This window comes from Mytilus californianus, unplaced genomic scaffold, assembly GCF_021869535.1.
Source record: "Mytilus californianus isolate M0D057914Y unplaced genomic scaffold, xbMytCali1.0.p SCAF_6, whole genome shotgun sequence".
In the NCBI taxonomy this organism is placed as follows: Eukaryota; Metazoa; Mollusca; class Bivalvia; order Mytilida; family Mytilidae; genus Mytilus; species Mytilus californianus.
Genome location: NW_026262712.1, coordinates 31813722 through 31885810, shown reverse-complemented (window position 1 = coordinate 31885810; position 72089 = coordinate 31813722). Strand labels below are relative to the sequence as shown.

The 72089-nt window shown below is 31.4% G+C and overlaps 3 protein-coding genes across 8 annotated transcripts; 2 read left to right on the top strand and 1 right to left on the bottom strand.

Annotated features, from left to right (window-relative positions):
* Nucleotides 1–90: 90 nt before the first annotated feature.
* LOC127706839 (COMM domain-containing protein 9-like) lies at nucleotides 91–22129 on the bottom strand. The gene is made up of 6 exons (XM_052211556.1): nucleotides 22015–22129; nucleotides 18780–18908; nucleotides 7643–7727; nucleotides 3578–3667; nucleotides 1513–1616; nucleotides 91–789 (listed from the first exon to the last, which is right to left on the bottom strand). Exons 1-6 carry the CDS (start codon nucleotides 22057–22059, stop codon nucleotides 649–651), a joined length of 594 nt encoding a protein of 197 aa, XP_052067516.1. The 5' UTR covers nucleotides 22060–22129; the 3' UTR covers nucleotides 91–648.
* Nucleotides 22130–22142: 13 nt separating this feature from the next.
* On the top strand, nucleotides 22143–25618 carry LOC127706842 (uncharacterized). Its single transcript, XM_052211560.1, has 4 exons — nucleotides 22143–22293; nucleotides 22969–23035; nucleotides 24344–24467; nucleotides 25312–25618. Exons 1-4 carry the CDS (start codon nucleotides 22280–22282, stop codon nucleotides 25443–25445), a joined length of 339 nt encoding a protein of 112 aa, XP_052067520.1. The 5' UTR covers nucleotides 22143–22279; the 3' UTR covers nucleotides 25446–25618.
* Nucleotides 25619–41226: 15608 nt separating this feature from the next.
* Nucleotides 41227–71725, top strand: LOC127706824 (nucleobindin-2-like). Of its 6 annotated transcripts, none has more exons than XM_052211519.1 (13): nucleotides 41227–41291; nucleotides 45264–45383; nucleotides 46255–46281; nucleotides 49227–49334; nucleotides 49846–50008; nucleotides 54271–54365; nucleotides 56084–56269; nucleotides 59699–59789; nucleotides 61121–61179; nucleotides 62045–62227; nucleotides 69272–69397; nucleotides 70052–70573; nucleotides 71312–71725. In XM_052211519.1, exons 2-13 carry the CDS (start codon nucleotides 45270–45272, stop codon nucleotides 71375–71377), a joined length of 1740 nt encoding a protein of 579 aa, XP_052067479.1. In that variant the 5' UTR covers nucleotides 41227–41291; nucleotides 45264–45269; the 3' UTR covers nucleotides 71378–71725. The 6 variants fall into 6 exon arrangements, with proteins under 6 accessions (XP_052067479.1, XP_052067480.1, XP_052067485.1 ...); XM_052211520.1 differs by lacking the exon at nucleotides 59699–59789 and adding an exon at nucleotides 59051–59141 and having other exon boundaries at nucleotides 41230–41291; XM_052211523.1 differs by having other exon boundaries at nucleotides 41231–41291; nucleotides 49846–49972.
* Nucleotides 71726–72089: the final 364 nt, after the last annotated feature.

The window sequence follows — 72089 nt, the reverse complement described above, 5'->3', positions numbered from 1 at the left end:
GGACAAATTTGCATACAAGTGTAAATACGTCTATTATGGCGGCCATATCCATTCTGTTCTTTGTTATTAATAATTCATAAAACACTCATATTTATATAAATATAGAATTTATTGCATAAAAAGTTTTCAAATCTCTACACAGCACTACATAAATACATGATGTAAATAATACTATACATTTAATTTTTCTATAGTACCAAACTAAGAGTATTTACTATTAAAATTTAGGGAAAGCTTTTTCCTGCTAGACTCCAGCAGCTCTCTTCACAAAATATCTTACAACAAAAATTGATCATAAGTTATACTGAAGTGTTCATGACTTGCAAGTGTTTTTTCTCATAATATTTTTTGTGAAATTAGTTGCTGAAAATAAAATACAAAAATTTAAAAAAAATCTGACTTCATTCCTATTGAGAAAGACAGAAAAAACTCTTTTCCAGTATACTTGTTATTGCACTATTATCCATTTTCTATGCATTCAAGTAACTTAAATTTTGTTCTATTGAATGGATGGAGTTACTTTTTTTTTTGGATTTGACAATAAATGTTCCTCGCTGCTAAAGAATCATTTTCAAATTAGCTCTCCAAAATTTCAATCTTTGAACAATACCACTGATACACTATAAACAATTTTAAATGATTTTGCCATCATCTTTTAGCCACTGAAGATAATTGGTCTCTGATTTTTGAAAGTCCATCTAACATCGTATCTAGGGTCTCTTTAGAAAGTTCTACATTAATATTGGAAATATCGGCTGTTTGACCAACTTTGTCCGAGTTCTCTTGCACCTGAAAATACAAATATTTTGAAGTCAGTAAGTAAAGGAATAAATGCAGATTCTATGGGTTCATTATAACTCATAAGGCTACTAATTTCCTGGAATTTCTATTGTATAGGTGAACAAGAAAATATAGAAATTTCACTGTCAATAAGAATTAGAATAAAAATTGTCGTTTTTGGCATGAGTCCTTTCTAAAGGTTGCCTAAAAACAATTTCATGAAATAGCTGGTTTTTATTGTGTTTTATCTTTAAAGATATACTAGGGGTGACACAGGGTGTTCATTTCCAGAATTCAACTTTTTTTGTAATTTTTTCCCATTTCCACTTTTTTTACCCCCTTTATCCTAACATCCCCATTTTTTAACCCCTATATCCAACATCCCAAAAGTGTGTGGTCCCCCTTGATATATGGTCTAGTTTGGCACAGGTAGAAGTTTTGTGTGCATATAAAACTGGTTTAATACTGGTTTCAGTGCCTGTACCTAGTCAGACTATCTGGAACATGTGTAGTTTTAATATTGTTGTTTGTCTTTGTTTATAAATGGGTTTTTCTTCGAAGGAGTTTTGTGTTGGTGCTTAGTGTGGTCTATTGTGCTGTCCAATATTTTTCTGTTCTCCTTTTTATGGTCAATATATTACATTGTTTAAGAAATTAAAAGAATATTTGTAATTATTTTAAGTAAACATCAAACAAAACTTACACACTTTTGTTAGTCTGATTGACACATACCTGCATCTGTAATATACAAGTTGGTACAGACATCCGACTAATTGCATCTGATGCTGTTTTCACATCTACTCTCCAATCAAAATCAACCAATCTTGGTAAAGATACTGAAAGTTATAAAGACATTATATGATTTGAAGTCGGATGGCACATAAAGACATATATAGGTGTGTACATCCTATGTCGATTATATAGGTGTGTACATCCTATGTCGATTATATAGGTGTGTACATCCTATGTCGATTATATATGTGTGTACATCCTATGTCGATTATATATGTGTGTACATCCTATGTCGATTATATATGTGTGTACATCCTATGTCGATTATATAGGTGTGTACATCCTATGTCGATTATATAGGTGTGTACATCCTATGTCGATGCTTTTATTATGGTATTGCACAAGGTCATGCTTTCCTTATATAAATAAGAAGATGAGATATGAGTGCCAATGAAACAACTCTCCATCCAAGTCACAATGTATAAAAAGTTAACAATTATAGGTCAAAGTATGGCCTTCAACACGGAGCCTTGGCTCAAACCGAAAGGCAAGCTATAAAGGGTCCCAAAATGACTAGTGTAAAACAATTCAAACAGGAAAAACCAATGGTCTAATCTAAATAAAAAATGAGAAACACTTAAGAACCATATCAACAAACGACAACCACTGAACAACAGGCTCCTGACTTTTGACAGGTGAGACTGTTTACATCATCTTTTAAACTAAATCAGTTTGATACATTCTGATTGGTATTTTAGTCTGGGAAAACTTAGTTTATTTAGTTTTTGGAAATTTGCTTTAAACTAGCATTTAGTATCTTCTGTGCCTTAGTTATATATATACTTTGTAAATTTTGTCCTATCGTTAGTTTTTTTTTTTTTCTTGTGCTCCCGTGCCAATATGATTAGTCAACCCTTTCCAACTGATTTTTACAGTTTTTTCTAATGTTATGCTGTTACATTATTGTAAGAGGAGGGTTGAGCTGTCATGGAATAGAAGTTCCTTCATAATATAAGTTCCAAATGGAAACAGTAATTTCTGGAATATTATTTCCACTGGAATGAATATTACAGTAAATGTTCCTAACGGAATAAATGGTATAGAATATTTGTTCCAACAGGAACAGATATTATGACATTGTTTATAACAAAGTTTCCAGTGGAACTTCTGTTAGGTGGAACAAATATACGTTGACAGAGCACTCACAAACATGTTTAACCTTGCCATGTGCTTGTCCCAAGATCCTGTAATTCAGCAGTTACCATATTTTTGCCATATTTGTTTCTTGTATATAGTTTTTAGCATAAATCAGGCCATTGGTTTTTCTCTTTTAATTGTTTCACATTTTTTTTATTCTGAGGCCTTTAATTGCTAAAAATACAGGAGCCTCGGTGGCTGAGTGGTCTAAGTAGTCAAACCACTGTATCACTAGCCTGTCAACACCTAGGTGGTGAGTTCAAATCCAATCTTAATTGACTAGGATTGTTTTCCTACTGAGGATCGGTGGTTCTCTCTGGGCACTCCAGCTTCCTTCACCAATAAAAACTGACTGCCATGAGCTAGCCAGTAGTGCTGAAGCGGCATTTAACACCAATCAATCAACCAATAGCTAACAATACAGTATGGAGTGTGCTATACCATGACCTCAAGTGGTTTACATCCTTTAACTTTGGTCACTGCATGTTGATAGGTGCCTGTCTCATTAACAATCATACCATGTCTCATTATTTTTATAAACAGTGTTATAGATCAGTGTTTTTTTTTCTTTCATTACATGTTTTGTCATCTCAAACATTTATTCAATCATTGCATACAAGGGAATTAATTAAAGAAATAGAGAGTTGCTTCCCTTTGTACATACTTTCAAAATGAGTAGGTTAGCAAATGTGCAAATTCTGTAAATAACTTTTGTAATGGGAAACATTCATTTAAAACCATTACAAAATTCGCAATGATTTTTTCAAAATCTAGTTTGTTTGTTATAAAAGATAAATTACATGGTTTTTTTTTCATTTTTGGGTAAAAGTATTGTAAGTTTACTATAAAATTTAGAAAATTTTCTTACCTTGGTTATTTATGGCATATGTTTTCCAGCTGTTAATATTATCAACAATGATCTTGATGAGTAGGTCTCTAAGGTTCTTATGAAAATTACCTAGAAATAAAGTAATTGAAAGATTACTATAAAGTGTTTTTTTTGTTTGTTTTTTTTTTGCCAACTGATTTTGTGAATATGAGAGCAAAACCTGTTATATGTGGTTGTATTTTCATCTTTTTTCTTGTCTCTGATTCCAAACTTTCTTAACAGTAATGAAATGATATGTTGGTTCTGGTGAAATAAAAAAAAAATATGCACACAAGTGAAGTATCAGGGTTGTTCAGTTAAAATTTAAAGTATTTTTCAACATTAGAACTCTTTAATTGGTATATTTTCTATGTAATGCCCTTAAGCTTAAAACAAAACTCTGGGAAAATTTCACCACAATCAATATTCAAACAAGGTGTCTGACTTTCGAAATTATTTTTCACAGAAATTAACAACTATAGATCACCGTACGGCCTTCAACAATGAGTAAAGCCCATACCGCACAGTCAGCTATAAAAGGCCCAGAAATGACAATGTAAAACAATTCAAACGAGAAAACTAACGGCCTAATTTATGTACAAATAAACTGCTTCGCTGAGCGCAGCTAGATACGCCCGCAGAGGTCCAACCCTGAACAGTTGGGGCAAAAATGGACACAATATTCAAGCTTGATTCAGGTATGAATTTGGATTGTAATTAAATATTTGACATATTATAGGTTTCTGAATAAATGTAGTCAAAGAACTTGAAATTGGTTATATGAATTGAATTTATATTCAATTAAATATTTCTTGCTGTTGTGCAATACTTAGTATATTTGTTGTCAGACTATAAACAAATAAAGTTCAATTAATTCTCAATGTCATATCAGAAATTTATGAAAATAAAAAGGGAGCTTACATCAATAGATATAAACAATTCACCAAAGTTTCATGAGAATTGGTGACAGCATTTTTGAGTTATTGTCAGAAAACTGGAAAATCACCCCTTTTTTTAATGAATAAAACCCCATAACTCAGAAATGTAAAATGTAAAATTTATAAAAATCTAAAGGGAGCTTACATCAATACATACAAACAATTCACCAAAGTTTCATAAGAATTGCTGAAAGCATTTTTGATTTTTTGTCCGAAAACTGGAAAATCCCCCCTTTTTTTATGAATAAAACCCTGTAACTCGGAAACGTAAAATCTAAAATTTATAAAAATCAAAAGGGAGCTCATGTCAATAGATATAAACAATTCACCACAATTTCTTGCAAGTTGGTGAAAGCATTCTTGACTTATTGTCCGAAAACTGGAAAATCCCCCTTTTTTTAATGAATAAAACCCCATAACTCGGAAACTTAAAATCTAAATTTTATAAAAAACATAAGGGAGCTCACATCAATAGATATAAACAATTCACCAAAGTTTTATGCAAATTGGTGAAAGCATTTTTGAGTTAATGTCCGACATGTTGACGACGGACAGACGGACGGACAGACGGACAACGGTATACCATAATACGTCCCGTAAACGGGCGTATAAAAATGAACGAAAAACAAATATGTAACACATAAACAAACGACAACCACTGAATTACAGGCTCCTGACTTGGGACAGGCACATACATACAGAATGTGGCTGGGTTAAACATGTTAGCGGGATCCCAACCCTCCCCCTAACCTGGGACAGTGGTGTAACAGTACAACATAAGAACGAACTATAAAAATCAGTTGAAAGAGGCTTAACTCATCAGATGGATAAAAATACAAATACTACAAATACAAGTGGACGTGGCCGGGTACTTGTACATCCAAACAACAAAAAGACACTAGGTACAGATCTGAGAGTACTCGCAGTTACTGACAGCTAGTTCAAAGCCCTTATCAACTAATAAAAAAAATCATGCATGTAAGACTAAATTATCAATCCGTACACATCCAACATCCAATGGATTTAGTGTAAAGACGTCATAAACAGTCAGAGAAAAACATGACCTTGTGCAATGCCAAGATACAGGTATCGACAGATTGTAGATCAATGAATGTGTATATGTATATAACAATAATATTTAGTTTGCCTTTAATTTACTGATAACAAAATCAATATTAGTACCAATAAAAACAATATTTAATGACCTAATTACAGTGTTGAATTGGTAACCTTTTAGAATAAGTTTATTTTAAGGATCGATAAGTTTACCAGGATCGTTTCTAAAGTTCCAGGCACGGTAAACAATATTGCCATAAAAAAGAGGATGTGTAATCCCGTTTGAAATAAGTTTTCTACAGGTACAACCAAACTTCAAAACCAAATCTTATATCTGTGGAAGAATTTAGTAAAGGTTTTAAGTAATTTGTGGTAACGAAATCCCTGGCTTAATAATTTACCAGTAATACATAGATTACGTTTGTTTAAATCAAAAACGTCACAACAGACATGGGCATAGCGAACGAGTTGTGAAATATAAACACCGTAAGATTGTGCCAAAGGAACATCACCATCCAAAAAGGGAAAATTAACAATAGGGAACGAAAAATCGTCCCTTTTGTCGTAAATTTTAGTGTGGAGTTTCCTGTGTAAAACCGATATATCTAAATCTAGGAAAGGACAGTTGTTACCGTTTAAATTTGATTTATTTAAAGTAAGTTCCTTTAGATAAATTTCTGCAGTATATTGAGAAAATTCTTGATTATTTAACGAAAAAATATCATCAAGATAACGGTAAGTGTTGTTGAATTAATCAATTAAATGCAATTTAGACGGGTCTTTACTGAGTTTGGTCATAAACTGTGATTCAGAACAGTACAAAAACAAGTCTGCTATTAAAGGGGCACAATTAGTGCCCATAGGAATACCTACAACCTGTCGATAAACTTTGCTGCCGAAACGTACATTAATATTATCAAGGAGAAAATTAACAGCTTCAATCATCTCATCACACCTCCAGTAAGTATATCTAGCATATTTACCTTTCTCATTAGAGAAGAAGGCTTTAAATGAGTTGCAGCAAATATATTTGCATTCAGATTTACCAAACGACCATTTAATTAAAAAGTCAAATTTTTGTTTGATAAGATTGCATCGATTGTCCACCATTATAAAACTTGTCTGAGATATTGCTGATATTAACCTATAGTATAAGTTTTATAAAAATCTGGCAAAAATTGTATCCATGAGAGTGCTAACAAGGCCATTTTCCATAAATTTAATATTTCCAAGGGGCATAACTCTTTTAAAAAAAGTCGATCGTCCACCATTATAGAACATGTCTGAGATATTGCTGATATTAACCTACAGAATAAGTTTTATAAAAATCTGGCAAATATTGTACCCCTGAGTGCGCTTACTAGGCCATTTTCTATAAAGTTAATACATCCAAGGGGCATAACTCTTTTAAAAAAGTTGATCTGCCTTCATTATAGAACTTGTCCGAGATATTGCTGATATTAACCTATAATATAAGTTTAAAAAAAATCTAGCAAGAATTGTACCCGTGAGAGCGCCAACGAGGCCATTTTCCATAAATTTAATATTTCCAAGGGGCATAACTCTTTTAAAAAAAGTCAATTGTCCACTATTATAGAACTTGTCCGAGATATTGCTGATATTAACCTATATAGTATAAGTTTTATAAAAATCTGACAAGAATTGTACCCGTGAGAGCACTAACGAGGCCATTTTCCATAAATTTAATATTTCCAAGGGCATAACTCTTTTAAAAGAAGTCGATCAGCCACCATTATAGAACTTTTCCGAGATAGCTGATATTAACCTATAGTATAAGTTTTATAAAAATCTGGCAAGAATAGTAACTGTGAGAGCGCTAACAAGACTGGCAGGACAGACGGATACACGGACGGACGGATGCCCGGTATTTCCATGTCCCCCTCAACGCATTACGCGATGGACAATTGTGAATGGTTTTGGTTGAATGTAAAAAAACACTGTCACATGTCTATTTGCATCATAAAAAATTTGCACATACATAGATTTTTCTTTACTGACATATCAATTAATGAAAGATTATTTTCAATAAGGGACAAGAACACATAATTACCTGGAAACAGGGTCTGTAACTCTGTAGGACTTGTGTAACCTTGGAATATTGCTGCTTGTAAGAGTGATTTCAATGACTGCAAAACCTGGAATATGTAGACAAAAGAAAATTACAAATAGAGGAAAGAAGACTACAAATTGATTGATAAATTATGTTTGTTTGCTTCATGTCCAGTGGTAAAAATATGCATGCATATATTCAGAACAAGATCAATTTAAGCCATAAATTAAATAATAAAATTGAGAATGGAAATGGGGAATGTGTCAAAGAGACAACAACCCGACCATACAGCAGACAACAGCCGAAGGCCACCAATGGGTCTTCAATGCAGCGAGAAACTCCCCCACCCGGAGACGTCCTTCAGCTGGCCCCCTAAACAAATATGTATACTAGTTCAGTGATAATGCACGTCATACTAAACTCCAAATTATACACAAGAAAATAAAATTAAAAATGATACAAGACTAACAAAGGCCAGAGGCTCCTGACTTGGGACAGGCGCAAAAATGCGGTAAGTTTGTTCTACAAGTTGTGTTGAAAGGGATGAAGGTCAGGAAATTTTGACTGCAACTTAGAAACAATCTGATTAAAATCCAATGTTGTGATATGCTACGCTCCCTTCAAGGTGGAGAGTATCGTAGCAAAAACTAACAGCTGATTTTAATGAGATTGACTAATCTGATTGTGTTATCTGATCATCTGATATGGGCAGAGTTGAAGCCCTGTAACAGGTCGACTGATCCATCAAAGAGTAGGTGCAATGTCTTCTTCATACTTGGTACTATAAAAACACAAGGCTTAAGATTAAAATATGTCCTTCAGGACTTCCCATCTTAGGCCAATTAAAATTAATTGATAGATTTTCATCCCCGCCCGCCCCTCTGAAATTGTCCCGCCCCAATTTTTTTTATTTTGAAAAATTTACGATTTCCGGATTTTGTTCATTTTCGTTACACGTAACTGTCGATAATTTCGTTTCATTAATAACTTCCTGTTTCAAATTTTGGTTTTTGCATTTCTTTTTATGTTTGATTCGTTATACATGTATATACATGATAGAACCTTATTATTACACTTGCATATATGAAGAACACGTCACAAGAGCGTTTCATATCTAATAAAAAATAAAAAATAAAATCCTCCCACCCACCCCATTTTTTTCAAAAATTTGGATGAAAATCTACTAATTAAATTTACTTGGCCTTACTTCTAAAATTGAAGTAAAAAAAGAACAAATCTTTTTTTGTAAGATGTCCTTTGGATTGAGAATATTGCTACTAAATTTTTTTTCATGCATTTGACTTCCAAAAATTTGATTGCTAGCATGCTTGAAGTTGAACAAAGGAAGATAACTCCAGTTTTCAATATTATTTTAACAATAATAAAATGCTTCGCTGGGGCGCAGCTTGATACGACCGCAGAGGTCGAACCCTGAACAGTTGGGGCAAGTATGGACACAACATTCAAGCTTGATACAGCTCTGAATTTGGATTGTTATTAAATATTTGACACAGCATAGGTTTCTGACACAGAAAGAATGTGGTCTAAGAACTTGAATTTTTTTAATTTACCTATTATGGTCCAATGTCCAAAATCAAAATACATGGTTAGATTCAGCATATCAAAGAACCCCATATATTCAATTTTTGTTAAAATCAAACAAAGTTTAATTTTGGACCCCAACTTGGACAAACTTGAAAACTGGGCCCATAATCAAAAATCTAAACACATGTTTAGATTCAGCATATCAAAGAACCCCAAGAATTCAATTTTTGCTAAAATCAAACTAAGTTTAATTTTGGACCCTTTGGACCTTAATGTAGACCAATTTAAAAAACGGGACTTAAAATTAAAAATCTAAATACACGGTTAGATTTGGAATATCAAAGAACCCCAATAATTCAATTTTTGATGAAATCAAACAAAGTTTAATTTTGGACCCTTTTGACCTCAATATGAACCAATTTGATAGCGGGCCCACAAATAAAAATTCTAAATTCATGGTTAGATTCAGCATATCAAAGAACCCCATATATTCAATTTTTGTTGAAATCAAAAAAGTTTAATTTTGGACCCCAACTTGGACCAACTTGAAAACTGGGCCCATAATCAAAAATCTAAACACATGTTTAGATTCAGCATATCAAAGAACCCCAAGAATTCAATTTTTGTTAAAATCAAACTAAGTTTAATTTTGGACCCTTTGGACCTCAATGAAGACCAATTTAAAAAACGGGACCCAAATTAAAAATCTAAAAACACGGTTAGATTTGGCATATCAAAGAACCCCAATAATTCAATTTTCGATGAAATCAAACAAAGTTTAATTTTGGACCCTTTTGACCTCAATATGAACCAATTTGATAGCGGGGCCTACAAATAAAAAATCTAAATACATGGTTAGATTCAGCATATCAAAGAACCTCATATATTCAATTTTTGTTGAAATCAAACAAAGTTTAATTTTGGACCCCAATTTGGACCAACTTGAAAACTGGGCCCATAATCAAAAATCTAAATACATGTTTAGATTCAGCATATCAAAGAACCCCATATATTCAATTTTTGTTGAAATCAAACAAAGTTTAAATACTGGACCCTATCTTGGACAAACTTGAAAACTGGGCCCATAATCAAAAATCTAAAGACATGTTTAGATTCAGCAAATCAAAGAACCCCAAGAATTCAATTTTTGTTAAAATCAAACTAAGTTTAATTTTGGACCCTTTGGACCTCAATGTAGACCAATTTAAAAAACAGGACCCAAAATTAAAAACCTAAATACACGGTTAGATTTGGAATATCAAAGAACCCCAATAATTCAATTTTAGATGAAATCAAACAAAGTTTAATTTTGGACCCTTTTGACCTCAATATGAACCAATTAGATAACGGGGTCCACAAATAAAAAATCTAAATACATGGTTAGATTCAGCATATCAAAGAACCCCATATATTCAATTTTTGTTGAAATCAAACAAAGTTTAATTTTGGACCCCAATTTGGACCAACTTGAAAACTGGACCCAAAATTAAAAATCTAAATACACTGTTAGATTCGGCATAGCAAATAAATAAATGTGATCAAAGATTTTACAAATCTAATGCGCCATACTGTGCAATTAAAGATTACTTCTTGAAATTTTTCAATATTTGAAATTTGAAAAAAAAATAATATTTGAAGAATAATTCTTTTTAATTTCTGAAATCTGAAATGAGAAAAAATTGGCCCCCCACAATTTCTTTTTATCCCCCCCCCCCTTTTTTCCCCCAAAAAAATTCTTTCCCTCAAGATATGGTCATAATCTCAATTCAAATTTCCAATGGAGTTGGCAACCATAATTACCCATTTAAATTTACCATAGTGCTAACTTAATCTATTTTATAATAGAATTAATAAAAATATAGTGTCAAATCTTTCATATGGATTTTTTTGTAAAAAAAAAAGATAAAAACATTTGCTGATATTTTTACTGGTCTTCCTTCATAAATATGCATTTCTTTAAACATAATTTAAAAGCAGTGTAAGGGAAGTAACCAAAACGTTGTATTTGGATTACCTCCCTTACACTGTTTTAGATTATCTTTATTGTTCATTAACCATTACTTTATACATAATTTAAAAGCAGTGTAAGGGAGATAATTTCAATGATGTATTTGATTTATCTCCCTTACACTGCTTTAAATTATGTTTTGTACTAAAGTATTTGTCCATTAACCAGGACAACCTTGTTTTTCCCCCTTTTTTGCCCCTAATTCCTAAACGGTTTGAGCCATAACCCCCCAAAGCAAATCCTAACCATCCCTTTGTGGTATGGAAACTTGTAGTATAATTTCAGAGAGATCCATACACCGTTCCACAGTTATTGTCTGGAAACTAGAAAATGCTCATTTTTGGCCCCTTTTTGGCCCCTAATTCCTTAACTGTTGGTACCATAACCCCCAAAATCAATCCCAACCTTCCTTTTGTGGTATTTAACCTTATGGTCAAATTTCAAAAAGATCCATTCACTTAAACTAAAGTTAGAGTGCGAAAACCAATATGTATTCGGACGACGACGCCGGACGACGCCGACGCCGGACGACGACGACGACGACGACGACGACGACGACGCCAACGTCATACCAATATACGACCACAAAATTTTTTTGCGGTCGTATAAAAATTGCAGAAATTTTGTAATTTTTTTATCATTGTGAAAATTGTGACAAAATAGGCATCGCAAAAATAAAACTATGAATTTTAAACAATAATACTATTATTTATATGCAGCATTTACTGAAGTTTGAATAATTAATCATGCATATTTGTACAATTTATATAATTTTCTTGACAAGTATGGTTTTACAAAAACACATCATTTTGTAACTTGAATATATATCTGAGTATGTATTTCATTGAAAAATTTCTTGGATAGGCACTGTACAGAATATTGTGCTCAATGCACTAAATCTTTTTATCTCAAAAGTAGGGATAACGTCTGGAAACTATCAAGCCAGCCATATAAGAGTTGTAATGATTGTATGATTATATGGAATCTTTACTCCCCCACCCTACCCAAAAGAAAATCCTTGGATTAAAAGACCAGCTGGTCTACAATCACAAAAACACTTCTTTTTCAAATAAATTTAAATTAACTGGAAAGGGAAATAACTGGAGATATAATTTTTAACATTATCTGCTATTTTTATGTTGTTTTTTTATTGTTGTCATTTTTTACTTTGTATATTTTTGCTTTATACATTACTTTTATAATGTTAGACAATGAATTATTTTTAAAAAAAAATTCAAGCTGGAAAATAGTCTCTTAATAAAGTAACAATTTCTAAGTTCATCATTTGAATTTAACGAAGGTGGAAAATAGTATACAAATAAAAAAAAAATTTTCTCAATGCATTAATGGAAAGTTAAATGAAAGATTGTATACAAGGAACAAATAAGGATCTGGACAAGTTTTACAGAATACAGAATAATGGTCAAAAGCAATAATTAATGGAGAATATTGGGGTGCTAAACTATAAAGAAAATAGAAAAAAAAATGGGCAAAAAATATAAAGATCAGAGACAAATGGCCTAAAATTAAAAGAATACAGAAATGAAGAACCTCCCCCCCCCCCCCCCACTATTTTCCCTCTGTGACCCCTTTGATACTCAATTACCCCTTCTTGCCCTCTAAAACCAACCCAGACTTAAAACCATGACAAACAGATAAAGTTACATAATCCAAACACACTCCATGCTATTAAATTTCTTTTATCTTTTGACCATTGATAATTGACACATGTCTTAGTTATGATTGCTGTATTGATTTATTGTTTTATAGATGAAAGGGTCATTTTGGTCATTTTTATATTTGCACTAATTGAAGATAAACTAATAAATTTACAAGTCTTGATTATTCATGAAAATTGCTCTGTTTATAATTGTAAAAGAAGTAGGGCTATATTCCCCCTGAAATTAATTCACTGATCTGGGTCAAAAACCAAAAGTTATTAATTTTAATAAAAATAGATCTAAATATTACCTGGGACTAGTATACTATATTAGTATAATAGTCTGAGTTGTTACATATTTAAAATTTTGCATCAATTTTATATTACATATTCATAAAATCAATATATTATTCAGGCTATGATACAATATTGTTAAAAAACACTATTGATGCAATATAAAAATACATATTTACAGATGTTTCAAGTGATAAATTCAATATGTTACAACTAATGTATATATTGCTGGTAATGATATTTAAACTGATGTTAAAATCAATGTTGCCATATTTAGCAAAGCAATTACCCAAACTGGCAAAATCATTGATTTTGGCAGCTGTCTTCAGCCAGACATAGTCAGTTAACATCTTATTAGGTTGTTATTATTTAAATGTATCAAAAAACTCAATTTCAGGGTTTAAATTCACTCATATCTTAAAATGGAATTTTATTAAAAAAAAAACAAAAAAAAAACCCATGTTCAGGTTTAAAATGCACTGAGAACTTTCCCTATTAAAAGAGCTTAACAAAATAACAAAAAATTTAAGACATGTTTCCTACAACTGACATTACTTTTTGTCATATCACCCAAGTCAATCCAACTGTTTTAAAATTTTTGAATTAGTGAGTGGTTTTCATCCAGCAATTACTTCTGCAAATTGTAAAGTTAAAGAGATTAAAGTGACTTCTGCATTTTGTCAGGAACATTAAGAGCATAAGAAGAGTTTTTGTGACTTTCATTTTTTAAAATTCTTTGAAACTTATTTTGAAAGTTTTTTTTCAAATCCAGATACAACTTTTTTACAAATCTGAACACAATGGCTAGAAGGCAGGGAAAATATTTGCAGGGTCCCAAGTAGCTCAGACTACTGAATTTTAAGCTGGGACCTAAATTTTGTTGAAAATTTGGTAAGCGGACAGAAAGTCACAGGACAAAAAGTCACAGGTTAGAAAGTCATAAATTTGATAGGACAAAATGTCACAAATACTATGTTCATAATTGTTTGAATACATAAGAGATAGTGTTTTTGTTAAATCTTTCATATTGTGACAGGGTTGGCCCCAATATGGAAAATGATAATATTTTTCCTTTGTCTAAAAAGGTTGAAATTTTTACTGGACCTGTCTATTTTTTTACTTATCACAGCTAAGGACAAAAACAAATGCATGTATAATTTTATAGTCATATTGTGATAATAAACTTAAATCTATTCTAAATAAAGATTTATCAGTATAAAATCTGTTAGTTTAGTCTCGAGCCTCTTTAAATGTGTGTATAAAAGATAAATGCACTTAAAGTACTTCAACTTCTTATTTGTCATGTTTGTTACATAGTTCTAAAAAAAAATCAGGGGAGATTACTTGAATTTTTCTCAAATTTTTCTTCTTTTAAAATGCCTTCAACTTTATTGCATCAGAAGTCTATTACTAGGATTCTAGCTGTTTCTAATAAATGATTGATGAATCAATTGTCACTTTAGCGATCACATAAAGGACAAAAGACTTCAAAACCACAGGACAAAAGTCACAATTCAGTTTTGAGATAATTATTTCTTCAATTTATATACAACATATTTCTTATGAATATTTTTTGTATTTTTCCTTAGCTATTATATATACTATTATATATACCATAAACAAATTTGTAAACAAAAATTATTGTCAAAAATTTTATATTGATAAAATGCCTCTTAAAAAACAGGCTTGTTAAAGTGTCTTGTTAATTGAATGCCTAAATGCTGTCTTTGACTATTATAAGGGACACTATTATCTAAAAAATAATGAATAATGATAAAAAAAAAAATATTTAAATTTCTTATTTTATTAACTTTTTAATTGGGAATTTCCTCCTATCATATTTTGTGACTTCCAGTCCATTTACCTTGGCATTCACAACACATTTCATTATTTTGATATTAAATCTGACCTATTTTTCAAAACATTCTGATGCATGCGATTTTTCTATTAAAAGTGACTTAGTAAAACAAAACATTTCACTACTTTTTTCTCAAAATACATTATCTGTACATGTAAATAAATCAACCCCTGACAACAGAAAGTGACCACAGCTGTACTATTGATTTATTTCAGGTCATTGATGAAATTCAATAAACTGTAACATTCCAGCCAAGAGTTGTAAAAATTTGTTTATATCTAACAAAAGCCTTTTATCATTGGATTTAAACAAAAATAATCAAAATTTAAATCAATAATCTAGTTTCTACAAAATTCCCTTCAGCTACTGTCACGTGACTAAGTATGTAATTGTTCATCTTTCTAATCACATGACTTATTCAAACAAACCATTAAACAGAAAGTCAAGTTAAGATTCATTTCAAAACCAAGAACATTAACAAAGGCCTATTATGAACGTTTTTTTGTGTATAAACTTAATCCATTAGCAGTTAGGAAGAAAAAGTAACACATTGTTATATATGGGTTTTATCACCTGAATTGAGAATTTGATTAACAGATATGAAAACCAAAGGAGACAAAAAACAGTATCTTAAAGTACTAGTCTGAATTTATCATGATTTCAATGAAAATACTTAGGTACAATTTAAAAAATCTTATTTTCTAAAAAGTAACAAAAAATATTTTAATCATAGTATTATATCATGTATGTAAAACCCTATCAAAAAAATATTTAAGATTTCCATGTTTTATAACATAAAAAAACAAAAAAATAACAATCATACCAACACTACACTATACCCCTCCCCCTTACATGGACTTTATTGAATTTCTAGATATCATTTAATGATTTTCATTATGTTCATAATCTATATAAAAAAAACGTTTTTCAAACCTTTTAAACAATATCTGGAAAATTTCTGAGAATTTGAGAAAGACTATATGTCTGTACTGAAAAAATAGTTTTAAAAATAACAAAGAGAGCTGTATATATTTCAATCGATAGATTATATGGCCATTAAATGGAGTTACCAATCTCTTGTATGATAAGTCTCTTATTTCAAACAAGGACTTCACACCTGTCTATTTATAGTGAAATAAAGGTTCCTAAATCATAATCAAAGTAATCAAGTGGCTAGAAGTTATTTTGTATAATTTATCTTTGTTAGTAAGACTCTTTTCTACTTTAATTCTTTCTGAATGAAGAGGTCATTATGCCCTTCTAACGTTTAAAAAGCAATTAGTTTGCTATGGTAAAGAAATTTAATGTCCCTTGATGAAAAGAAAAGTTTTTCCATCATGAAAGGTATTTAACTGGATAATAATATACACAACTTATTACAAAAAATGCACTAAAGTTCTTTAAAAGATGTTACTTTTATGCAGTGGAGTTTTTTTTTTGAAATTCAAGTTGGTAACAAATAATATTCAAATCCAGTTTTTAAAGGCATAATGCAGTTTCAAATGTCGGTCGTAAAAAGTAATTTAATATCAACACTTCAGATATTACCAAACAGGAAAAACCAAGCATTTTTTAATTTTTTTTAATACTATCCACAATATTTGTGAACTACATCTACATCTATTAATCATAAAATAATATATCCATAAAATAAGTCAATAACAATTAACATTTTGTTAAAATCAATTTACATTACACCATGATGATGATGGTAGTGTTTAACGACCTTGACTGGCTTTACACCTTAAAGCAAATTCTACTTCATAAATCCCCAAAATATGTTAATATCTCTTGTTATCATCTACCTGATACCTGTGACACCTGTATTTTACCTGCCGAGCAGGAAGTCGGAATCAATACATGAAAGCGTACATGTCTATTGTAATAAACTGAAAGTGATCTTATCTATAGCCTCAGGTAAAAATTGTGACATTCCTAATCAATAATAATTTCTCAATTTTCACAATTAATATATAAACTTGATGTAGCTATATAAAATTCGATGTAAAGGGGTTACCCAGGGGGAGATAATTTAGACAAGACTTTTAAATTGGAGCAAAGATTCAAGAGGGAGTTTAAAATCTTAGACATCTTGTCAATTTTTTTTTAATCATTGCAAAAACTTTTACCCTTTTAAAATTGCTATACATAAAATTTATGAAACTATAAAATAATTAAAACATTACATTTATTTGGAATATTGGAATGGACTTTAAAAAAATCTTAAAGAAACAATTTATTTTTGAACACATTTTGCAAGAAAAGAATTTTTAAAATCTTTCAACTCCCAACTAAGACTGTTGTGCAGAATTTCATGTAAAGAGCAAATGTTGGCTCTTCCAAATATTAAATTGAATTATACAATATAAAAACTCATAAAAATACCAGGCTTAAAACACCTACACCAATTTGTATTTTTGAGGCTTGATCTTTATTAAAAGGGTAAATTTTGGACTACATTTGATAACACTATGTAATTAAACCAAGGATTTACTATCTTACTATATAAATCCTTGATAAAGCCATGGAAGTATTATATTGACTTCCATGATAAAACCAACACAATTTTAAATGTTTTCTTATTTGAGTTAATTACAGGAATAATTTGACCTTGGTATAGAATGGTACCGGCTGTGAAATGTTTGTTTTTGTGTTGACTACAGTAAATGGATGAAGCAGCTAGGCCGAAAGTGATAATCACAGGTGTTAATTTGTCAAGGAATCAAACTGAATGTTTATTCTTAGAGGAGGTCTAGAGCTTTTTTATAGAATTTTTATAGACATTTGGTTAAAATATTATGTAGCTTTTGATTGTTCTCCCCCTTTTTAACAAATATAAACTCTGGGATTTCCTGAAGTGTATTGTAAACTTAACTGAAGGTCCTCTCATTTTTTATAGAGTTCAGGAATAACAAATAATATTTAATTGGACTGAACCAATAGTGGAAGGTGATATTTGGTTTGTTTGTGTTTAAAATTAAAGAAGATTAAATTAAGAAATCAGTTTTGGCTGGAAAATAATTCAGAAAGCAGCAAAAACTTGCAAATCATGATTTTTTTAATCTGTATGGGTCACATAGGAAAAAAATTAAGTTACATTATAAGACAGTTAGGCTTAGACTTTAATTTTGCCAAAATGGTGTTTATAGGGTAAGCGGACTCTAAAAGCAGAGGCTTCAGGTACAATAGTAATAATTAACTTCAGTAAATTTCTATAATAATAATAATAATAATAATAAATTCTTTATTTAAAGAGGGTAAACACAGTTAGTTACAATTACTAATCTTCCCTGAGGCCCTCATATACAATACATGTAAAAAATAATAATCAGAGAAAAAAGCAAACAAGGTCATACTAGTTCAATGTACATGTACCATAATTAGAACATATAAAACAGTTACAGATTGCATGTAGTGAATAGATATTATATACAAATCAAAATCATACATCCTATAGTTATCAAAATATATCATCTATTAAGTTGCAGTCAAACAAGTTTTGGTACACGGTTTTTGTTTTTTTAAAATGGTTTAAAACTGACTCTGTTTAATAACAGTTTTGAAACAAATCAAAAGTTTTGATATTGGTTTGTTAAACTATTCAAAAACAACAGGAGGAAGGTTATAAATTTAGGAAACCATGTTTGTAAGCAACAAATGAAAAACCAGTTTGGAAGAACAAATAGAAAGTTTATCAAACCTACCAGAAACCAAAAACCAATTAGAGGTAACAAATACACCCTTAGTTAATACATTTGTATCTATTAATTACCTGTTGAGCATTTCTATTGTCGACAGATAAACAGTCAGCTGCAGTTGTTGTGATGGTAGCAGAAAATCTTGTTCCAGAATGTACTGCTGCTTCGTTACATAATCTGATAACTATATCTTTAGACGAGGCCTGAAATATATATTTATGTCCTGAAATCACTCTGTTCAGGTTTCAGATTAGATCGTTAGTTTTCCCTTTGAATGGTTTCACACTAGTAATTTTTTGGGACCTTTATAGCTTGCTGTTCGGTGTGAGCCAATGCTCCTTATTGAAGGCCGTACCTTGACCTATAATGGTTTACTTTTATAAATTGTAACTTGGATGGAGAGTTGTCTCATTGGCACTCATACCACATCTTTCTATATCTAATATAAATATGTCTATACGAAATTAAATTTCAGTACTACAATATTGAGAAAAAAAAAATTCTACAATGGTCACTGCCCAAATCCTAGATAATAAATCTCATGCAAACTTTTCTTTTCTACTGACGCCAAACCCAGTTTACTTCAACTATAGAAAACACAATAGCCTTAACTGTTTTCAAAATCAATACGCGTAATGCACATAAATCTATATCTTTAAAATGGGGTGTAGATTCATTGATGGGTGTTTAATTTCCAGTGGCAAATATTACACACTTATTTATGATAATGTAGAAAACTAATCAAAACTAGATATGAACTTATCATACTTATTTGTTATTACTGAAAATTCAGATACTAACATTGAATGTTACCATAGATATAAGAAGATGTGGTATGAGTGCCAATGAGACAACTCTCCATCCAAGTCACAATTTATAAAAGTAAACCATTATAGGTCAAAGTACGGTCTTCAACACGGAGCCTTGGCTCACTCTGCACAGCAAGCTATAAAGGGCCCCAAAAATTACTAGTGTAAAACCATTCAAACGGGAAAACCAATGGTCTAATCTATATAAAAAACGAGAAACGAGAAACACTTATGAACCACATCAACAAAAGTAAAAGTGTGAGTGGTTCATTTTTTCATGTTAATTTAAACATAACAATACTGAATTCTATCAGTTGTTACAATAAACAAAAATTTAAAACTTTTCGTTCCATTTGGTAATTAAGGTGGACTTTAGAAGGAAGAATCTAACAGTACAAAAGATTGTCAATTTCTGCTTTAGATATTCCTAGGGAAAATATTTTTTAGTTGATTTCTTTAGTTTTCTTTGTAATTATTTTTAGTAGATCATCATCTCATGACAGCTTTATTAACAATGGTTTACAAGCCTCTGGCTTAAAACATAATAACTTGTATAACTTATCATTTTACTTACAAATGTATATCTTTGTTTGTAAAAAAATAACCTTAAGGAAATTAGTGTTTCTCCCATACATTTTTAAGAGAGAAATAATCATTTATGACAACTTCATTTCCTTAATTTAAATACCCTGTAAATTTTAACAAACTATTTTGATGCAGATCAGTCCTCTGAAAAACTGATAATCATAGCCTAAAATGTCATAAAGTAATGTTATTTCATAAGATGGGACCAAAACTGTGATTTTCTTCTTTAAACCGACCTGATTAAATTATTAATGAACCACAGATCACCACAGATCAGGTGGAAATCATCATTCAACCTGGCCACTCAAATTTAACATCAAGATTTTGACCAATATTGAACTCAAAAGCTTAACATTATCAATATTCCAAGGTATTGTATGTTTAATTCTTATTCTGGCAGAAAAGAAGTGACATGTCCACTCTGCTTCCATAGCATGGGAACAGGGATCAGCTATAAGAATTTCAGACTGTTGTGTCAACCCCACCATGGACAAGTGGGAGAAGACTTTATAAGTTTGATTAACTTGTGTCTCATCCCTTTTGTATATCTAAGCAAATATACAAATGTTTAAACTAATCATGAACAAGTGGAAGAGACATTTTCTACAGAAGATGTAGCATATGTTAACTTAAAATTGTGCTTTCTGTTTGCAGTTATCATGATATTAATAACAAAATTTATATTTCAACTAAGAGTGTAAGGTGGTTATTTATGTAAGAATATATTGTCCAACCTGACAGACCATCACAAATAAACTACAAAGATGTAAACTCTCTACAGATTTGATAGTTAGTCTCCAAATGATTGGTAGTCCATTGTTCAGTGTAGAATAGTGTTTAGAATAAACAGCATACTTTATTTTCAATCAAGGACAAGCACCCTAAAAGGGGCAAAAGAACATATTTCTTGGCCATCCTATTTGATTGCAATAGCCAATGACAGCATTGGGTGCATCGAGTTCAACATCAAAGTCATCAAAGTACAACTAGCTCCTCAATGAAATTAACCTACATGTATGCAGACAGACTTTGACATGCTTTGTCTCAGGACAGAAGCAGACAACTATTGTCAGTATTGAACAGGCCAGGAATAACCACCAATTGATGGATTATACCTCAATTGACGTATAATCCACCAATTGACATATATTGGTATAGACCAATTGACGTATAATGCAAGTTTTTTGTTTTAAAATGCCAGTGTGAGATAGGAGCATCATTTTGCAACTTACAACCTATTTTATGACCATTATTGAGTCCTCCGAAAGTTTCAGTTTTGTCAAAGCCTGCTGCATCTCTTGAGAATGCATGTGTACAACAATTCTTTTGTTGAAACATCTGTACTATTGACCATTATTGACAACATGATTGACTTTTAATAATGAAAGTCAAGTATTAACAAAGAGCTCCATTCACCTGTGGAGTTGTACTCATAATCACATGACTGCAGACAGTATTGATGTCCATTGATCGGTGATTAGTGGTAAATTTGCCAATCAATAATTGACAAGATAACAATAGAGGAAACTGCAAATACATTTATTGATTAAATGCAATAGGTTATGTCACTATACTAAATTAGTAATGTTTGACATGTTTTCATACAATAATATGGTTTTACGAAAATAATGCTCCATTTTGGTTGAATAATTTGCTTTGAAAAACAAAGAATTATACGTCAATTGGTCTATACCATTATATGTCAATTGGTGGATTATACATCAATTGAGGTATAATCCACCAATTGGTGGTTATTCCTGACCTGTTGAACTAAAAATGTGATGCTTACAGGTAGTTAATTCGTATGATTGTGAATGTTAAACCGTTATAGATACAAAAAAAATAAGAACTTAGTTATCAAAAAACTTATTATGCTTCTATGTTGTAAAACTATATAAAATAAAAGATAATAAACCTTCAATAAAACATTCAGAGAATCAAAGTTACAGTAGGCTGCCATTTTCAGATCACGTGAGTATATTTTATTCCTAATTATAATACACCAATCAGATTGCAGAATTATTGTCCAATCAAACGACCTTATTTGCCACGTGCGTTTTGCGCTCAAAGATAGTCGCTTGATCCGGCGGGAAGTTCAGTCGTCTGCATACCGGCGTTTAAAAAAGCAGGAAGCTGTGTTTATTAATTCTTAGTCAAAACACCAATTAAAAGATACAAAAATGCCCGTAGAAAAGTAAGTAAACATAAAAACTATTTGTTAGCATTAGTTTATGTTGTTTTAGAAGAGAAAATCTGTGCGATTCGTTGCGGTAAACACCAAACAAGGAAATTTCTTTGTTCTATGTTTTAGCGTTTTTTCGGTAAAACCGAACAAAGGAAACATGAACTTGTTTACCTTTGTTAATATCGTTAGATAAATAAAATGTTTTAAGGTTCTTTATAAAACCTGTAATATTGCACTAACTGTAATTATTCTTGTCTTGTGAGATAGCAAGAAGAATGATAATTTATGAATGACGTAAAGTTGAAAGATGCCGCCATGATTTTGGTTTTACCGAGTAAACTTAATTTGCATTTTACATGATTAATTTTCGTAATTTATGCTGCTTCCGGAGTTTACAAATGTAAAATGATTGGTTGTATATCAACCAATGTGACATGTTCCTTTGTTTTGATTTTTTGCAACGACTTTGTGAAGAAAAAAGGGGGATGGGCAAATAGTCGGATTTTCATTTTCGGTTTGTGTGTGGGACCATTATTCAATCTGTTAATTGAATAGTCCAAGGTTGTGTAGATGTTTAATTTTGATTTAACTTTTTATGTCTGAATGAACATGCAGTTTAATTTTTAAATTTAACTGAACTACATGTAGCAAGAGATTTTTAATTGCATACTTTATTCTTTTTAGGGAAACAGCAGTTGAGACCACTGAGGTTGAAACCAAAGAGACAAAAGAAGTCAAAGAGGTGGAAGAGGTAATATAATTTATAATTAAATCTTTAATAAGAAGTTCTCACAAATTAATACTCAAATGCACCAGTCAAAAAGGGGGTGACTTAATTTGAATGGAATAGCTTAATTAAATTGAATTAGTTGAAAAATTGACAGGTAGAGTGCAACCTCCAAATGCACTTTAATTTTTAGTCAGAGATGAGAATTTCACTCTTAAATGTTGTATAGCCATGAGGTATCTTATCTTTTTTGTTGGATTTCTCTAAAATATGCTCAACTTATTTTGACCTTTTGGAGCATAAGGGAGTTGAATTAAGTTTAAACACTGAGTTCAATTATTTTGTTTTGAAAATTTTAGTGCTGCATCTCATCAGTGCAAAGCTGCTGCACCATTTGTTTATCTTGTTTGTGGAATCATAATTAATTTCTTTGTAAATGAGGGGTAAAGAATTGAGGATTTACACCATTCATTGGGTAATGAGCATCATTATCACTACATGTTATTCTGAAGGGGTAACTGGAGATAGGTTTCCAATGACATAATTTTGAGTTTTGAGTTACTTCCCTTGATCTCATTTGGAGGTTTATTTCCGTATTTGACTAACAAAATTGAAACATGAAGAGATCCTAACTAGATTGTGGCGATAAATTATGAAAGACTAAAAGAAATAAAAGTGTTAAAAAAAATCCTTCTTCGATAGTCGAACAGAGAGTATAACAAGTTGAATTAGGCTATGTTGTGAACAATTTTGCCGCACTTGGACCTCTACAAGGGCATTAAAAGGGAATTAACTTTTGCTCAAATTATGTTAATCAAAATCTTTCTATATAATTTTCATCTAAGCTTGTGTGTAATACACACACCTATGTAGTTTGCCTTGGGCTGAAGAGAAAAAAGTTCATTAACATTTACCTTGATACTGTGGGTTGTCATATAATGTTAAAGTATTGAAGTAGAATGACCAACACATTAAAATCATGATACAATAGTAAAGAGAATAAAAAAGAGTTAATAATGAATAAAAAGACATTAAATGGAAAATTTATAAAACCTGTATCCTTAAAATTGTACAATATATTTTTTTCTCATTTATTGATATTTATATAATTTAGAGTTGTCTCTCTTTATACACAGCAGACTTATCTATACTCCAGTCAGTATGCATTTTCTATGAAAGATGTGCAAATACATGTAAGCCCTTTGATAAGATTTTTTTTTAAACTATTGCAGCTGAGCTCAATAAAAAAAGATTGGGTGCTGCACACTTTGAAAATGTTCTGTATATAAAGTTCTGACATATTACTTGTAAACCTTTTATTTCTCACTTCAGACCCCAAAGACTGAAACAACAGAGACAAACGAGGCTGAAAGCACAGAAGAGACAAAAAAAGAAGAATCTCAAGAAAATGGCAAAAATACAAATCAAAATGCCTCAGAGGAAACAGAAAAAACAGGTAAAAAATATTTTAATTGCCGAGTTGCTGATTATAGAGCCTGATAAAGCCTTAAAAGGTCCATTTCAACACTAGCAATTCTATTCTGATCTGATCTGACTGGAAAATTGAAAAATTTGACATACCATTGTAGAAAATTATAATTACGACACATCTAACAAATTTAAACAAATATTTTCGATACATCATTCCACATATTCTTTATTATAATATGATTATGATCTAAGATCACTGTCCATATAATGCTAATTTGATTATTGTAATTGTTAAGAATAAATTAACTGATTTATTGACCTAGTGAGCAATACTAAAATTCAGACCATGCAAGTGACAAATTTGTGCCATGGGAAAGATTCTTAGTTTAAATCATATATTGAACTGACAGTTGTCTTTTTATATTATTAATGAGAAACATTCAGTTATAGAATATAATATTTTTGTATCTACATGAAAGAACTTTGCATTTTGTAAAGAAATCTTGGGTCAACTTTGATGTCTATGTGTGATACCAGATACTGTTTACCATTTCATTTTTGTCATAGACATAAATATAAGAATAAGATGTGTGATTGGTAGGGAGACAGATATCCATTAGAGTTCAAAGATGTGTAAGTAATAAAAGGTTACCATACAGCCTGCAACAATGAGGGGGAATACCCTTACCATATAGTCCGCTACAAAAGGCTTGGTATGTACCAAAAAATGACATGAACCAATGACATACACTGAATAACAGGCTCCTGGCTACAGACAAGTACTTAGAGAATATTTGTAAGAGTACATATTTTGTATAACAATTACATCCAAGTTATCTCATATTCAATGTTTTTTGTTTCAATTGCAGAAGAAAATACATCTGAAAAAAGATCTGTAGAGGAGGATTCAGAGGAAACAAGTCCAACTAAAAAAGTGAAAACTGATGAAAAAAAAGTAGAATCAAATGACAATGAACAGAAAGTAGAGGCAGCTTCAGCATAAAGACATTTCAAATGTTCATCAAACTTTGTGTCATATCATGAGCTGTATAGATCTTTTATTATCATGTTGTCTCATTGTTTTACCACTATGTGTTAATATTTATGGATCAGTGCAAAAATTGTTTCAGTCATTGTTAGTTTTTACCTACATCCATTAAATCATTTATAGTAACATTGGTTTTGGTGTGTTTTTTTTGTGTGATCATTTTTATTGAGCAGGGTTACCCTTTTTAACATTTGAATATAGGAATCCATGTCAAAATTTTTGTTGTCAACTGTAAACAGTAATTGTATCTGTATTGATCAGACTATTAGTTCCAGTGGTCGTTGAACTTGAACTTCATATGTATAACAATTGTTTATGCCTAAAATAATAGCAGCACTGAAGACTGAGGTTCTTGTAGCTTTCAATATTTTTGTTAATTGCTGGTCTTTTGTTGTGTATACTTTGTCTTATTTGGTTTGGTCAAACTATAACTTAGAATTAGCATTTCTATTTTCTACAACCTTCATCTGTGGTATCATCTTATTGTTGCCTTGTGTGTACCAAATAATACAAAGCAGGGTATCTACATACAACAAACATTTTAACAATACTCCTGTGTATACCTGTAATGTTTGCCCCTGGACATAGAGCAGCCATCAATTGACGTAGTTTATAGGTAAAGAATGTCTGTATATCTGGAAAGGTGATAAATTTGCCATCTGGTTGTAAGGCAGATGTGTTCATGAATTTGTCCCATTTTAAGCTCCCCTAAAAGGCCAGTATGAGCTTATCCCATCAGCACTTGCCTTTATTCTTGTCAGTTGACTCCTTTTTATACGACCGCAAAAATTAAAAATTTTCTGGTCGTATATTGGTATGACGTTGGCGGCGTCGTCCGAAGACACATTGGTTTTCGCACTCTAACTTTAGTTTAAGTGAATGGATCTCCATGAAATTTTACCATAAGGTTCAATACCACGAAAGGAAGGTTGGGATTGATTTTGGGGGTTATGGTACCAACAGTTAAGCAAAAAGGGGCCAAAAATAAGCATTTTTGTAACTTCCAGACAATAACTTGTGTGTAAGTGTATGGATCTCTCTGACATTGTACCACAAGGTTCCATATCACAAAGGGAGGCTGTAATTGATTTTGGGGGTAATTGCCTCAAAATTTTAGGAATTGGGGGCCAAAAAAGGGGCAAAAAACAAGCATTTTTCTAGTTTCATGACAATAACTTGTGTGTAAGTGTTTAGATATTTCTGAAATTGTACTATAAGGTTCCATATCACAAAGGGAAAGCTGGAATTGAGTTTGTGGGTAATTGCCTGAAACATTTAGGAATTGGGGGCCAAAAATAAGCATTTTTCTAGTTTCCAGACAATAACTTGTGTTCAAGTGTATGGATCTCTCGTAAATTGTACTGCAAGGTACCATACCACAAAGGGAAGGCTGGGATTGAGTTTGGGGGTGATGAATCATAAGGGTGGTTCAAAAAATTTGGGGGGGGGTTGGGGGGTTTTCTTTTTTTTTACTTTTTTTCCTTTTATTTTTCTTTTAAAATTTTCCATTTTAAGTTGGTTATTGCTGATTAATATTTAAAAGCAAATAATAATGATATGGTAGGAGATACACACCAAACAGGATGTGTAAATTATTATATAATAAGTATTGTGCAATAGCAAGAAATTTTCAATTGCACAGTATTGCACAATTGCAAGAAATCTTCAATTACACAGTATTGCGCAATAGCAAGAAATCTTCAATTGCACAGTATTGCGCAATAGCAAGAAATATCCAATAGCACAATATTGCGCAATAGCAGGAAATTGTCAATTGTACAGTATTGCACAATAGCAAGAAATATTCAATTGCACAGTATTGTGCAAAAGAAGATACTTTGTATAAATTGCTTATTTCTTGATCAATTTCAATGGGGTTTTATTCTTGAATTCTTGGGGTTCTTTAATATGCTGAATCTAACCGTGTATTAAGTTTTTGGATTTTGGGCCCCGTTTTTAAATTGGTCCACACTGAGGTCCAAAGGGTCCAAAATTTAACTTTGTTTGATTTCATCAAAAATTGAATTATTGGGGTTCTTTGATATGCCGAATCTAACCGTGTATTTAGATTCTTAATTTTTGGTTCCGTTTTCAAATTGGTCTACATTAAGGTCAAAAGGGTCCAAAATTAAACTTTGTTTGATTTCATCAAAAATTGAATTATTGGGGTTCTTTGATATGCCAAATCTAACCGTGTTTTTAGATTTTTAATTTTGGGTCCCGTTTTTTAAATTGGTCTACATTAAGGTCCAAATTAAACTTAGTTTGATTTTAACAAAAATTGAATTCTTGGGGTACTTTGATATGCTGAATCTAAACGTGTTTAGATTTTTGATTATTGGACCAGTTTTCAAGTTTGTCCAAGTTTGGGTCCAAAATTAAACTTTGTTTGATTTCAACAAAAATTGAATATATGGGGTTCTTTGATATACTGAATCTAAACATGTATTTTGATTTTGGACATTGGACCATAATAGGTAAATTAAAAAAATTGAAGTTCTTAGATCACATTCTTTCTGTGTCAGAAACCTATGCTGTGTCAAATATTTAATCACAATCCAAATTCAGAGCTGGATCAAGCTTGAATGTTGTGTCCATACTTGCCCCAACTGTTCAGGGTTCGACCTCTGCGGTCGTATCAAGCTGCGCCCAGCGAAGCATTTTATTAAAGTTGTTGTCCTTTAATGGTGATGGCCATTTTTTGGTATTGCCTATTATCTTTGAAACTAATAGACTGATAGAACTTTGACAAGCAAAAATGATCAGCAATACAAAATTTACAAACAAGTCAATATTGCTGTCAGAAATTGTTGGTCAACTCTTTGCAGGAGTGACCTTGAATGGCAGTTTTTACCAATATTTTGTATTTTTGTTAACCTCAAAATATAAACTATAACGAATAGAGTGTTAAATAGCAAAAAAGAGCATCAAGACAAGTCAACATAGCCAAAATCTTATAATAAATAGAAACTTTAACTAGCAAATAGGTCTGATTAAATGAAATTGTCAGTGTAACAGGTATGATTGCCCTTGAATGACAATTTTTACATTCATGTGCCCACAGTGCCAAGTGAGCTTTTCTCATCACTTGGCGTCCTTCATCGTTATTTTTTACAAAAATCTCTGAAACTACTGGGCTAAATTTAACCAAACTTGGCCACAATCATCATTAGGGTATCTAGTTTTAAAAATGTGTCTGGTGACCTTGCCTACCAGCCAAGATGGTCGACATGGCTAAAGAAAAGAACATGGTGTAAAATGCAAGTTTGTCTATTATTTTGAAACCGTTAGAGAAAATCTGCCAGGGGCCAGAATGTTTAGCTTTACCATTTGTTGGACAATTTCTTGTAGAAGTTGTTACCCTTAAATTACAAATTTTACCATTTTTTTCCTTTTTTTGCCTAATCTTGAAGACTATAATAGATAAAGAGAAATTTTAAATTGCAAAAATGATCAGCAAGACAAGTTCTACAAATAAGTTTTGTGGTCGAAATCGTCAGTTAACTCCTTATTAGAGTTATTGCCCTTTGATGACGATTTTCACCAATTATTTGCTTTTTTGCCATGTATTTTAAAAATTAAAATAGATAGAAACCTAAATAAGTAAAAATGATCAACAAGCCGATATAAAGAAAATTGTCTGACGACTCCTTATTGGAGTTATTGCCCTTTAAAGATGATTTCAACATTTTTTGCGTTTTGTCATATATGATAAAAAAATTTAATAGATAAATAGACACTTTATATCACAAAAAATGATTAGCAAGATCTACTAACAAGTCAAATATTGCAATGATAGTTAGTTACTATATATACAGACTGTTACTCTTTGTAGGAGTGATTGCCCATATTTTTTTTACAATCTTTTGTGTTTTGAGCAAAAAATAAAGAAGATGGAGAGAAACTAAACACTAAATGATCAGCAATACCAGATCAACAAAACAGATTTTTGTCACGAAGTCTATTCTCGTCTACAATGTTGGATAGTGTCCTTCGTTGAAAATGCACATAGACCATGGTGAGCGACACAGGTTCTTTAGAGCCTCGATCTAGTTTGTGTTTTGGCAAAAACCATTGAAGATGGAGAAAATCAATCAACTAGATTTAAGTCACGAACTAAATTCTAGTCTACAATATTGGAGTTCCATTCTTGAACATGCACATAAACAAAGGTGAGCGACATGGGCTCTGAATATAAAAAGCATATGTGGTATGATTGCCAATGAAACAACTCTCCACAAGAGACCAAATAACAACTATAGGCCACCGTACGGCCTTCAACAATGAGCAAAGCCCATACCGCATAGTCAGCTATAAAAGGCCCCGAAATGACAAATGTAAAACAATTCAAACGAGAAAACTAACGGCCTAATTTATGTACAAAATAATGAACGAAAAACAAATATGTTACACAGCAACAAACGACACCCACTGACTACAGTGTCCAGTTTTCTAAGCCATGTAATGTTCATGACATCACCAGAATTTACTTCGGACAATATCATTGCCAATAGTGCAGTATCAACTGTTCTCCAATTTTGAAGCACCCAACTACTATCCAAAATGAGGAGATGCCATGGTATGTTTGCTGATAAGATGTATCCACTAAAGTTCAAATAAAATGTATTGGTCACCGTTGGGTGTTAATGAAAAAAAAGTGACCAGCTGGGGGTTATCTAACCTTGACCACAATACACAGATCATTTTTCATGTTAAGTTTAAGTGAAAGTCGTAGTAAAATCTTAATATCATAAAGACTCCATGAATTCAATCATGATCAATACAGCAGACGAGCCATTCTTGTTTTGGAAGGAGTTTTTTTTGTTTGCTTCAGATTTCTCTTTGTTTTGTCATCCAATAGCCATACGTGCTGGAAATGGCGCTTAAAACCAAAATTCAGTCAATCCGAACTACCCCTACAAATGTTTCAACTTTTAAATTGCTAATTTCCAGTACAGACCACCGAAGGTTTTTAAATTGCATTTTGTTTGTTATTTGCAATGATAGAATATAACGTATTATAGCGAGACCTGGGACTAAAGATACCAAACGGACATTCAAACTATTAATTTGATGATAAACTGACAAGGTCATGGCAAAAAAGGAGATCTATATAACATTTTTCTAGTTAGACTGAGGGGAAGAATTTGATACTAGATAACTTGGCCTGGTAAAAATAAAGGACACTGCACAAGACAGGATGAATATGAATGTTCTGCAACATAAAATGTAGGATATTTTAGGATACAATTTCGCGCGAAAAAAATAATAAGCAAGTGTAGCAACAGATGAAAATAAACGATGAATCCGGAAATAATCCTTTGCCACCTCAACACCCCACCCCACCCCGAATATCAAATGGTCGTCCCCGTACCTCGAATTTCTCACTAAATTTCATACATTGTACTGTCGGAACTTACAAAAGAAACGATATATAAATAGAGATCCCAAGATTTGTGGGTGCTCTAGGATTAATACCTAAACGTAGACATGAAAAGATCTGAAAACATACGTTTCGATTAGAATACAAGGAGGCAATAGCCTCACAAGATTTCCTTCCAAGAAAAAAAATAAGGAAGATGAGGGACGACCATTTAATAGAAAAGGGGGGGGGGGGGGGAATGGAGGATATTTTGAGGATTGGTTTTCGTTCGACTCCAATAGTTTTTCGGTCTTCCTGCCGAAGATAGGTGGTTCTCTCCGGGCACTCTGCATGGCTTTCTCGTCAATAATAACTGACCGCCACGGAATAGTCAACATTTCTGAATGTGGCATTCAATCAATCACCACTCAAACCAGATGCGGATCCAGGATTTTGACTGGTTGGGGGGGGGGGGGGGGGGGGGGGGGGGTAAAAATTCATTGCATTAACCTTTTATATGTCGCTTTATAAGGGGACAGCCCCCCTTAAATCATCCTCTGTAAACAAGAAGTTCTTTAAAACTGACATTAGCTGCGTCGGATACTGTGAAATCGACCTTATGCAAATAAATATCAATAAATCTGTTATCTTTTTTTCGGGTTGAAAAAACATCTCTTTGCAAAGTGTGTAACTGTTTGAAAATTTTGTTGTTATAAGAACCCTATAAATCAAAACGGACAACAATTCAACTTTTATGTCGTATTTGAATGTTCCGAAATCAATCAAAGTCTTATACATGTACATGTATATGTGCACTTGCATAAGGACGTCGATTTCTATCCGACGCAGCTCACATCATAAAGATGCCGGTTTTTAATTGACAACTAATTGCAGACTTTATACATAGGCTTCGATCTCGAAAAGAATGAAAACCATTCAAGATGCATTATAATTTATCCTTACTTCAAATTGACACAATGTTAGACCTCAACTTTACGATAACAGAGATGATTTTAATTTTCACATCGTAATCTTTCCATTTCATATTTAAATGTTCTTAAGGCACTTGAATATGACCGAGAAATGATGGGAGTAATACTTATAATATTGATCTCCAAGGTGGTATGACATTCCACAGCTGGTTTTTCTTTTTATGATTTTCGTGAAAGAGAACTGCTGCTTCCAATTGAGATGCTGAACAAGGGCGCAATTGCCTGGTTCTTTGTTAATGGTAAAGATATAGTTATAATTTATTTTACTGACGCCATCATGATTGTCTAGCGGCTGTATATGGCGAATGATGTTTTAATTGTCGTAGCCACAACTCCGACTTTTTCCAAGATATGTCATTATCGACTGCATACTTTTTTTGGAAGGAGGGGGGGGGAGGGGTTGCAAATGGTAAAAACTTGTACTGTTTGATGGATAATTGTTTGTTCCCCGTCGTTTTTCTTTTGCACATGATTATTCCGCCCATATTTTGGACATGGTGTTGTCTGTTTTTCTTTGACTTCTTTTTTTTTTATTGCTCCTCCGTAGGCGTCTCCTCTTTTTATCAGTGTTATACGACTCTTTGTTTCCCTATCACATCCTATTACGTAACATCAGTAAACATGCAGCTTATGCATATCCTTATTTAAAAAAGACAAGCTTTTGCATATCCTTTTTTTAAAAAGACAAGCTTATGCATATCCTTTTTTTTTTTTAAAGACAAAGCTTATGCATATCCTTTTTTTAAAAAGACAAGCTTATGCATATCCTTTTTTTTTAAAAGACAAGCTTATGCATATCCCTTTTTAAAAAAGACAAATGAAAAGCTTCCATACTCAACTTGAACACATGTCTTCATTATAAATAAAATCTTTTTTTTTTCTTCTTTTTTTTTTTAATTGAAAGCATTATTTTTTTCTGTAGAAAGCCGACGAGACGTTACCGACAACTACAGTGTACTTGATGGTGGGGTGGGGTGGGGACACGCATGAATCTGTTACAGAATAGTAACCCGAGCATGAATCAATACATTCAGTAAATGCAACATAATGCGAATTGAAAAAAATAATATTATTTCATGATACGAATTCCTCGAATTTTGATTTCAAGTTCATGGAGGAATAAATTACTTCAAGCGTATGACCAGACAAAAGAGCAAAACAAAATTTCGACGGAAAACAAAATATGATGCACACAAGTTTAAGATGAAAATCGTTATTGATAATTCCAACTGCATATATACAGTTGCTTTATGGTCTAAAATGTCTTACTTGTAAATAAATACTTCTTAAACATTTGCAAGGATTTTTTTCATTGTTATATATTTCCTCAGATAGAATTTTCTTATACTCTGCCAGAATGTAGATTTTTCCATGCTTTTTTCAAAAATATAACGAGCTACAAATCGTCAAAAATTGCTTTAATTTGCATAGATTGTTCATGAAAAAAAAAACACTTTTTATGTGAATAAAAAGAAATAAAAAGAAATCTATGAGATAGAATTTTGAAGTAAGTCTTGAGAAGATAAGTTTTGAAATATGCTTAAAAAAAATAAAAAGAAAAAAATGTTTTTCTGCTACAAGTAAAAATTTTGAGTTTGAGTTACCTCCCCTTAAATGGCTAAATTGACAATTTGATTCGAACCAAATAAATCAGTTTGAACAATGAAATAAATCATTTATTTGTTTCTAATTCCAATAAACAGTCTAACCCATTAATTGCCAATCTGTCTCAATATTTGCAGATTTAAGCAAAGAACTAGACCTACTGTGAACTGCTATTTTACAATCCAAGATGGCGGTATACAGATAATCTACCTTAATTATCTAGTTAACACAAGTTTATCCAGTATAAAAATAACGCCAAGGGTAGAGTATGGTTTTTATAGAAATAGATGCATGGCAACCTGGGGTTCTCCCATCCGATAGTAAACCTTGCAGAAGGGATATAGGGAACACTACATTCTGAACATACACTACCTACTGGATTTATTGTTAATTTGTTCTTAGTCTTATAAATCTGCTCGGAATATTTTCCATTAGACGTTCAACAAACATTAAAACTCGCCTTGCTAAAAACTAATTTCGGACGCGGGTTTCGCCCTTGAATTATACCCTGGCTCCCAAAGGCGGCTTCAGTGTGGGGGTGGGTGGTGGGCAGGGTCAAGTTTGGATTTTATTAAAGACATTTAAAGGTAAAGTTTAAGATTTATTAAAACTCTGACCTGAACGTACCTGAAAATCTAAGGTCAGGTTTATTCAAACTTTTAAAAAGTTCTTATGAATTTCCTTCGATTTTGAATAGTTTAATATTTTTAAAACGAAAAACATTAATGTAAACATTTTTGGGTACCAAAACTCTGACCTGAACAGTCGTGTAATTGGATTAACTAATAATCAAATTAAAAGATTAAGATGGAATGTTTATTTAGGCCAAACAATGATGATCTATAATTACCAACCGATATACAATTGTGAATAACAGTCGACACACGTGCTTGTCAAACAATTATTACCTTTCCGAACGACGAATACACACATCTTTATACTATATGCATGGTTTATCTGCCAAATATTCTTTTTTAAACTTGAAATACATATAATACCATATTTTTCCTATTTAAAAAATGATTTTATGGAAATATTTATTGAAATACAATGAATATGTTTCATGCATAAACAAGATAAATAATTCTGAAAAATGTTCACTCATGCAGGTCATTTCATTTCAATTCCGTTGAAGTTAAAACCGTTTCAAAATGGTACTGTTATCAATAAATTTTGTGCACATATATCATATCATTCTTTTTCAATATAATCTAGTTTTGAAGAAAATCCACGGCATTTTGAAAAAGTTCTTTCAGTTTGAAGAAATCTAGGACTTATAAATGGGAACTTTTCATTTCTATGTAGCAACATTCCAGCAGCGCCAGCATAAGGAGTATATATTTTCCAGTTGACACGATATTCAAGAGCTTGCGTTTCCTATAAAAAAAAATTTTGATAGAGTGTTGCTGCTTACAAACTAAGGAAGATATAAAACCAAGAGTTTAAGTGCATGGTAAAGTAGAAGTCATCCCTTCCGGCAAAAATGTTACGGACGCCATCACGAGTTGCATGGTTTATCATTATGGAGTATCTGTTTCACAGATAACGACGGATAAGTTCCAATTGTCGTAACCACAATATCCCGTCCTCTTTTCCTCGAACCGTGACTTACCTAATTAGATTTATCACCGGGTGTATACTTACACGAGCAACACGACGGGTGCCACATGTGGACCAGAATGTGCTTACCCTTCCGGAGTGTGACCTGAGATCACCCACGGTTTTCGTCGAGTCCGTGTTGCTCAGTCTTTAGTTTTCTATGTTGTGTTTTATAGACTGCCTTTTGGTTGTTTGTCGTTTTTATGTCATTGCATTGTCAGTTCGTTTTCGACTTATGAGTTTGACTATTCCATTGGTATCATCCGGCTTACTTGTGTATAATAGTCCCAGAATAACTCATGCAATCCGTATTTTTCAGGTTCATTTAGATCTGTTTAGTTCCCTAGATTTAACACCAAAACAATATCGGATTCCTTAAAACTTTAGTCATTTCAATAAAAAAGGAAAGTATATACGGTTTCTGTAACAAAATCCAAACACCAAGGTCATTATTGTAACCCACTTTTTGCATCTCATTGTTTGTATTTCTATATTTTAACGTCACCGAGGGGAGGAACGACAACGACACAGACGGACGAACATAACCATACTATGGCACGACAATGTATCCTGTGGTAATTTCCATTAACTAAATAATGCGATATATATTTACAAGTTTATTCACAAATGTACATTATTTCAGACTTATTGACAAAGTTAGCTTACACAGTTTAAACAATATATACTGATTCAAGAGTTCAAGGAAAACCACATCCTTACAGTATCACAGCTCATAGGCGGATCCAGGGGGGTGCCTGGGTGCCCGGCCCCCCCCCCTTTTCGTGGGAAAAATTTGGTTGATTATATAGGGGATCACTGAAGCATGACTGGAGCGGGCCCCCCTTAGGTCAGTCAGCCCCCCCCACCCCCACCCCCCCCCACCCCTATGAAAAGTTTTGGATCCGCCACTGCAGCTGATACACATTCTTCCAGTATCTTGACCGACTGACCTTTCTCAGAAAGTTTAATTACTTTCACTCTAGACAAAAACAAATAGGCATAACTAAATTTTATTACCCCGGCTACACCACAAGACATCGTTACTTGTCTTATTTAAAATCACATCTGACAGTTCAACTTAAACTGCAGATAATAAAACTATAGCCATTTGTCAAATTAGCCTTGCATCATTAATTTTCTCTGTACATGCACAAATAAAGTTAAAACAGTTATAAAATCAGATTAACCAGAGGTCAATATTTACAAAACATTAAAATATTACAATATGGGTTATCTAAAAAAAATGTCGAATTTTGAAATTGCAAAATTGATTTAAATTTACTTATTCAAACAACCCTCATCACTAGCAAATCAAAACAAACAATACTTATAGAACAACATATAAAAAGATGCAATCTTGATTATGTCATACAAGAATATTTTGAAACATTTTTTGATAGGGGGTGCAATATTTTGTCTCTCCTGTTACCATGTTCAGAAGAAATTTTGGGTTATTTAGAAAAGGTTTCGATAAAATTTGAAGTTTGTTTTTCGAAGCCAATAAGATGGTTTTCAAGAGTAAAAACTTCTATATATATTCATTCTGTGAAATAATAGATTGTTTGCCAATTTTCCATGTTGTACTGAAAAATGCCTCTTAAAATTGGTTTTCAAAGGTTATAAAAATAACAACCAGTTATGCAAGTCTAAGATAGCAATATATATAATGTTCCGCATTTTCTCTTTCTTTCAAATAAACCCAACATCAAGTAAATCCCTCGCATGTTGGTTTACTTTTGTCTTTATTTTGTTGGTAACAGCATGGAAGTAATATTTAAATCAATATTACTTCCATGGTAACAGGAACGTACGTTAATGATATATCACTATATTAAGTTCTTTCCTGTTACCCTTTTTGTCTATCCTGTTACCGTTAGCAGTATTGCACCTGTAAATGCTAAATTGTAAAGGTTAAGACTTTATAACCTTGAGATGAGTGTGTATATTTTGCTGGTTGCGGGTTGCGGGCTGCGGGCTGCGGGTTGCGGGCTGCGGGTTGCTATCTAATAAGTCAGTTGAACAATAAATAAGGAAGAAAAAAAATCACCAAAACACTGTATATACTTGTAAAAGGTTATATTTGTGAAATTTCAAAAAATTGTGTAAGAATGTGTATTATTATTAACAGACTTTTAATGATTTATTGCTGGTCATTTATTATACCAATATATCAGAAAATAAATAGAAAATATCAAAACCAAATATATCACTTATTATAGAATTGATAAAAAGTAAAAATTGTTAACCAGCTAGGCCAGTGCTTTTTTCACACAAAGCAATGACACTTTAAAGTGTACGAAAAGTAACTTTTCAGGAAGAAATTACATAATTTTCTTAAAATTTCCCTGAATTAAGTGTGATAATGAAAATAATGATCATACTTGAACAGAATTTTTTTAATAATTCAAGTAATTTAAAAGTGTCCAAAGATTGCTAAGATTTTATCTTACTATGATTCTAGATCATCTCATATTTGTCATACATTTGGCATACAGACCTTAAACTATTTATGTGCAATAACACATTGCTTTGTGTTGTTATAGATTGTTATATTAAGGATATATTATCACTTTTCTTCCTATTTGTTTGTGTTTCTTCTTTTTCTCCTTTTCTTTAGATAAAACATGATTTTAATTGAAACCTATAGATAATTAGCCAGATTTACCAAATTTTTAAGGTCAGAAATTTATTGTGTGAATCGAACCATTTAATTTTAGGATGGATTTATTGGTTTTAGTGACAGATTCTTCAGACAAAATTTTATATAACTTGTTTGATATTGTTTCAATTGAGGGATTTATGTTCTTCTGTCCAAACTCATTAAATAAAAGTAAAGGAGATGTAATAGTTATGTGCAATTCAGCATCCCTTTGCATATATATAAAAAAGACCTTTCATCCTTAAAATAAAAATGAAATAATTTTATAAAGTACCAAAACTTAATGAAAGAGAAGCCATAGAACATACAGCAAGTGAATACAAAGTGTCTTTACAAGAAAGAAAAGAAAAGTTATCGCATAAGTCAATAGTTATATGTTTACAATTATATATATATATAAGTCTAAATTGAAAACTAAAGGGAGGTTATTTCAATAGATATAAACCAGTCACCAAAGTTTCATGAAAACTGCTCAAAACATTCTTGAGTTTTTGTCCAAAAACTGGTTTATATATATAATTATTATAATTTAATACCAAACAGAAAACAATAAACTTGCGGAAAAGATGGTATACCGCAAACATGAGGTGCAAAAATTTGTACACCATATCCGGATTTCGGCAATTAATGTCTCTTCAGTGATGTTAGGAATCGAAACGGTATTTGGAATATATATATAATAAGTACGTCTGAAGCAGTGACGTGTTGTTTAGACGAATAATATATATATATTGTCAGATACAATTTGTTTAAGTTCAAAATTTACTATTTTAATGTTTCATTTCTATGGTCAGTCAATATGTCTTAATAAACTGGAGAAACAAATAAAGGTTTAAATCAAAATAAAATAATGTATATTTTTTTTCAAATTTGTGATACAGAAATACTTTATTTTTTTTTATTTTCATCATCTGGACTAAAGTCATCTTCTTTTAATATTCTTTCAATTATTTTTAACAAAATTTGATAGTTTTTTATTTATTTCCCTTTTTCTTTAACCAATTTGCATGAAAGTTTGGCGAATTGTTTATATCTATAAGTTCCCTTACGATTTATATAAATTTTACATTTTACATTTCCGAGTGATGTGGTTTTATTCATTAAAAAAAGGGGGGTTCCAGTTTTCGGACAATAACTCAAGAATGTTTTGAGCAGTTTTCATGAAACTTTGGTGACTGGTTTATATCTATTGAAATAACCTCCCTTTAGTTTTTATAAATTTCTGATATGACATTGAGAAGTTATGGAACTTTATTCATCGAAAAAGCGACAGGCGTATCATGCGCTCATGCCACAGCTCTTCATTAACGTTAAACCTGTAAAGGAAAATTAGTATTTAGATTTTTATGTAACTTTGTAATTTAATGAAATAGAGCAGCACGCAACCCACAACCCGCAGCCTGCAGCCCGCAACCCGCAGCCCGCAAAATAGTGATACTGCCTTGAGATGAGTTCAAACAACGAAATATTTCATTATGTGTGCAACTATATGTTATTATAAACTTTTTTAAGGCGTTTCTGTCTACTATTGTCTATATATCCTGTTACTGTAACCATAGCAACCATAGTAACAGGATAGACATAACAGGATAGACAAATTTCTTCATTTTTGAATGCTGTTTTGAAATAACTACTCCCTTTGATGAAGTGATAATGTTTTTCTGTTGTGATTTTGGTTTGCAACAAGTTATTGCACTTTTTACAAGTATTACATTCGTGTAATCAGAGACATATATACACATATATGTCTCTGGTGTAATTAATCAATATGTTGGTAACAGCATAGACATGACAAAAAAGTACCCCCAATTTTTTTTCACTAAATGTCTTGAAATTTTTTTATCTTCACTGTTATGCAAGAAACGTGCTGTGTTCAATGTTTAGTTTACTTTGCACTTTTGAAATCATTACTGACTAGTTCAATGTTCACAGGGAGAACAATTTAACGGCCGATTTAAGTAGCGGTAACAGGATGGACATGAACTTCATGTACGCTGATTGAATTTAGTTTGTAGAAAAAATGTTACATATAATAATAAAGAAGCTACGGTTTTTCGTTAGAGTTATTATTAACGTTCTAAGAAAGTTCCTTATGCCGATATCAAGGCGATCAGAAAATAGCAAAAATATCATTTGAAATGTGTTACTCTGACACTGTACGCACATGAATTACGCAAAAATCGGACTTAAATATATTTTAATCTTATCAAAATAGATCTAAATCGTGTTTATTATTAATGTCCTGACTCGTAAATCCTACAAACTTACAGCTGCAATTTCCATGAGAAATAAAACTTTTAGCATGGGTGTACTGAAAATTCGACATTTTTTGAAAATGACCCATATGTTAGTGGGGCGAAAGAAAAAGCAGATGTCAAAATGGAAGGACCCGATTTTGTAATTGTTGTTTACAACATCAGGACCGGCCGGTTTTGTTTCGATTTAGAAATACAATTTTAACAAATCTGAACAATGAAGAAACTTGATAAAATTACCTATATAATTATACCTTTATATAACAACTTTATTAAGCACACATTACACCCATAATAGGATCAAAGGCATACTAACAATTACATGTATAAACAATAATATAATGATGACATTTACATGAAAATAAAACAAAACATTAAACACACAATACAACAAACGACCTCAAATGCCCCTCTGTCCTCAGTTCCATAGACTGTTTAATAAAGGAGCATAAACATGGATTTCACTGGCTGACTAGTAGTATATAAAGCGCAGGTAATTTTTTTAATGACATTTATGTCCACAAAACAAGTGGGCTAAACATATGTAATACAAGAGATAACCATATGACCGGTAAACGTGACAGTAATATGTCTTGCTCTTGGTCAATTTCTTTTATTATTAATTTTTTCATTGTTTTCCAACTACAACAATGTACTTAATTAATGAAAGCTGAGACTATCATAGAATATAATTTTTTTTTCTAATATTAGTTCTAAACGGATTGATTGATTGATTGCTTAACGTCCAGTGGGAAATATTCGTTTGAAGACTGAATATTCTTGTAAATGTTCTATACTAATATTTCTAATATTAAACGTGACTCTGTTACAGACGGAATAAAGCCAATTAATAAGGGTATACGGCAATATATTTGTTCCAGCCTTGTTGATATCAAATACAAAATACAATTATTCTATTGGCAAATATTTGTCATGTTTGTATTTGTAAAGTTTCAAGAGATGAGATTGGCAAATGTTAAAAATTTTGTATTTGTAAAGTTTCAAGAGAAACTTTCGTGTAATAGGAGTTTCATGACAGAGAGATATAAAACACATCTGTAGGTCATTGGCTAGGACAAAGAAATATAAAACCATTTTATTCTCCCATTGAAAATCTTGTGCTTTGTCAGTCAATACTGACGCACCTGTCTGTTAATTAAATACCCCGCCCATTAGAAGTGTACGAATAGTTTCCCCGTTGGTGGAAAATTGTTCTTCGCTACCAATGAAAAGAGGCGTTATATTTAACATTGAATGACACGTCAATTATGTCGATTTCCGGTTGGACATAAACATTTGTTGTGTCGTTGGAACTGCACGCACAATTTGGTAAAATTTCTTTATATATTTCTACGACACATTTTGGCACTGGGTTAAACAACTGTTTATTAGAATATGTCTTGCCAAATTCACCGGTTTTTATGTAAATGTCATTTGTTAATATGGAAAACTCTTTTATTGGACTGTCAACATGTCCCCATATCATGGCATATGGCCATGAAATGATTCTTCTAAGTCAACTGTGAACAGTGTAGAAATCTTATTTCATAAATTAATTTGTTTTTACAGCTTAGTTATGTTTAGCTGTCGTTTGTCGTTCTTCTTTTGTCTTTTGATCCTGTCTCATTTTAACTAAATTACTGTTTTTTATTGTCACCTTTCTGTATACTATATTCTATAGACTACTTTCCAATTTTAGTTTTATAAACGAACTGCCCAAGTTGACCTATGGTCATTTGTGTGAGAAATATCGTTACGTTTGTGCAACAGTATCTATGTTTTTTGCAGATTTAAAAATAGTAATTTACAGGTAAAAATGACATTTACAAACTGTTACGTCAGGTGGCTTTATATACCAGAAGTCGCGCACATTTGCCTTACACCACTTCTTCCCTTTATTTGTTCTAGTTCTAGTTCTATTACAAACTTTCTTATGTTCCAAATGTCACTAACAAATTAAATGGATATTCGCCTAGTAAAATATAAAATACGATTTAACAGTGAGTTGTGTTTATTTAATGTAGCATGGTAAATATAGTGGGTCTCATTGGGGTCTAAGCGTGACCCGGGATTGTCGATTTTTTGTAAGCGTGCCACGTGAAAGTCAAATTTTTGTGCTGTGAAAACGGGAAATGAGGTCTAGCGGGACACGGGAAATTACAAAAAAATGAGAATTGCTTACGTACATAGTGTAAGCGGGATACAGGAATCTGACAAAACAGTAAGCGGGATCCGGGATCAGAACCCCCCAATGAGACCCCCAATATACATTTAGGTTAAAGACGCCAAAAGGTAATTTTTTTTGCGCAGATGTTAATTTCTGAATCTGCACAAATGTAATACACCCCTGAAGAGGTATAATTTTTTGTTACAGCCAATGTTTGTCCATTGGGTAAAATAATGATCATTTATCAATAATTAAACTAATTCATCTAATATTGGAATCAGTCAGACAGCATTTAGACTTTAATGAATTTTTTGTTAACAATAGTATCATGACAAAAGTGTAAATTCCAGAAAGAGGAAAATTGTAATGAATTCACAGGGCCTAATCTAGGATTTTGGAGAGGGAGAAGTGACTTCTCCTTCCATGAGAGAGAAGGGAGAAGTGGTCAATTTCTTGGAGAAGTGAGATTCCATTACCGTTTCAGTTGCATAGTGTTCTCGTGCTTATCACTAAGGAAATTGTTTTATATGCAATAAAAAATATACAGTTTTTTCATGTTATTGTACAAAATGTATATGTAGAAAGTTCTTAATAAAAAGGTTAAGACAATATAGTTGTTATTTATTCATTGATACCATTTGTACTGTCAACTTGAATTTAAGTTTAAATAAAATTTGTTGCTTGGGATATGAGGGAGTAGCCTAGTAATATTATGATGCAATAAATTTATGTGCATCTGCCTCAATTTATTTTTAAATGTCCAGAAAAATTTTCCTTGTCAGTCGCCATTTTTTTTACCTGAGAGACTTGTTATTCACAAGTTGTCTCCCTTTTACAGATTTTCATAGCGATTTGACTTCGCCATGAAGTCAGTCGGCTGGCGAGATTTAGCGATTTTCAAAATTCTTTGGCGACTTAAATCGTCATTTCGCCGGCAAGATTATGGCCTGATTCATTAGTAAAAAAATGGTTTTGATTGAAATCCATAGAAAAGATGAAAAATCTAATGTGATTTGTCTTTTATTCTGATCACAAGTATTGATTAATTGATTGGTGTTTAAAGCCACCTTTGAGTTATTCATGGCGGTCAGTTTTATTGTTGGAGGAAGCCGTAGTGTTGGATAACACCACCAACTTTCTGTAGGAAATTGATCACAAGTAGATGGCTATTGTATTCACTTCTACTGTGTATGAGCCTCTGAAGATTGGAGCACCTCCCATTTCAAGAATTTCATTCCTAGAAAGTCAATAAAGTTTTCATTTTCCAAGTTCTGAAATTCTGTCTCCACCCTTTCTGACTAGTACATATTGTGTTTAGGAGGTATTTTGAATTATGAAAGTAGGTCTTGGTGGGGGATGGTTTATTTTTTTTATTTCTGTATGGTTTTATTTCACTTGGCAATTTGTCTATTCTTTATTTAGTTTTCCTCTTTCAATTTATTTAACAGCTTTTCTAACCATTTAGAACTTTGAGATGTGTCCCATTGTTGAAGACAGTACATTCATGTTAATCCGTAGAAATGATTGGGTTTTTGTTCATTGGATTAACTGATTAATGTCTCATCGATATAAACAATGTACATGTATACCCCACATCTCTTGTGTATTCCTTGCAAAATCTTATTCAAATTATGAAGATATGATATGTAAAATAAAGGCATCCAGATTATAAAGCACACTGATTGCTTAAATTATATTGCGATTGGTTTGTGAAATTTGCATCAGACATCTGATTTGCAGAAACTTGGATTTGCAATAGGATTATGAAAAATGATGTATACTCAGTGAATCTCAAGTAATAAATGAAATAGTCGAGCCTTAACGTAACTTCAAATAGTAGCAGTATATATACACTTTTTTATTCACAACTATCCAACATTGCTTTCAATTGACTTGTGCAAGAATCTACACACAATTACATATTTTCAATAAAGGTGTTTTATTAACATCATCATTATCTTATTCTATTCACAGTCAGTTATTTCAAATCAAAAGCAAACAAAAATTAGCAACAATTTTTTGGTGACCAGTCAGCGGTCTCAGGTTCACGTAATGCTTTTCTTTTTTTAAGGAAAGCAACTTGTTTTTTTCTGTTGTTTAATCCTTTTTCTTCCTCATATTGATGATTGATGGTTACATTTGTTTATATTTTCTGTTTGCAACGTAATGTTTATCATCAGATTACATACTGACGTGTATGTATAAATTATTATCATCAATCAACAAAAACAATACATTTTTTTATACAAAACTAATTTATCATTTCTAAATTGCATAAAGTACATGAAATATGTTCAAAGTTATTCTGTGACAATAAACAGACATAAAATCTTTTGTAAATATTCTTCTGATACAAACAGCCTGTAACACTTTAATAATCATAGACATACAGATAGTTTACAATAATTGTTTGTAGAAATTTAGAATTAGTTTTTAATGTTTGTAGAATTCTGTGCATATGAAAATAAGGAGATGTGGTATGATTGCTAATGAAACAACTACCCACCAAAGTTCAAATAAAGAAGATGTAAGCACTTATAGGCAACCTAAGGCATCACCAATGAGAAAAAACCCATGCCATATATATTTGGCTATAAAAGGCCCAGACATGAAAAACATGAAACAATTCAATTGAGAAAACTAACGACCTACTTTATAACAAAACAATTTACAAAAAACAAATTTGACAGACATGTCTGTTTGAAATTGACTTGATGAAAAATATATTTTTTTAGTTTTAGTTTGTGTCCTTTTTCAGGGAGTGATAGAAAATATGAATTGTACATGTTGTAGGACAGTTGTTTCAGTTGGGAATGTCATTCTGTGTTTGAATCGGATGCAGAGTTCTCGAAATCTTTTTTTGCCTGGTGGTCCTTGAAGAAAATATGAAGGACCTCACTATCATTTCTATTGCAAATTACCAAAATTGTGTTGGTCCTTCTCTAAAATGTGGTGGTCAAATCACTAGGCCCACCACTTATCGAGAACTCTGCGGATGTAAAAAAAAATTGTGGAAGATAAAATTTTAGGACGGCTTACCAATATATATGATTTTTTTTTTTTTACATTTTATGGTATTTTATGACAACACATAACCTTATACAATGTAAACTTATTATAAATTGTTGTTTCAGATTAAAATGGAGAAACTTTTAGGATTACTAATAATTTGTATATCATTATATGGTATTGTCTGTCCGCCCGTCAAACCTGATGCAAAGCCAGAAGAAGGGGGCTCAGACACACAAGATGAGGTAAGAACTGATTTTTACATATGTATGGATAGATAGATCGGTGTTTAATGTCCGGTTGCAAATATTACTTACATGTATATGTTAAAATATTATATATACAGGATGAAAATCTATTCTTTATTAAGTTTTCCTCTTTTAATTTATTTAACAGCTTTTCTTAACATTTAGAGCTTTGAGATCTGTCCCATCATTAAAGATGATACAATATTTATTAGATATGAAAATGATCCCTGCTTTGTACTAAACTTGCTTGCTTAGCAATATGTTTGATGTGCTTATTCAACAGGTAACTGTCTGCAGGAAGTCATGTCACCCTACCCTTACACATTGTTCTGAGTTTGGGCCAACCAGTCTATGCTCTAACTTCTAATTCATTGTAATTGCTGTGTGCTTAGTAGGGAAGCAAAAAATACCAATCTTCTAGACTGGTTTGTTCTGGTCTGGTAAATTTTAGGACACAGGGCTTGAGAAATGTCTTAATATTTTATCAAGGCCAAGGACTTTTGCATTGAAAGTCCTTGATGCAAAAGTCCTTGAGAAATCCTGCCATTGGCCCATGTTGATTTATTCTTGCAATTATATTATAAGATAAAAAAACCTATTTCAGCCATTTCACGTATGATTATCTTGCACTAAATGTTTCTTATGTTCTAGTACAGTGGAAATATGTAAATAAAGAAGAAAATTTATTTTTTTTCTTACACAGATTTGAATATTTTGGTCCATCAACATTATTAAGTACTTTTTCTAAGGGTAATCCAAATACCAAGTAAGATCTCTCTCGTCCAGTTTTCAACTCATGTCATAATATTTGAAACTCATTGTATTTCCTCAAACAAGCATCAATTTATACATGTTACTTGAATTGTAGCTTCCAGTATTAGAAACTGACACCGAGGTATCTTTTTTTTTTAGAAAATTTTACACTAAAATCAGTTTCCAGTACACACTCTCTGCCAAAACTTGCAATTTAAAACTGAAACCATAAAAGTGTTGAGAAATTTGCTTGCAATTGGTCAATATATATTCTGAAAGGTTAATCTCAGGAAATCGGTTTATTCTAAGGTAAACTCAGCTGAGCAATATGGTATTATTGATTTCAATACTTTACAAATAAATTTGAATAACTATGGATAAAAAGGCAAATTGAATGGTCAGTTGCAAGAAAATTATCTAATACTTTTAGGAGTTTGGGTGTTAAAAATTTATCCATACCATGCACTTCTAGATATTATAGAACTTGAACACTTATTTCCAGGAAAGTGGTCATAGCACATTTAAACTTTCCTTTTATGTACAAAATGTAAGCTTAATTAGAATTAGATTTTATTGGTTTTATCATCACATGGTTTTTGCTTATTTAGCCCTTGAATTTCCTAAAATCCTGAGAATTAGACATAGTAGCATTAGATTAAAACATGCAATGATATAAAGGTATAAGGTGAGTAATCAAGTTTCTTGTTAAAGAATTTAAAGAGTCAGATCGAGAAGCTGAGGATAATTGCAGGAATGTCTGAAAAAGATTGAAGATAATAAGTTGAAGAGCACTCTTGAGGATTTCAGAACTTTATGTGCTAACATACTTTATCCTTCACGCGTTTAGTTAACTATAAAACCCGGTTTAATCCACCATTTTTTACATAAGGAAATGCCACATTGCCTGTACCAAGTCTATGAATATGACAGTTGTTTTCCATTCATTTGATGTGTTTGAGCTTTTAATTTTGCCATTTGATAAAAGACTTTCCATTTTTGAATTTTCTTTAGAGTTCTATATTTTTGTTATTTTACTTTTTTTCACAAGAATATAAGTAACTATATACAAATATTGGCTGAATGTTTGTACAGCTTTAATATTGATGGAAAAGACTTTACAGCAGGGTACCAGTAGAAATGAAGGAAAAAATAAAAGTATGTAACCAAATGGGGCATCTTGTATTTATTTTAAGAAATCTTTTACAGTTGAAGGGTGTCTAGGTCTCTAGGGGTACCATCAGCCTATATACAAGTTTAATGGACCTCAAGATTTCTGACCACCATCTTTTATTATCACTGATACAGAAATCATGTGATGCACATATCATGCATATATTAACACACAAGCTCTTATCCATTGTAGACTGTTGCAGATGTGTGATTGCATAATATTATTTATAACACTTATATTTTGTATTAATTAATTATTAAGTTCAAGAATGTAAGTAGAAAACTGTCAATTGCTATAAAGTTAACATATTGACAATTTCCTGGTGTGGTTCTTGAGGTTTATAGAATAATGATTTACACTTTTCCTCTACATCCTTTTTGTTGAAACTGTTCTTGTTTTCTCCTTGTATGTACATTTAGGCCAGATAAAAGAGATCTTAGATTATGGTCTCGACCTTTGCCTTCTTCAATTCTGATTTTGACCAATTTTGCTTCTGGGATCCCTTGCAAACAAAATTTACAGTAGGTGGGACCCACAATAGGTTCATAACATAACTTTTATCGTTTATTTATATTTTTTATGTTCCTTTTATCTGCCATGGATTTTCTGGGCTTTGGTTTTTAATTTGTTCCATAATATCCTCGTCAAAATGTGTTCTGCAATTATTATTTCAGAGTTCTCGAAATCTTTTTTTGCCTGGTGGTCCTTGAAGAAAATATGAAGGTTCTCACTATTATTTCTATTGCAAATTACCAAAATTGTGTTGGTCCTTCCCAAAAATGCGGTGGTCAAATCCCTAGGACCACCACTTATCGAGAACTCTGTTATTTAAAGCATTGGTCAATCATTTAGGCGGTTAGCTTAGTATTAATGAAGGGAACTCATTTCGATGCACAAAATAACATATGATTAGAAATTTCAAACTTTTAGATATTTTCTTATCCCTCCAAACTTTCTTGTACCTCGAAGATTTCAAATCAACTGAGTTCACCCAGGAGAGTTAGAAATACTTTGAACAAAATTTGAATTTTACAGGAACTGACAAAATACCTCAATTTATCCTAGTGGTTTGAGTTCTTTTACTTATTCATATTTCCATTGGTTTGAAAGACCTTTTCTGTACTCAAGGTTGTAAGAATCTACTATTTTATAAATGATTTGGTATTTTTGCTTTCTTCCTGTTGCTTTTGTTATAATGTCTGCTGCATATAAGTTTTACACTCCTTTACAAACTATTATTTATGAATCTTTGGTCTGGGTATTCAAAACATTACTCTACAAATCACTGCAAAGTTGGTCATTAAAAATTTATGTTTTAGATTTTGATATATTAAAAGCAAAAAATAATACCTTACTTGAATTTACTACTTATTTTTATGTTGTTTCTTGTTTTTGCCTTTGAAACGTATTTTGTTGATGGATGATTTTTGTGAAAATTTATGCATTTCTGTTTAGATAAACACTTAAACAGTACTACGTACTATGACAACTCTAATATTCTATCAAGCAGTTTTTAATGAAGTACTTTAGATACTTGCGATCTTGTTTTTTTTTTTATCACAAAATGCAAAAGAGTGCACTCAAACAAAAGAAAAACTTATGCACACATATTTATGGTGGTACTTAACACTACAGGGAGATAACTCTGTAAAAGTCAGCTGAACATTTCAATCGCATCCTATTGTAAAGGAAATATTAAGCTTCTCAATGATCAAAATTAGTTTTTGTCAAACTGCTATATATCCAATGAAATTTTTCCGATAAAGTGTGTGGTTCAAGTTTTTTGAAATTTTAATATTTTTGTCAAAGGGTCAAAGTAAATGTTTTGTCAAAATTTATGAAAATTAAACAAGCCAAATTAATTATAGTCAAGGTGTTTGGTACCACCTTATATATTGTATTGTTTATCATTTTAGGACACTGGGCTAGAATATGACCGTTACCTTAAGGAGGTAGTGATGGCGCTGGAAGAAGATCCAGACTTTAGAAAGAAATTAGAAGAAACAAATGCAACAGATATCAAGGTACAGTATAGAAATACTGGATTTAAGCTTCAGTGAAAAAGATGGAAGAAACCAAAAAAAAAGGGGGGGGGGACACAAAAATAAAAAAAGTTGAGAGAAAAAGAGACAGCATCATGGCCAAAGAAAAAAATAATGTTAAAACAAACTACCCACAAAACACAACATATATAAATAAAGTTTGAGCAACACCAACCATACCAAAGACTAGGTGAACTAAATTTTTTGATTACAAAACTCCTTTGTCTTATCAATGACATAAGCTAATGCAATATGTTAGGAAGGAAAAACAGTGATCTTGTAAAGGGTAGAAAATCAGTAAAACACGCATTTTTTTTTTATTACAATACACAAGTAATTTTATTGTCTCATAAATTTTTTTTTTTATAAATGAAAAGCCTTTGCCTATTGATTTATTGTTGTCTTCAAATTATTGTAACATTCAATTGGATATTTTTTTAGATTTTTCATTTACGAGTAATTTTTAATATCAGAAATTTTTTTTTCTTTTCAGAATGGTAAAATATCAATGCATCTAGAAATGGTAGCTCACAACATTAGAGAAAGATTGGATGAAATTAAAAGACGTGAAGTCGACAGATTAAGAATTTTAGCACGAGAAAAAATGAAAACTATGAATGGTATGGATGTCTTTCATTACATATCGATTCATGGAGGTATGATTTTCAAATTTCAGATCATCCTGTTGTTGCAGCTGCTGTCTCTCCTAACTTGTAGCGGGTATTACTTATCATATCACCATAGTAACAAGTGTAAACAATATATTCGGTCTCTGAAACTGAGGCTTCAGTGTCTTATTTGTCTATTTTTTTAAATTGTAATGTGCATTTTACAGATTCCTAAATGTTAGAATTAGAAACCCTCAATTTCTACCTCCACATAAAAAGAAGTGATAGATTTATATTCTTAAGGTGGTACTAAACACCTTGACTAATATTAATTTGGCTCCTTTAATTTTCATAAAATTTTGACAAAATATTTATTTTGACCCTTTGACAAAAATTTCAAAAAATCAAAAACTTGAACCACACATTTTATCGGAAAAATTTCATTGGATATATAGCAGTTTGACAAACACTAATTTTGATCATTGAGAAGCTTAATATTTCCTTAACAATAGAACGTGATTAAAACGTTCAGGTGATTTTTAAAAGGTTATCACCCTGTAGTGTTATGTACCACCTTAATCAATTGTAAAAACTGGCAAACTGTTTAAAAGTTACAAAATTAGGTTGACTATTTTGTACAAATTTATTAAAATTGCCATTACAATGTATTAGATACAGTAAGGTAAATCCAGGATTTAATACTTTGCCTTTTGGATCATTCAATTTCAAGAAACAATTGAAATTTCATAAATTTTGTTATAGATATTTATGCACTTCATATACATAAACCTTTGTAATCCCCCTTAGAATCATAAGTAGATATGTCCAAAAAAAGGAAAAATATTTGAAAAAATCATTAAATGCTGGCTTTAATTTGCTCCTATACTACATGTGTTATGCAGATTTTAAACTTGTAGCTAATTTTAATAGCTTATTGCTAGAAAATATTTTATGTATTAATTCAGTAAAACATATCTCTTGATTAATTGTCATAGCTGTAGTTCTATTGTGATATGATTAACACAACGTACACCCATGGTGGTTCTGAAAAAATCACTCTTAGTGGTAATTTTTCACAGTGATCGCTGTTGATTGTGAGTGAATCACTGTAATAGATTTCTGAATACTCAGCATCATCAATCATAGTGTTATATCCACTCAATCACCAGCATTCACTCTGTTTTCACTGTGATTTCACTTAACACCAACAAGTGATTTTCTAAAGAACCACCATGGTTGTACTGTATTTCACTCACCATACTTTTCTTTTATTTGCAGTGTAGTGAACACCATCATTTGAGTAGTTTGCAGAACAAATTATGATGAAATCAAGTTTTAATTTGAGATTTTACACTGTGTTTAAAAAACCCATTGCAGTTTATTATCTGGTAGATTAGTTGTTGAGTTGATTATTTTTTGTCACTCATTCCCAAAATGCTTTTTGTAAAAATTTTATGTTGATCATTTATGGACTATAGAAACTTGTTTAGTCTTCCCATGAGAAGCAGAATTTAGAACAATCTAGTTACATCTTGTCAGATAATGAATTTTCAGTAGTATTTATAAATGGGGTGTAACATCATGAAATTTCAGTGGCATTTTCTAATACTGTGTAACGTCTAATAGTACTGTTTAATGTGTCAGTTTTGCATTTTTCAAAAAATTTCATGGCATCGTATAATGAATAATGCCCTCAGAGTACTCAGCAAGTACATGACATCAGATTTGGTTTTTAAAATGCTTTTTCTCCATGCTCTCAATTGTATTAGAATTGAAGTAACGATTGTACTCTAATATTAACCCCCAACAGTGATTTAACATATATATATATATATGCAATTAACTGTTTATATTAATGTCTCTAAATTAACATCAGTAAATGATTAAAATACTGTAGAGCTATTTATGGATAATATTGTATAGATATTTTTTTATTGTAAAATGTAAGTATATTTTTTTGGGGGGGAAGGGTTTACATGATTTGATATCAAGACATTGATATCGATTCTAAAGGTTCCATTAAAAAAAATTAGCATTTACAATATCAATGATCTTAATTTCTGGATATCTTTTGAATCATACCCGTTGGCATTTGGTCCAGTAATAAAAAAAAATCTTATTGTACAAAGTAAAATTTTCCCTTAATTTTTGGCAATATTTTGGTTAACAGCAGAATTGTTTTTAATCTTCCATCAAAACTGTTCAAAAGTTGTACCAGTAATTCACTGAGTGCTTAAATTTTTGACGAGACCTATGCCTCTAAGTAACTTATCAGAAAAAAAGGCCTTGTTCAGGAGAAGTTTTAAAACATTTTTGTATTTATTCTGCAAAATACTGCCACACATTTTTTAAAAAAAAATTTCAGTGTTATTACCATCACAGTATTGTCTAGCTGCCCAACACACAAAAAGTTTTCCGAGAAATATGTTTTTTCAATTAAAAGAAGTCATGCTAGTTCTCAACAGACATTTTATTTTCCCGCAGTGAAATGTTCAGTTTTCTCATTGAAGAAATTTCACTATACTTAATTGCAAGAAATTACTTTCAGTCTGAAAAATGATTCATGTTTTCACACTCAATTACTTTTGTACATTTTAGAACTCTTAAAACATATTTCTTGGTTGTTTTTTACACAATAGGGAACATTTATTGATTTGATACTAAATGTGTTAACAATTTATTGGTGACTATTCAGCTTAAATACATGTAATTATGTTTTCTTTATAACTGCTAAACTTTGAGGAACAGATGTTTTTGAATACATTTTGATTCAAAAATGTAATGCATCATTGTAAGAATAAAGGTTTAGAATATAGACAAACAATACTGAAAATTTGAAGATTAATGCATGCATGCACTTTATATTAGTAAATCGTTAAAAATAACAGTTGAATGAAATGCTAAATTCACTATTGTGACATAGGTAAATGTCATGTGGAAACATTTACAATAAGAATAAAAATGCAAGTTTTAGAAGTTGTGATCTGTATTTCACAAATTTCAAAACATAGCATTAATTTTTAGAATTTTCATAAATGCATGTTAAAAATTCACTTAAAAGTTTATGATAAGCTTCGTCTTTTTGTTTTAACATTTGTTTTATTATGAAATATATTAAGCTTATGCTTTTATAGTGTAGTTTGGGAATATACTTCTAGCAAGGATTAGTTTTTTTCCTGTGGTGGTGAAAAAATGTTTTCCAATAGATGAAAGAGCTAGAAAAAAATTGAGTTATCTTCCCTTATGCAAGTAAACTATAAAAAGAAATGTTTGTCTTTTCATAGTTATTTCTCTTTTGAAAAAAGATAATGGCAGGTACTTGGTCCTCAGGTTGATTTTGTTGTTAATGTATTTTACATATTTAATTTATAAAGTTTCAATATTTTATGTCTAAGGGCTATTCCATTAAAATGTATTTTGGAGGGTAGGAAGGGACTTTCAAAATATCCCTACAACCAAGATCCATTTTTTAGACAATTTTGCATAATGGTAATAGAGGCATACTGAAAGCATACTGAAAAAAGACCCATGACCCACATTCAATAATTAAATTTCCCTTCCTACCCTCCCATATACATTTTAATGAATAGCCCTAATTTGTTCACATATCTTTTAAATTAGATTTAAATGACATATACATTTTTTTTAACTAATTTTAGAATTAATATTAATGTGCATTTATTTTTATGATTCTTTCTCTACTAACTTACATGCTTTATCAAATGATATGATTATTTCAATGTTACTAACCAAAAATTATAATGCAGTTGATTTTAAACAGGTTATATATATCTTTATATACACTACAGTACACACAATATCCTCTGTAAAGCAATTACTGATTGTTGATGATTGAGGGGGTCTCACATGGAAATACTTCTCTGTATATTCCTTTAGTTCATTGAATATATGTTATAATGACAGTGTAGTTATTGTAAACCAACTTATTTTTGCAGATCTTGATATTATGTTTAGCCCTTTCTAGTCAACTTTGCAGCAAATATTTTCATGATGTTCTTTTTGTTTTTTTTTCTCTGTACGATAGAAATTCAAGTTTAACATATTTCCAATGATTTATATTTGTAATATTTTTCTACTTGCATAAGTCACGAAAACAAATCTGTCATGAAAATTAGTTGGTTTACGATATTACTTAATATCACCAGCAATCACCCAGTATCACTGATTCACTAAACACCACTTCAAGGGAGATAATTCAGTAATCACTTAAAATAAATGAATTGTGTGTATTGCAATTTCTTTATTAGTAATCACTAATTACTGTTATACTTTATCTACTGACTCTATAGGTATACAGAAAATTGATGAGAGAATATTGCACCATTTGGATGTTAAAAATCCACACAGTTTTGAGGCAAAAGATTTGGAAAAGCTTATAGTAAAGGTATGTGTAAAAACGTTAAAATGATTGCTTGAGCAAAATGAGTTATTAGAAAAATCGTAAGAAGCACAAAGAAAATTTAACATTCGTGCCCTTTCCTTTATATATCCCATGTCACAATGCTTATGTTATTACATCACAGTACAAGTCGATTGTTCAATGACATTATTTATGCCGATTGACCTTGAGTCTTTTTGCTCTTTTTGGTTTGATGTTTTAAAGGGTTCTATATATTTCACTTAACAAGCTTTTTTCTGGAGCAAAGGGTTTTTCTGAAATATGTCATATACGGATTCATTTATTTTTGTTGATACTTATTCTTACATTGATTGAAGAAAATGAAAATTTTCATTGAAACTTGATTTGGTGGTTTTACCAAAGTTTGCATACAATCCTATGAGAAATGAATACTTTGTTGAATATACATAATTTCATATGGTTGAATGTAGTGAATTAGAGTGAAATTATTTTCTCTTGTCTGTTTTCATGATGTATAGGTTTCGTACCTATTGTACGGTCAGTTTCCCGCCGAAAATGGTGTTTCGGTCATTAGGTACGACAGCGCCAAAGCGATCGCTTCTAAAATTACTTGGTAAATTTTAATTTATTTAATTAGTTCCCCCTTTTTATTATTAATAGATGGGATTGATAGGACTGGAGGGTTGTTTTTCTTTTTGGTAGGTTGTGTGAAGTATATATTTGTATATATACATACGTGTTTGTTGAATGTTCATGTGTAACATATTTAATAAACTGAGCAGCAGTGTTGTCGTGTAGCTTTGCACTTTAATTATGAGTTTTTTGTATTCTTCATACTTTTACGGTATGTTATTTCCTTTACATGGTTTTCAAAAGCATACATTATAATGGGGTGATGTACATGAGACTAGTATTTTGAGGTGAAGTTCTTTTAATACAGAATGAAGATTGTTACAAGAGAATTAAATTTGTGGTTCATCTATACACATGCCCAGTCAAATTTAATATTGTTTTGTAAAAAATTTGAATTTGAATGCTTAACTCATTTTTCCATGGTACATGTATTTACATGTACACATGTATGTGCAAGTCCTATGGTGATAGAACAGAAATGACATGTTCACTCCATAGGTTGGGGCACATTGACCATTGAAAATAATTGTCCTCTCTTTGTCCACTCCCACCATGAACAGGTTAAGGTGACAAAATCCTTCATAGCTGTAGTATTCTGTTGTGTTACAAAAACAAATCTATTGTAACAACTTGAAAAAAGATTGACATGCTTGCAAAAAGAATTGGTCAGCACTTAAAAATAATAACTGCTGTAAAGTAAAAATAAAAAAAACTGATGTTTTGTTTTAAAACTCCAAATTATAGAACAATTTGATAATATTGTTTTCTTGTTATGAATTTTGTAAGGATTGGATGCCTATGACAAATTCTAATGGCTCATTTTTAAAAGACGACATTTTGTTGATGTTACATGTGACATTTCTGTAAATTTTACTTTTTTCATTGGAGATTTCATCTGTTGATATATAATTAGATCCTTTTTGTGTATCTTTATTGAAGTATATTTGCTTTGTTGAAAGAGATGCATAATGAAAAATGATAAAAAATGAAATTTTTAAATTCCAAGAAAACCTATAAGATTTTCTTAGTTCTATTACAAAATGGGTGTAAATTGGGTACTTGGTGCAAACTTGGTACTATGATGTAATTGTTTTATCAAATACTTTTAGGCTACAACAGATTTGGATGAATTAGATAAAAAACGAAAAGAAGAGTTCAAGGAATATGAAATGCAAAAGGAACACGAAAGACAAGATTATTTGAAAACTTTACCAGAGGAAGAAAAGAAAAAAGCGGAAGAAAAACATGTAGAAATGGAGAAAAAGCATCAAGACCATCCTAAGCTTCATCACCCTGTAAGAAAAACAAGTTTGTTAGTTGAATTGATATGTAATATAGCCTCTTTTCAGAATATCATATTTGAAGCTAGAATAGAAAGCACTTTTTATTGCACTCATCACCATTGAAGTAAGAAACTGAGTATTTTGTTTTTTTTCAAAAATTGTTCGAATCCACATGACTCTTAAATTATTCATTTTTAGTCTTTTCGATCCTATTCATCCAATCACCCGAAATTATTTTACTTAAATGATCAACATTGGAATGAACACAATATTCAATATTTCATAAGCTAGATGAGGAAAATTTTAATACTGTTAAGGTTCATCATAACAAATGGACAAAAATGGCTGTGTTTAGACCTCAAAAACTACTCTTAGTACAGACTCACCTGTGCAGTTGGAAAAGTTTTAAGGCTGGCATCCACTAGATATATAAAAATTAAATGCATTTTGTGTTTCAGAAAGATTTAAGGGATAAGAAACAGGGACAATTTTTTTTTGTTCCTGCAGAAGGTGTCAAAATAAACAAACACCTGAATTGCTTTTGATACTGTCCACTCAGTTACACCCTTTAACTCACCTATAGTTGTGTAGATATCTATTGTCTGTCTATTGTCCATGCCAATCAAGGACAATCAATACAATACAGTACAGTTTTTACCTGAGAGGGAGCATCTCAAAGTTGTATCCCAACTTAGTTTATTTTTACACCTTCTGCAGGAGCGAAAAAAAATGCTCATCAAAATCCAAAAAAAGATTTTATCTTTCTGAAACAAAAAATGTATTTAACTTTTATATATCTAGTTGATGCCAGGCCTTAAAACTCTTCAAACTGCACAGGTGAGTCTGTACTCAGAGTAGTTTTTGAGGTCTAAACACAGCCATTTTTGTCCATATGTTATGATGAACCTTAAGACATTTATATAAAGGGTTTAATTTTTTGTTACATGTAGTTTCCATATCATGATAATTTGATTTAAGGGATAAGAAACAGGGACAAATACGATGCAAAATTTAAAAAAGGGGTGAACAGGTTTGCCCCAGAAATCATGAAATATAAACCCAATGAAAATACATCAAAAATTCTCAGATTTCCATTTTCACTTGGTAGAATTCCTTCTAGAACATTAAATTGTAAGCATCAAGGATTTGTTTGGCAAAGGCATTATTTAAAACATGGCCATTTTAGTTTTGTCTTAACTTTAGAAATCTTTTTTTCAGTTTCTGAAAGGGCTTCATTATTTTCATGAATTTTACTTTCTCAAGAAAAACTTTTGATATATTTTGATTTTCCACAGCTTAAAAACAAGAAAATTATGTAATGTTTTCTTGAACAACCTTTCAAATGTACGTTCCCCTGGAAGCAAGAATTTTGACATTCCCATATTAGGGCTATTTCATTAAAATGTATGTGGGAGGGTAGGAAGGGACTTTCAAAATATCTCGACAACCAAGAACCATTTTTTAGATAATTTTGCATAATGGTAATAGACGCATACTGAAAAAAGACCCATGACCCATATTCAATAATTAAACTTCCCTTCCTACCCTTCCACATACATTTTAATGGAATAGCCCTTATATTTATTCTCTCTATTTAATCCAAACCATAGTTCTTTACTTTTTAATCACAATTTATTCAATCAGCACAACATTCTACACGTCCTATCCATGAACATTTTAAGAAATTCATCAATGAAATATACACATAGATATTCAAGTGACAAAATTATGTGTATGTTTATAATGGTACTTGTCAAGAAAAGAACATAAATTATGCATGGTGTATGAATCTAGTATCTGTTATTGTCCCCCGGTTGCTGATATAAACCTATGATATGATTTTCATAAAAATCTGGCATGAAACTGTACACGTAAGAGAGCTAACAAGACCTGATGGACCTTCGGTATTTCTATGTCCCCCCGCAATTATATGGAAAATTGCATTGTTAGCGCTCTCGTGTACAATTCTTGCCTGAAATTTATGAAACGTATATCATAGGTTTATATCTTCATTGTTTTTGACGAGTTCGAAAATCAGTGCCGATCAATTATTTTTAAGAGTTATGCCCCTTGGAAATATTGAAATTGCATTGTAAGCACTCTCATGTGTACAATTCTTGCCAGATTTAAAAAAAATTATATTATAGGTTTATATCATCAATTTCTCAGACAAATTTGAAAATTGGTGCTGATCGATTATTTTTAAAAGAGTTATGACCCTAGGAAGTATTGATTATATGGAAAATTGCATTGTTAGCGCTCTCGTGTACAATTCTTGCCAGAATTTTAAGAAACTTATATCATAGATTTATATCAGCTATGTCTTTGACAGGTTCGAAAATAAGTACTTATCAAATATCTTTAACAAGTTATGCTCCTTGTAAAGAATTAATTGTAACAGAAATCACATTGCATTTGCTCTGAAGCCTTCATTTCTCGAAGATATTGAAGATATTTATAAATTGTTTTAAAGATAAAAAAAAGTGTTTTTTTTTTTTAGTTATTCCCCTTGGACAGATAAAGTATGTGCAACGCGGGGGACATTGGAACTCTGTTCTTTTATTAAAATATCAATGATGTCATTGTTCAAGTTATATTTGAAATTGGAGTTATCTACCTTTGTCCATAATTGTAGTTGATCCTTCCTCCAATGCTTAACACAATACAATGTTTGATTTTAAGTTCCCACTGCAAAATTAATGCCATCTTTACCCTTCAGTACTCACAAGGACTTATATGGAAGTGTTCCAGCTGAAAAATTGTTATTTTTCTTTAATATTGAATCATTTTCAGGGTAGCAAAGCACAGCTTGAAGAAGTGTGGGAAAAGAATGATGAGATGGACAAAGACAATTTTGATCCTAAAACTTTCTTCATGATGCATGGTAGGATCCTTGTTTGTCACAATTAACATTTCATTTTTTTCTACCTAGAATTCGATGAGAGAAAACTGACTGCATTTGCTTGTTTTCATGATATTTCAAAAGTAAACTGGGAAAAAAAACCAGTATATTCCAGTGTGAAAAATAAGAGATATTGAATTTCTTTTTCTATACTCTCATTAGATTTGAAGTATTTGAAGGGGAAATGTGGTTCTGTAAGTAAATAAGATGAAAAAAGAATAAAAAAAGATTTTGAAGTTTATTACTGACATTATGACTGTATGTAGACCTTAATGGATGTGTTTTGTCATTTCTGGGTTCTTGTCTTATTGCGACCAACCCCATATCTCATTAACATCAAACAAACAGTAGCTGGCTCATAGAGCTATGGTTATTAAAACTGCCTTTGCTATGAGGAAAAATCAGTAACATCATGGGAATAAACAACTTGCATAATGTTTTCTCTCTCCAGCATATCTAACAAAGGACTGGATTTTTTGTACACCCTTTATCCCCGATAATCCTCAGAGTATTTGTAACATATTTTCTAATTACCATAGGGAAGTAAAGACCAACTAGAGGAAGTATGGGAGAAAAAAGATCATTTAGACCCAAATGACTTTGAACCCAAAACATTCTTCAAGATGCACGGTATGGATTAGGATAAACTAATACGTAATGTTATGGAGTAGTTTTAGAATTGGGTTTAAATTAGTTGTAGGGAGGTTTTGGAATTGATACTAGAACTTTAATTGTACAACTGATCAAGTGATTGCTATAAGGATACAGATTCAAAATTAGAATAAGGTTTGATCTATTTGACGAAAGTATTTTATGATCAAGGGTCTGGATGGGGGTTTCATATCTGTATTCTTTGTCTATTCTCTTCTTTATATTTTTGGAACCTGTTATTCTCTATTTTCTTTATTATCTTTGGCATATTTTGTCTTTATCCTTTATTTTTTCTACCCTTTATCTGAGTATTTTGACCACTAGTATTTATTCTATAAACCACATCCAGAACCCCATATGATGATTGCAATATTAAGTAAACATATGAACAAAATTTGGCTGATTATTACCTACATTATGGGATATATGACTGAAAGGAAATGTTGGTTATATGTCACTGAGACAAAAACATAACAAAACTTCAGAAGACCTCTTCAAGTCATCATACATGTATGTTTTACAACAGTTGTCCTACTATATGTTTTAAAATCTAAATCACTGCAAATGTTTATACTGGACACCTTTCATATCCAGTTTCTTGCAATAGTTCAGTTTGAAATTTAATTCTATTCAAATCCTTATGAATATAAGGAGATATGGTGTATACAGCAATTAGACAGCTAGAGGTCAACTTATTGTTTTAAAAATAGACTAGTGCCTTTACAGTATGTCAAGCTACAGGCTCAAAGATCAGACATAACACCAATTTCCCTAAAAGACAAAAAAACGTTAAGACATGACAAAAGTCTGGTATAGGTGATTTGATTATATCTATGATGAAATAAATTGATACATTTAAGGATGTTTGCTACTCTGTTTTAAAATAACAAGCTTTTTAAAAGACTGTTCTAAATTTATAGTATATAAATAAAGGAACCAAAAAAGCAGAAAAAAATGAAGGGTCCGTGTGCTTGCTTTTGAGATATAAGCCATTGAAAATTTGGCGGGAAATGATTCTTTCTAGATTTTTCATATTTTTAACATTGTCCGCTTTTCTCTTTTAAAAACTATGAAAAAATAACAAGGATTTTATAAGATTTTCAAATATGGCTATTAAAACTATATGAAATAAAATTATGAAAAGAAAAGTAGGGGTAAGTGGACAAAATTATTTAATGGCAAAACATTGATAAAACCAGAGGATTCCGAAAATCTGGCAAAATTTCAAAAACAAGAGGAGCGAACATCCTTAAAGCTAAAAAAGAGTTCCGGTTCATATAAAGGAATAACATAATGCTTTTAATTTACAGATATAAATGGAGATGGATTCTTAGATGAGGAAGAAGTTGAAGCATTATTTCAGAAAGAGGTATGTCATACACTGATAAGACTTTTCATGTTCTCATAAAAATTATTTTGTGTTTTTTCTCATTTGAGAGGATAAGAATAAAACACATATTAGAAAGCAGGGTTAAAATTATGTTTGCCAGACACATGTTTCATTTACAAAAGATTTGTCAGTGATGCTCGAATAAAAAAGTTGAAAAAGCCAAATAAAGTACGAAGTTGAAGAGCATTGAGGCCCAAACATTCTGAAACTTATACCATGGTGGTTTTTTCCTCCATTTAAAAACATAAGTTTGAGAAAAGTTTTAATGTTCTGCTAATGATTAACTTTGTAAAATACAGAATTTATGGTATTGCAGCATACGAAAACAAAAAAATTTTCAACTCATATTCTGGTCAGTTGAATGTATTTATACAACTTTCATTGGTATTATCAAACCTTTGTAATTAATTTGTTAATTAAGGATGTTCGCTTCTTTTGTTTTTGAATTTTTGCCAGATTTTCGGAATCCTCTGGTTTTATCCATGTTTTGCCATTAAATAAAATTTTGTACGCTAACCCCTACTTTTCTTTTCATAATTTTATTACATATAGTTTTAAAAGCCATATTTGAAAATCTTATCAAATCTTTGATATTTTTTCATAGTTTTTAAAAGAGAAAAGCGGATAATGTTAAAAGTATGAAAAATCTAGAGAGAATCATTTCTCGCCCAAATTTTCAATGGCTTATATCTCGAAAACATTTTTTTCTGCCTTTTTAGTTCCTTTATTTATATTCTATCATTTTATAACAGTCTTTTGAAAAGCTTGTTATTCTGAAACAGAGTAGCGAACATCCTTAAGTTGTAATGGTACATGTTATATTTCAAATTTATTGTTTTCCTAGCTTGATCAAGTATATGATCCAAATGCACCAGAAGATGACATGAACGAGAGATACGAGGAGATGAACCGTATGAGGGAACATGTTATGAACGAGTTGGACAAAGACAAGGATAAGTTGGTCAGTAAGGAGGAGTTCTTGCAATACACAGCAAGCAATGACTTTAACAAGGATGAACCTTGGGATGTAAGCAATTATGTAGTTCAAACTGATACAGTCTTAGGTCACTTATAGTAAATTTCCCTGTTATTTTATATAAAAACATATTTTTAATAAAAATTCTACTGAAGATATTTCTTGTCCAAATTGAATGAATTTTTTTCCTTAAATACAGAAATGTCTGCTGTTTCTTGGAATAATTATGAAATATGTTTATGATTTATATTTTATGGGCAATCAATGTTCAAAGACAAATCTGAATTTCTGTATGAAAAAATCATATGGCATTATAGGAGAAAATAACACTTAATTTCAACATTTGTAAACAAATAATGATTTCTTAGTAATGACATGTCATAAAAAAAAATTTTCATAATAACCATAAAAAATTGTACACATTTGTGAGTTAAACATTAAAAATGCCATCAAAAATTGGACCGCAAATTAGTTTTGACAATGTTTTTAAAAATGTATTTTTATATGAAATAAAAGGGGAGTTTTGGATAGGTGAAAGACTTTTGACCTAAGATGTAGATACAAGCAATCGCCCACTATGTTCAATTTACATAACAATTTGACTAAATTGGATCATGCTTGAGTAACAACATTTCAGAAGTAAAACATTCAAGCCCAATTTTAGTAAAATTTCCATACTGGTTTTTAATCTTTATCATAGCAGTCAAATGTATTGTCAGGTCATTGCATTTTAATGCAAATACAAAGTAAAACAATCTACTTACATAGAAAACTTCAGACTTAAGGATGTTCACTACTCTGTTTCAAAATAAAAAAAGCTTTTTAAAAGATTGTTATAGTATATTAGTAACAGAACTAAAAAAGCAGAAAAAAATGAAAGGTCTGTGTCCTAGTTTTTATACGACCGCAAAAAAATTTTGTGGTCGTATATTGGTATGACGTTGGCGTCGTCGTCGTCGTCGTCGTCGTCGTCGTCGTCCGGCGTCGTCGTCCGAATACATATTGGTTTTCGCACTCTAACTTTAGTTTAAGTGAATGGATCTTTTTGAAATTTGACCATAAGGTTAAATACCACAAAAGGAAGGTTGGGATTGATTTTGGGGGTTATGGTACCAACAGTTAAGGAATTAGGGGCCAAAAAGGGGCCAAAAATGAGCATTTTCTAGTTTCCAGACAATAACTGTGGAACGGTGTATGGATCTCTCTGAAATTATACTACAAGTTTCCATACCACAAAGGGATGGTTAGGATTTGCTTTGGGGGGTTATGGCTCAAACCCTTTAGGAATTAGGGGCAAAAAAGGGGGAAAAACAAGGTTGTCCTGGTTAATGGACAAATACTTTAGTACAAAACATAATTTAAAGCAGTGTAAGGGAGATAAATCAAATACATCATTGAAATTATCTCCCTTACACTGCTTTTAAATTATGTATAAAGTAATGGTTAATGAACAATAAAGATAATCTAAAACAGTGTAAGGGAGGTAATCCAAATACAACGTTTTGGTTACTTCCCTTACACTGCTTTTAAATTATGTTTAAAGAAATGCATATTTATAAAGGAAGACCAGTAAAAATATCTGCAAATGTTTTCATCTTTTTTTTTTTACAAAAAAATCCATATGAAAGATTTGACACTATATTTTTATTAATTCTATTATAAAATAGATTAAGTTAGCACTATGGTAAATTTAAATGGGTAATTATGGTTGCCAACTCCATTGGAAATTTGAATTGAGATTATCACCATATCTTGAGGGAAAGAATTTTTTTGGGGGAAAAAGGGGGGGGGGGGATAAAAAGAAATTGTGGGGGGCCAATTTTTTCTCATTTCAGATTTCAGAAATTAAAAAGAATTATTCTTCAAATATTATTTTTTTTTCAAATTTCAAATATTGAAAAATTTCAAGAACTTAGAAGTAATCTTTAATTGCACAGTATGGCGCATTAGATTTGTAAAATCTTTGATCACATTTATTTATTTGTTATGCCGAATCTAACAGTGTATTTAGATTTTTAATTTTGGGTCCAGTTTTCAAATTGGTCTACATTAATGTCCAAAGGGTCCAAAATTAAACTTTGTTTGATTTTAGCAAAAATTGAATATATGAGGTTCTTTGATATGCTGAATCTAAACATGTATTTAGATTTTTGATTTTTGGCCCAGTTTTCAAGTTGGTCCAAATTGGGGTCCAAAATTAAACTTTGTTTGATTTCAACAAAAATTGAATATATGGGGTTCTTTGATATGCTGAATCTAACCATGTATTTAGATTTTTTATTTGAGGACCCCGTTATCTAATTGGTTCATATTGAGGTCAAAAGGGTCCAAAATTAAACTTTGTTTGATTTCATCTAAAATTGAATTATTGGGGTTCTTTGATATTCCAAATCTAACCGTGTATTTAGGTTTTTAATTTTGGGTCCTGTTTTTTAAATTGGTCTACATTGAGGTCCAAAGGGTCCAAATTAAACTTAGTTTGATTTTAACAAAAATTGAATTCTTGGGGTTCTTTGATTTGCTGAATCTAAACATGTGTTTAGATTTTTGATTATGGGCTCAGTTTTCAAGTTGGTCCAAATTGGGGTCCAAAATTAAACTTTGTTTGATTTCAACAAAAATTGAATATATGAGGTTCTTTGATATGCTGAATCTAACCATGTATTTAGATTTTTTATTTGTAGGCCCCGCTATCAAATTGGTTCATATTGAGGTCAAAAGGGTCCAAAATTAAACTTTGTTTGATTTCATCGAAAATTGAATTATTGGGGTTCTTTGATATGCCAAATCTAACCGTGTTTTTTAGATTTTTAATTTGGGTCCCGTTTTTTAAATTGGTCTTCATTGAGGTCCAAAGGGTCCAAAATTAAACTTAGTTTGATTTTAACAAAAATTGAATTCTTGGGGTTCTTTGATATGCTGAATCTAAACATGTGTTTAGATTTTTGATTATGGGCCCAGTTTTCAAGTTGGTCCAAGTTGGGGTCCAAAATTATACTTTATTTGATTTCAACAAAAATTGAATATATGGGGTTCTTTGATATGCTGAATCTAACCATGAATTTAGATTTTTATACGACCGCAAAAAAATTTTGTGGTCGTATATTGGTATGACGTTGGCATCGTCGTCGTCGTCGTCCGAATACACAATGGTTTTCGCACTCTAACTTTAGTTTAAGTGAATGGATCTCTATGAAATTTTACCATAAGGTTCAATACCACAATAGGAAGGTGGGGATTGATTTTGGGGTTTATGGTACCAACAGTTAAATAATTAAGGGCCAAAAAGGGGCCGAAAATAAGCATTTTTGTAACTTCCAGACATAACTTGTGTGTTATTGTATGGATCTCTTTGACATTGTACTACAAGATTCCATATCACAAAGGGTCGATGATGGGATTGATTTTGGGGTTAATTTCCTCGAAATTTTAGGAATAAGGGGCCAAAAGGGGGCAAAAAACAAGCATTTTTCTAGTTTCATGACAATAACTTGTGTGTAAGTGTATGGATCTTTCTGAAATTTTACTACAAGGTTCCATTTCGCAAAGGGAAAGCTGGAATTGAGTTTTGTGGTAATTGCCCAAAACGTTTAGTAATAAGGGGCCTAAAAAGGGGTGAAAAATAAGCATTTTTTAGTTTCTAGACAATAACTTGTGTTCAAGTGTATGGATCTCTCTAAAATTGTATTACAAGGTACCATACCACAAAGGCAAGGCTGTTATTGAGCTTGGTTTGGGGGGGAAGGGGGGGTGATGAATCATAGGGGGGGGGGGGTCAAAAAAGGGGTAATTATTTTTTTTCGTTTAAGGAATAAGGGGAAAAAAGGTTAAAAAACTAGGGTTTCCATTTTTAATAGACAAATAATTGAGTAAAGAACATTATTTAAAAGCAGTGTAAGGTTGGTAATTCAAACTCATTTAAATATCTAACCTACACTATGTTTGAATTATGTAAATTGGAAATTTGCCAATTATTTTAGTATAATAAACTTCATTGGAAATTTGCCAATATAAAATTTTGCTGATGAAGGTTTTTTGTTTACCTTTAGTCTGACTATGATGTCATTTTCTATTTTAATAGCCTTATGATGTAGTTAAATTTTTTTTAATACTTTTATGATGTATTTTAATGCGCTTTTATGGTTGCAAATTTATTGTTTTAATATAATAAACTCCATTGGAAATTTACCAATAGTTTGTTTATTTTTAGCTATGACTATGATGTCATTTTCTATTTAATTTTAAGGTTACAAATTAATTTCAGTTTTAAATATTATTGTAAAATGTTTGCCCAAAACATTTATTAATAAGTGGCCAAAAAAGGGGGCAAAAATAAGCATTTTTTTAGTTTCCAGACATTAACTTGTGTTCAAGTGTATGGATTTCTCTGAAATTGTACTTAAAGGTACCATACCACAAAGGGAAGTGGGTCAAAAAATTTGGGGGGGGGATTTTTTTTCCTTTTTTTTTTCTTTAAAATTTTCCATTTTAAGTTGGTTAATTCTGATCACAAAGAGAAAGTTGGAATTGAGTTTGGGGGATAATTGCTCAAATGTTTAGGAATAAGGGGCTAAAAAAGGGGTTAAAAATAAGCATTTTTTTTTAGTTTCCAACAATTAATTGTGTTTAAGTAATTGGATCTCTGTGAAATTGTACTGCAAGGTACCATACCACAAACTGAAGGCTGGGATTGAGTTTGGGGGGGCGTGATGTGTGAAAATTTTCCACTTAAAGTTGGTTAATTATTTCTGATTTAGATATAAAAGCAAATAATAATGATGTGGTTTGATTTTATCAAAAACTTAAATTGAAGTTATGTATATTGTAAATTTAGGTTACATTGGAATTTAAGAATTGGCTTTGGGGTAGGGTTATGGCTCAAACCTTTAAATAATAAGGGGAAAAAAGGTGAAAAACAAGGGTTTCCAGGTTAATAGACAAATAAGTACAAAACATTATTTAAAAGCAGTGTAAGGTTGGTAATTCAAACTCATTTAAATATCTCACTTACACTGCTTTTAAATTATTTAAATTGGAAATTTGCCAATAACTTTATTGTTAATAAATGCATTGGAAATTTGCCAACAATTTTAGTATAATAAACTTCATTGGAAATTTGCCAATATAAAATTTTGCTGATGAAGGTTTTTTGTTTACCTTTAGCCTTGACTATGAAGTCATTTTCTATTTTTATAGCCTTATGATGTAGTTGAATTATTTAATACTTTTATGATGTGTTTAAATGGGGTTTTATGGTTGCAAATTTATTGTTTTAGTTTAATAAACTCCATTTAAAATTTGGTAATAAAAAAAATTTTTGTTTATTTTTAGCTATGATTATGATGTCATTTTCTATTTTTCTTTTATGGTTGCAAAGAAATTTTTATTTTTAGATATTACTGTTAAATGATGCTGATTAAGGTTTTTGCTATGTTTAGCCATGACTATGATGTCATTTTCTATTTTAATATCTGTCATGATGTATTTAAATGGGCTTTTATGGTTACAAAGGAATTTTATTTTTAGATATTACTGTAAAATGTTGCTGATTAAGGATTTTCTTTATTTTTAGCCATGACTATGATGTCATTTTCTATTTTAATACCTTTATTATGTAATTTCCATTTTTAGATATTACTGTTAAATGATGCTGATTGAGGGTTTGAATGCTGGGATTGATTTTGGAGGTAATTGCCTCCAAATTTTAGGAATTAGGGGGCAAAAAACAAGCATTTTTCTAGTTTCATGACAATAACTTGTGTGTAAGTGTATGGATATTTATGAAATTGTACTACAAGGTTCCATATCACAAAGGGAAAGCTGGAATTGAGTTTGGGGGTACTTGCCCAAAACGTTTAGGAATAAGGGGCCAAAAATAAGCATTTTTCTAGTTTCCAGACAATAACTTGTGTTCAAGTGTATGGATCTCTCTGAAATTGTACTGCAAGGTACCATACCACAAAGGGAAGGCTGGGATTGTTTTTGGGGGTAATTGTCTCAAAATGTTAGGAATTAGGGGCCATAAAAGGGGCAAAAAAACAAGCATTTTTCTAGTTTCAGGACAATAACTTGTGTGTTAGTGTATGGATCTTTATGACATTGTACTGCAAGGTTCCATATCACAAAGGGAAAGCTTGGTTTGAGTTTGGGGGTAATTGCCCTAAACTTTTAGGAATTTGGGGCCAAAAAGGTGCAAAAAACCCAAGCATTTTTCTAGTTTCCAGACAATAATTTGTGTTCAAGTGTATGGATCTCTCTGAAATTGTACTGCAAGGTACCATACCACAAAGGGAAGGCTGGGATTGAGTTTGGGGTGATGAATCATAAGGGGGTTTCAAAAAATTTGGGGGGGGGGGATTTTTTTTTCTTTAAAATTTTCCATTTTAAATTGGTTATTTCTGATTTATATATAAAAGCAAATAATAATGATATGGTTTGAATAGGTAAATTAAAAAATTTTAAGTTCTTAGACTACTTTCATTCTGTGTGAGAAACCTATGCTGTGTCAAATATTTAATTACAATCCAAATTCAGTGCTGTATCAAGCTTGAATGTTGTGTCCATACTTGCCCCAACTGTTCAGGGTTCGACCTCTGCGGTCGTATCAAGCTGCGCCCCAGCGGAGCATTTTATTGAGATATAAGCCATTGAAAATATGGCAGGAAATGAATCTCTCTAGATTTTTCAATGGTTTAACATTGGTACCTTTTTTCTTTAAAAAACTATGAAAAAATAACAAGTATTTTATAAGGTTTTGAAAAATAGCTTTTAAAACTATATGTAATAAAATTATGAAAAGAAAAGTAGGGGTTAGTGGGCAAAATTTTAAATGGCACTGCATGGATAAAACCAAAGGATTCTGAATTCAGAAAGTCGAAAACAAGAACAGCAAACATCTTTAAAAAGCACAAACCCCTCTAAAAACCAGGGGTGATCTCATGTGCTCCAGAAGGATAAGAAGATCCTGCTCCTCATGTTTCACCTATCATGTTGCTCATGGTAAATATAAATTTGGATGAAAGTCTCATTTATGTCAAAATTGAGGAAAAGAGGACTGATACTTCGTTTATATTAAATACTATATTTTTCTTAAAGACTATTGATCAGAATAAAGAGTATACAGATGAGGAATATAAAGAATATGAGAGAATGCTGATGGAAGAAGAAATGAAAAGACGACAACAAGGATCATTTGATTCTCATGCTCAACCAGGAATGGTTGTAAGTAGAACTTTTAGTTTGAAACTCAATGTTGACTGGTTGTAGAATGTATCTAGATGCATGTATAACTTTTCGTTTAAAATCAATGTTAACTGGTTGTAGAATACATCTGAAAGCAAGTATTACTTTTAGTTTAAAACTTAATTTTGACTGGTTGTAGAATGAATCTGGATGCAAGTATAAATTTTAGTTTAAACCTCAATGTTGACTAGTTATAGAAAGAATCAGGATGCAAGTATGAATTTTAGTTTAATGTTCTACTGGTTGTAGAATGGATTGGGAGGTATGAGTTTGATGTTTTATTAAGACTTGCATGAAATTTATGCTGCTAAACTCAATCAACCATGATAGTGTTAAATACAGTAAAACAATGGTAAATATTTTAAAATCAGCAATTAATGTGTGCATTTATTAAGGCATTTTTTTTGTGAACAGAAAAAATGGAAGATTAATTAATGCAATTTCATGAAATGCTTTTGTGTCTTCTGGCTATTTTATTTATTGACTGATAGCAGCTTAACATCCTGTTGAAAATACATGAATACTTTTACTATAATAACTTGTATCCTTTCTGCAATTTCATGTCTACTTTAGTTGCAATTACATGAATACTTTTACTGCAATTACATGAAAACTTAAATTGAAATTTTACAGATGCAACCACCACATGATCAGAATGTAGATCACATGCAAATGCAGCAACAACATCATCAACAACAACAGCAACAACAACATCATCAACAACAACAGCAACAACAGGTACATCCAAACCCTGATGCTGCTCTTCACTTCCAACAACAGGCTCAAATGAACCAACAGCAGATGCACAACCAACAACAAGCTCAAATGAACCAACAGCAGATGCACAACCAACAACAGATGGCAGCACAGCAACATCAACAGCAGATGGCAGCACAGCAGCATCAGGAGCAAATGGCAGCACAGCATCACCAGCAGCAAATGGCAGCCCAGCAACAAGCACAAATGGGTGGTCAACAACAAGGTGGGCAACAATCTAACCAATACCAACAAGGGATGCCAACTCAGCAACAAGGTGTACCAGTCCACCAACAGGGAGTACCAGTACAGCAACAGCAACAACATGTGCCAGTTCAACAACAACAACAACAACATGTTCCAGTACAAAATGTTCAACCATTAGTCGGGCATGATCAGGTCAGTTTGGTGGTAGACAAAGTAGCAACCTAGCTAATTTAGGTCAAGTCGAAGTAGGTTACTGCCATTGGTAATCGGTTGATTATTTGATGTCTTTACAAGATAGAATTATAAAATGATGACAAAAAAAAAACATCTTCTTCACTAAATTCCTTAAAGGAATAAAACACTGAGATGTATTCCAAGGCAACCATTAACCAATCTTTTTTTTTTAATTTTACAACTTTTTAGAACATGAACAAAATATGTATGTAGAAATTTTGTTTTTGAAAAATCAAACTTTTTCTCATGAAATTAATGGGAAATTTTGAATATTAACTGGTCGAAAACTATTTTAGATATAAAAAGAATTAGAAATTATTCTTCCAGAGGTATACTTAAAAAGTTTATTTTGAAATTTATAAATACTGTAAATTCAGAAATTTTTGCAATGTTTTTATTATATCTTTGATTATATGCAGCATATACTGAAAATTAAATAATTATTCTCGCATTTTTGTCCATTCTTAAAAAAGTTCTGAATTTAAAGTACAAGCATAGGGGTTGCTGGGCAACATATTTTAATGCATGGCCAAGAGAGAAAAAACCCAGAGGGATTTAAAAAATATTAAGACAAAAATGAATTATTACAGAAGAAAACATCGTTAAAATGGTTTGATAATATAGTGACAACATGCGCAATATATATATATGTGATGATAATTTTTTATATTTTCATTATTTTGTTTTTTTAAACAGCCTGGAACAGTACCTGTACATCAAGGTCAAGGACAACACCAAGGTCAACAACCTGGAGGACATTAATTAAAATACCAATTACAAAAGAAGTGCTCAACGGGGAAATGGGTTTTTAAATCTTTGATGTGTTCATTGCTAAACATCTTTTGATTTTAAGTTGAATACTGTAACTTTATAAATTGATATTTGTATTGTTAGTACAAATGAATGTTGACTGACAGAATTGCAAGACTTGACAAATTTGATTTAAATATTTTTTGTAAAAGAAAAATTCAAAGAAAAATTTGAGATAATTCTAAGGTGCTTGTCATTTCATATTTTTTGTATATTCATGAAAACATGCAATGATTTTAAAATTTACAGTGCTTCAATACTAGTAGACATAATGAAGATGGAACAGCCATTTTTATCTAAACACTAAAATTGAGAATGGAAATGGGGAATGTGTCAAAGAGACAACAACCCGACCACAGAACAGACAACAGCAGAAGGCCACCAACAGGTCTTCAATGCAGCGAGAAATTCCCGCACCCGGAGGCGTCCTTCAGCTGGCCCCTAAACAAATATATATACTAGTTCAGTGATAATGAACGCCATACTAAACTCCAAATTGTACACAAGAAACTAAAATTAAAAATAATACAAGACTAACAAAGGCTAGAGGCTCCTGACTTGGGACAGGCGCAAAAATGCGGCGGGGTTAAACATGTTTATGAGATCTCAACCCTCCCCCTATACCTCTAGCCAATGTAGAAAAGTAAACGCATAACAATACGCA

Coding starts and splice junctions, on each gene's coding strand:
- LOC127706839 (XM_052211556.1), bottom strand. CDS start 22,059: ATGGCAGCCTACTGTAACTTTGATTCTCTGAATGTTTTATTGAAG. Junction 18,909..22,014: donor CTCTGAATGTTTTATTGAAG/GTTTATTATCTT, acceptor TATATATTTCAG/GCCTCGTCTAAAGATATAGT. Junction 7,728..18,779: donor ACAATAGAAATGCTCAACAG/GTAATTAATAGA, acceptor TACATATTCCAG/GTTTTGCAGTCATTGAAATC.
- LOC127706842 (XM_052211560.1), top strand. Junction 23,036..24,343: donor AAGTCAAAGAGGTGGAAGAG/GTAATATAATTT, acceptor TTCTCACTTCAG/ACCCCAAAGACTGAAACAAC. Junction 24,468..25,311: donor AGAGGAAACAGAAAAAACAG/GTAAAAAATATT, acceptor TTTCAATTGCAG/AAGAAAATACATCTGAAAAA.
- LOC127706824 (XM_052211519.1), top strand. CDS start 45,270: ATGGAGAAACTTTTAGGATTACTAATAATTTGTATATCATTATATGGT. Junction 45,384..46,254: donor GCTCAGACACACAAGATGAG/GTAAGAACTGAT, acceptor CTTGAATTGTAG/CTTCCAGTATTAGAAACTGA. Junction 70,574..71,311: donor CATTAGTCGGGCATGATCAG/GTCAGTTTGGTG, acceptor TTTTTTAAACAG/CCTGGAACAGTACCTGTACA.